Source organism: Alosa pseudoharengus, unplaced genomic scaffold (genome assembly GCF_046254945.1).
Source record: "Alosa pseudoharengus isolate Yale_2024_CS ecotype anadromous, Long Island Sound unplaced genomic scaffold, YU_APseudo_1.1 YU_APseudo_1.1_scf_18, whole genome shotgun sequence".
NCBI classification, from domain to species: Eukaryota; Metazoa; Chordata; class Actinopteri; order Clupeiformes; family Clupeidae; genus Alosa; species Alosa pseudoharengus.
Genome location: NW_027468650.1, coordinates 6342695 through 6414131, shown reverse-complemented (window position 1 = coordinate 6414131; position 71437 = coordinate 6342695). Strand labels below are relative to the sequence as shown.

The following is a 71437-nucleotide window of genomic DNA, read 5'->3' as shown; positions in this document are numbered from 1 at the left end:
AGGGGGGGGGTTATGCATGTGCTAATGTGCTAATATAGCACACAAACAGTGAGGCATAAAGACAGTGGTACAAGTGGCTAGTGGACAGACAGTACCAAACATGGAGGGGGTGAAGAGGCAGACAGACTATGCAGAGAAGTCTATCTCTCCTCTTCCCTTAAGTGAGGCATTGAACAGTTCAATGGCCCTGGGGACAAATTACTTTCTCAGTCTGTCAGTTGTGCAAGGCAGTGAGCGAAGTCTCCAGCTGATCAGGCTCTTCTGCTTAACAATAGTGCTGTGGGGTGGGTGACACTCATTGTCCAAGATGTTGATCAGTTTGTTCAGATATAACTGAAGCACATGAAGCGGAAACAGGAAACAGAGAGGGAAGTGCTTAGAGTTAATGGCTAGCTGTAGCGTAACCTGAAGAGGCAGAGGAGAGGAGAGCCAGAGGAAAAGACGGGGAAAAGACAGGGATTTGGCTATATGGATGGGTCCAATACAGCACACTGGCTGGAGTGCAGAACGCTCACTCACTGGTGTAATTACAGTAAGGTCCGGCAGGTGGCTTCCTCCAGCACACGGGTGATTACTCAAAATCACATCACCCTCCTTTAAAGTGTTCCCAAGTGCTTTGAGCTGTGATAGAAGGTTGAGAGAGAAAGAGAGAGAGATAGATAGAGAGAGAGAGCGAGAGAGAGCAGGAGAGAGAGAGAGAGAGAAAAGCAGGTCAATTGCATTTTCATATGAAGATGGACCTGTCTGTCAACAAAAATTAGGGATGTAAGTGTGCCATGTTTAACAGGTTCTGTGTTAGAGTAGGAATGTCTAGCATGCATACCAGATAGTATTTCACCAGGAGTTTATAGACCCTTTCAACAATAAAAACAAAAACAATGCTTGAACGTTCTATTTGGTTCCCAATCTACTTCCTCTGCATTAAGATAACATATGGAATGTTAAAACGGAAGCCTTGTGGGGCCAACTATGTAAGGGATAATGTATAGAACGCCGGTCATTATGGGGAAAATAAGTCCCGAGAGGGCGAACCGGACCCCGACGCGCCAGCGGAGGGGTCTTGTTTCGCCCTGAAGGGGCTTATTTTCCCATAATGACCAGAGTTTTATACATTATCCCGCTTATTATACGGCTACTTGCCAAAACGAAAAAATAAACTCCATAATGTCTCTTTACACTTATTTGTTACCGTTTCGTCGTGGCTTTTGCTGAGAAGCAAATAGTTCGCAACACACGCTGAACTTGAATCAAACATTCTTTAGAACACAGCTGATCAACCGTCTGCTTTCACTTTTGAATGAAGTTCCAAGCACAAACTCCGTTGCCATTGACAGCGGTCATTCTTGTTTTCAGAGGTCCTTTCCCAAGAAATAATGACCGCTAGAACTTTCGGAAATCCCATTCTACTTGCATTGTGAAGAGCTGTATAATAAGATGCTGATAATGGAACTCTATTGAAAGGGTCTATATACTATCTTATATACTGTATACTGTTTATATAAGTCAAGTAGTCACGTAACTTTTATTTATATATTGCATTTTTGTATGCAGAGTGCAACCCAAAGAGCTCCACATACAAAGCATTGACACACAAGAAGACAAAAGATGCCGGATGGAGCAGCGTAGTCGCCAGCGTCTTTGTAATTTGTTAATTACAAAAATAACAAATGATAGGCCTACACAAGACAAAAGATGCCGAATGGAGCGGCGTAGTCAAGACACACAACTCTCTCGCGGACAGCCACATAGCCTGCAGGTTTTTCTTCTGAGCTCTAATCAGGTTTTACAGCTGACCTTCCAAACCTAATCATCCATCTCTTAGGCAGGGCACTGGCCTGTCCAGTGGTTCGCCAGAGTAATGAGACCTGTGCCAGCACTGCTGAGCTAAATAAGCAGCCATAGGATGGATGGATGGATGGATGGATGGATGGATGGAGGGATTGGATGGATTGGATGGATAGATGGATAGATGGATAGATGGATAGATGGATAGATAGATAGATAGATACTTTATTGATCCTGCATGACTTTGCCTTTGACACTATTAAGGTTACATTTGTATTTTACATTTACATTTATTCGCTTTGTTATACATATGACATACGGTATGTAGCTAAGTCACTTGTTGTCAAAAGTGACTTACATATGTCAACTAGGCTGACAAGGTATTACAAGGTTGTCCACGGAGCAACTTGGGGTAAAGTGCATTGCTCAAGGGGACAACAGTGCAAGCCAGGAATTGAACCGACAACTTTCAGGCTACTGCATGCTATCCCAGCTCATTAAGCTCTACACTGCCACTGCCCCTACATAGAAGGTGTACTGACTAGTATCCCCTGTTACTGTGCTGATGAATGCAGTGGGTACACAGCAGGGGCGGAGTGGGGCACTAAAATCCACCGGGAAAATTCTGACGGCACCGGCGCCCCTCCCATCATCATTGGATAAACCAGAAACACATTCCCCATTCCCAGGAGGCTTTGCTTCATTCTAGCCTAGGCCTGCGTTAATTTAAGAACAAACAAACAAATTAAATTGTCATTTTTTTTTTATTTGTGACCATGAAAGTTCTGTAACGCCTGAATAAGAAAAAAATGAATTAAGATAAAAAATTAAGGCTAGCCTTCACAAAAATCAGCATGGGAGAGATGAGTGTGCAGGGTAACCATGAATGACATATAGACAGTGAGCGAGTGGTATAAATATTGGTTGGACTTCTTAGACCTCCGAAGTGTAAGTCTCGAAGATTTTAGCTAATATTCTGTAGGCCTATGTGTTTCTCATGTACATGCACAGCAGCGTTAAAAGCTCTATGGGCCGGCCCATCGGGAAAACTCCCGACCGTCCCGATTGCCACTCCGCCCCTGGTACACAGTGGATGAGAGGAAAACTACAACACCCTTATTATCACAGTCACGCAGGAGGAGAGGGGAAAAACATGGATGCTCACCTGGTACTGCACCGTCTCCTGCATGGCCCCCAGGTGCACAGGGATGTGGGGAGCGTTGGACACCAGCCCTCCGTCAGGGCCGAACACAGCGCAGGAGAAGTCCAGGCGCTCCTTTATGTTAGTGGAAATGGAGGTCCTCTGGAGAACACGGCCCATTTGCTCTGTGGGTGTGTGTGTGTGTGTGTGTGTGTGTGTGTGTGTGTGGGTGTGTGTGTGTGTGTCACGTCAAAAATTGATGGAGAAAAGAGAAATGGTTTAGATTAGAATACAGTATATCTCAAGTATATCTGTAGGTTTTCAACCTACAGTCTACTGCTTTTATCCAGATTGCATGTCACCGTAGGCTACATCTCTCTGCCACATTAGCCCCTAATACCTCTCAGCTGTCCCCTTTCACTCTAATCTACATTCATTTCTATTCCTCTACTCCAATACTCTTCACCGCTCTCCTCTCCCTCCCTCCCTCCCTCCTCCCTCCCCCAGTGTCGCACCTGCAATGCTCATGAAGCGGTGAGAGAAGATGGACAGCTGGATTGCGTTGAGCTCGGTGCCCAGTGTGCACTGGGAGTCTGTCCCCACGCCGATGCACACATCACCTTTCTCCGTCAGCTGTGCTGTGCAGCCGGGCTCCACCAGAATGGTGCTAAGACAAATCAACAGAGGCTTTTACATCCTTTACACACAATCAATTAAATGTCAAGTTGGGGACATACACACAGGCCAAACATGGACATACACACAGAGACATCATACCTATTCTTGTCAATGATGATGGCAGGACCCTGGAGGCTATGCTCACATGATAGCTCCTCCCACAGGTACACATTGGTATCCAAGCAGCCGTCCTCAAAGTAACACTTGGTGACCTTAGTAACAGAAGAAGATGAGCAATTTCTTGCTGAGACATGCGTTATTAAAGAGGCCACTTCCTGCACCTGGGCCCTCTTTCTGATGACTTACTCGTGAAGTCTTTTGGGTGCATAATTTAAACAGCCCATGCGCTTATAAATAGGTAAGGGTCCAGCAAAAAAGAACGCCAAATTGTTTGGTGCCCTTTGGAGTACCGCATGTCACTAAATCTTATACACAGAAGCTGTTATCACACTCAAGGGGAAGTTGATTGGCTGTACCGTTGTGGGTTTGGCAGGAGCACAGTCTGATTTAGCATGAATCACTGATTTAATGCCCGATGTGCCTGACCCTCTGATCCGGATGTCATCAACCATGATGGGTCGATCAGGAATGGTAAAACCAAACTCTTTCAGGTATCTTTTCAAAAGAAAGAGAGTGAGAAAAAAAAACAGGTGAAGAAGGGTGAGACACGTAGATCCTGCAGATAGTCTTTCATGTCCCCAGGGGATAATCATTTTCATACAGCACTCCATGCTCCAAAGCTCATAATGTGGGCACAGCACCACATATAACACAGACGTAACACCTGACAGCAAACATAACATGGGACATATCAGGTACTCAGGTACTTCAAAGCATGTCATGAATCCAACAGCAGGCACTCATAGAGGCTACAGGTTACATGTTTACTTTGGCACAAATGCGCATACACCTCAGTTGAGTGTGTGTGTGTGTACTTGCGTGTGTGTGTGTGCGTGTGTGTGTGCACAGTTGACCTCAGTTGACCTCACCTTTTGGTGAATGCAGAGCGGAAGTCTCCAGCGCGACAGGACTGAGAGTTGCCTGGGTAACCAGTGGCCGTTACCATAAGAGCGCAATCAGTTTTCTCATAGCGCAGGTGAAGGAATACTTCAGTCTTGATCTGAGCGCTAATGGAGGGTGAGAAAGACAAAAAAAGGATAGAGTGAGACAAAAGGAGTTAGAGATGGAGGGATTGAAAGGGAAAAAGGGAGATTTTCCAGTTAGATTAATTTCCATGTATGGCTTTTGCATTCTGTGCTTCTGTGAGGTGGTAGCTGATCTGTGGCCATCCAGGCTAAAGTGACCCCTGACCTGCTGAAGCCTCTGGTCCGGAGCGTGTCCTGGCAGCGCTGGGACAGCGCGTCCACCCGGCGGTCGAGCTCGGTGAAGGAGCGCGGCTCATACTGCAGGGAGCATGGCTCCTGCACCTCCTCCACCACGTCGGCCAGAGCTAACCCATAGGCAGACAACACCCCACTGTACCTGAGGGAGGGGAAGAGAGGGACAGAGGGACCAAGGAAGAAAGAGAAGAGAGACAGAAAAGAAGAGGCCATATTTTCTATTCTTTCTCTTCAAAATATTTCAATGTTAACAGTATTTTAATAACACAAGGTACAGTATGTGTTGTGCTAAGGAAGCACATTCCTAATGAGTTCTAAGGAGGATGAAGAGAGAGAAACAGACTGACAGACAGGCATAGTGCAAGACATATGAGGGGGACAAAATGTTCTAGGCCAGCTGTGTTCTGCCATCAGGCTTATAAATCATGGAGCAGAAGTACAGTAGGAATATGTAGGCCATATGTATTAATAAGACCCGTTAGAATGGTCTGTTCACCACCGTTAGCCCGGTCTGTTCACCACTGTTAGCCCGGTCTGTTCACCACAGGCACAGTCTACACGCAAATACAGACATACACACTGTGTTCACAGGAAGATGTACATGTACATGTGTGTGCTGGCACAGAGAACACAGGCACTTAGACACACACACACACACACACACTCACACACACACACACACACACACACACACACACACACACACACACACACACACACACACACACACACACACACACACACACACACACACACACACACACAATAGGAAATGCTGTCTTGCTGGCTGTAAGATCTACCATAATTTCCCGACTATTAACCAAGGTTACACATTGATTTTGCAAAATTTCTTCAGCCGTTAGGTTAATACACAGGGACCAGCAATGTTTGGGAATTTCTTTTCTTCATTCTTCGTTATAATTAAAGCATGATCTGATTCTAATTCATTGGGATATTGGGCACTGTGATTAATACACAAATGCAGTTTATACATGATTTTTTTGTTTTCCATTTGCATAAAACATTGTCCTGCAGTTTATACACAATGCGGTTAATACACAGGAAATTACTGTAATCTTAAATTGTAAGATTAACAGTGGGAAATACTTGTGAATGAAGACAGTCTTCATGCCCAGGGCACGTGCAATAGCACATGCATGTTGGCCACCGGCCCCTCCAAAGCAGGCCAACACATGCTTGGATGTGTCATGGCCCTTTGCCTGGAAACAAAGCGGTAGTCATTACTAACGGAAGTCCTCATCCCACAACATGGTTATCCCACTGATAACAAATGGCACAATATGCATCCTCCATTTTAAGGAATTTTATCACCTCCTCCAAGGAGGTTATGTTTTTTCGGTGCAGTTTGTTTGTTTGTAAACAAGATTATGCTACAACGACCAAGCCGATTTTATCCTCTATTAAAGCATCATTCCATTATTAAAGCATCATCACCCCATTACCTGTGTGAGGGCTCTGATTGGACGACACATGGCCTCATTGGCCACACGGATGAAACCCATGGCAACCTCCTCTACACTCATTTCGGTTTTGCCACCCCGTGCTGCACCGCTGCTTTTGGGCAGGCCGAGACCGTTGGCGCTGTTCTTTGCTTGACCTGACAGGAAGTGGTTAATCTCCTCTGTGAGCTGGCGGAAGTGGCGCATGGTCTCCTCGCTGGAGAGCGGCTCATTCTCGCTGGGGCCGAAGATGCGTGGGAAAAAAGCGGGCAGGAGCCTCCCGAGCGCCAGGTTGGCATCCGTGACAGTAAGAGGGCCACCTATAAAAGAACGCCACATATTTGTTGTGGAACTGACAGTAATTGCATGGGAATATGTATGGAAAAGGCGACTCTCTCTGACCACAACGTCTATGACATGTGATATACAACATACTTCAGCTATTGCATAATGTCAGTGAAAAAGAAGAAAGAACAAAGAGGAAACCAATCATTTAAAGAATGAGAGAAACAATGATAAAAGAAAAGGAAAAAAACTGAAATAAAGAAGAAAAGTCAAAGAGAAAGAGGCATTTGTAAAGAAAACGACACACAAAACAGGGGTAGATCTGAAGAGGTTCTCTCACCCTTTCTGTAGCAGGCTGGCCCCGGGTGTGCTCCGGCTGACTCAGGTCCCACCACAAACAAGCCGGACCTAACCCAGAGGAACGCATCCGAAATACATCAAGAAATGAAACACTTTATCGATTTCATTCTCTGAGAGAACCAGTGTGCATGTTACATGCTACCTGATACAAACACAATGATTGTTGTTAATGTATAGACCATAGGGTTATATAAACATCTTTGAATGCATGCACTGTGAATGATTACACCACAGTCTTGAATCCAAACGCTCTTCATTTTAGGCACTGGTCTTCTAGATTAGAGGTCTTTATTGTCCACTAATTGTCTTTCAAAAGTGTGATGTAGTGGATGAAAAGGATCCTGGACTATCTTTAGGGCTTTCCTCTTAGTGCGTGTTGTGTACAGTTCCACCAGCTGCCTCTGGGGGTTCAGTATGATTTTACTGGCCATATTTATAATTTTTGTTAGTTTACTTTTGCTTCTAGCCCCTAGATTCCCATACCAGCATGAGATGTTGTATGAGATGACACTTTCCAGCAGCTTCTAGCTATCTGTATGCGCTAACCGAGCCACACAATACTACCAAAAGTAACTATTCAGATTTTATGACTTTATGACAATTGCCGAACTTCAAACAGCAAATAAAGTCAGTCTTGGTTTTGTGACACATTTTGGACAGCATCTTAGCCCTGATAGACTTTACAGTCATAACCAGTGTATCTGCTGTACAGTGGTAAAAACCAATCCATACAGTGCCTATAAAAAAGTATTCACCCTCTTGGATATTTTCCCGTTTTATTGCTATTATAAATGGAATCATGGCAATTTGGCTTTCTTGACAAGAATTTGCACAAAAAAACCCTTCTTTAATGTCAAGGTGAAAACTGACTTCTACAATACATTTTATAGCGACTGTAATAAGCAGTGCAGTGTGTTTAAAGCCATCAGTTGAGCCAAATGCATTTCTTGTCACAGAAACAACATATTTTATGTAACATTTAACAGAAAAGATTTAGGTGTAATTCTGGTTATTTGTAAGAGCTGTAGCCTACGTTTTTAAAGGATCTAACCCTGTAAAACACACACAGCTACACTTCTGTAAAAGTAGCATATTGCATAGCTGGCTCAAACAGCTTTGAGGTCAAAGGGTTGTCTTTAACTGGGAACACATTCCCTGATACAGTGCTTGTATAGCGCCTCAGGACAGGGTCGCGTATGGGGAACTGTGAAAGGCTGCTGGGCTAAGCCAAAGTCCTTTTAGGCAAGTCCCTCCACTCGGCGGTCATATTGCAACGCTTTTTGGGTACTCATCGGGCATCCTATTTAGCAGAAATGCGCGTGCGCAAGGCTTCACGACACCAATCTTGCTCCAGTGGCGAGTTCACAACACATGATTGGAAAATGTCTTCATAACACAACATATGATTGGTTCAATGTATTCACATCACACCACATGATTGGCTCAATCGGCCATATTGGCATTACAAACTAGCCCCATGCATTTCTATGGAGGATTTTTTGAGTGCTGTGTCTCCTCATTAGAAAGGCTGCTGGGCTAAGCGTGGGAGAGGATTCTAACCTGAAGAAGAGGCGAGAGCCCCCGCCAGCCGCCACCGTGTTGATGTCCAGCTGCGGGGCCTGCAGCGTGACCCCTGCCGTGGTCGCCTCGAACACGTGCTCGTACTGACCAGCATAGCGGCTCACATCTGTGGAGGTCCCTTTTGGGAAGGTTGACGAAAGGTCAAAGGTGAACGAAAGGTTGATGAAAGGAAAGGTGAGTGAAGCAAAGCACCTAAAAGAATTCATTATCTCTTGATTAGAGTTAGTTGGTCTTTGTTGACATGCTTTATTGTGCACCTCTGGCATACACTGTGCATTGTTGTGTACTGTTATATGAGAGACTGTGTGAGGGCTCATGTGCACTCAGGTGAGCTAGCTGGCTGAACAAAGTCAACATTGCTTGATACATATCAGCCCAATTCATGCTCTTCCATAATCTCAGTCATTCAGTTATCCGTCCATCTCAAGTCCTCACTATACTCACCCTCACTATTCTTACTATATTCACCCTCCCTCTTGCACATCATTTGCTACATGATTTGTCAACCTCACCTCCACACCGTGTCTAACACATATCTCCTTCCCTCTCTACTGAGACTGTGGACTGAGCTCCACCCTGGCCCCATTTCCTTCCCCTTTATTGTCCTCTCATCTTAGTAACTCACCTCTCCTCCCCTACTGGGCAAACAACAAACAACACAAATACATTCCTACACACACACACACACACACACACACACACACACACACACACACACACACACACACACACACACACACACACACACACACACACTTCTTCTCCCGAACATGCACAAAAACACAATCATCTTCTTAGCACAACGGCACTTTATACATCCATCTCATCTTGGCTGCTGATTGTTCTCTGATCTCCTTACCCCCCATGTCGAAGCCGATGACGGGCTTGTTCTCTGTGGAGCTGTAGGAGGTAATGGCGTAGCCCACCACGCCGCCCGCTGGCCCCGACAGCACGGCCCGCGAGCCGCAGAACTGTTCCATCGGGGTCAGCCCCCCGTCTGACTGCATGAACAGCACATCCACATCCTGAGCCAGAGAAAGAGGGGAGAGGGGGGGGACATGGCATGACAAGTCAAGTCAAGTCAAGTCACGTTTATTTATAAAGCACTTTAAAAACAACAACAACAGCTGACCAAAGTGCTGGACAGGCAAGTTAGTACGACTTGGTAGACAACAACAAAAACAACAAAAAAAAGACAACAAAAAGTAAGGATAACATTTTTTACAGGCAGACAAACAAATAAATAAATAAACAAGACAATCAGACTGCGTCAAACGCCAGGGCATAAAAATGTTTTTTTAGGTGAGATTTAAAAACACTCAAGGAAGGAGCCAGGTGTATATGTAGGGGCAGCTCGTTCCAGAGCTTTGGTGCAATCACCGCAAAAAGACAAGACATGGTGGGGTGAAGAAGTAAAGGCATGAAAGACAAAGAAAGAAAGAAAGAAAGAAAGAAAGAAGAGAGGAGCAGAAGGACAGCGATGAAAAAAGATAATGTATGGGCATGCTGCAAGAACAGGGACATTTCACCAGATTTGCAAATTATTCAAATGAAAATGTCAAATCCAGTTTTGGTCCTCATGTCAGTCCAACCAGACAAACAGGGCAACACAGATTGGAGCCTCACCTTCAGGCCTCCTTTGAACCCAGAGGTGAAGCCACGCAGATACTGGCGGATTTTGGGCGTGAGGTAGGCATCTGCACAGACTGTGTAGCCTCTGGGCACAGCTCGTATCATGGGCATCACTTCACTGGACAGTGACACCTGTGTGAATCCCAGTTTCCGTGCCAACGACCCCACAGCCTTCTCATGGGCAGACCACCTGAAACACATAAAAACAGCCAAGTTTGATTTAGGGATGAATTGGTTGATGATGAGGTCTCATTTCAGCAGTATTAAATCCTAGGCAACATAAAGAAGAAAGGTTTAGGAGATCACAATAAAATAAGAGTAAGATCTGCATTGATCCTCAAACTGAGTTGTCACAACAATGTATTGACATTGTATAGACATAGATATTTAAATTCAATTGATTGTCACTTGTTATAGATGCATATTTTACCCAAGTAGTCAGCACTCCAACATTCACTGGACACATACTGTATAACTGTGTTAATATTATTCGGAATGCATAGATAACCTCAGGAGCTGCGGAGAACTGGGGCCTTCTGAAGGTGCCTTTGATAACAGAGAGATACGAGAGGAGAACTATTCCACTACCAAGTCCAACAACAACCACCCTGAGAAAATACAATACAAGAGGTCAAACCCCAAGCTGCAAAAACAGAGAGAGATCAAAGTGTGTGTGTGTGTGTGTGTGTGTGTGTGTGTGTGTGTGTGTGTGTGTGTGCGCGCATGTGTGTGTGTGTGTGTTGTGTGTTTTGTGTGTGTGTGGTGGGGGGCAGGCAGAAAGAAAGAAAAAGAAGTGAGGGGTGTCAGAGAGACCATTCAGAAAGACCAGTATTTCTTTTGCATTGCTCAGCTGAGTAAAGAAATCCTTTAACCTGTGGCCACACTCACTAAACTAACTCTGTAGAGCGGGAAATCCATTAAAAATGACACCCATAGCTACAGATGCAAAGCATATTGAATTTCCCCCAACCTGCACTTAGAGTACATTCAACTACTGTTTTGCAAAAGCATGTTAAGGAGCAGATAATGTAAATTGAGCAACCACTATACACCATATAAAACTGATTAACTATTTGCATCTCCTCATTCTCCGGAGTACTGAGTGGTGTATGCGCACCATTACATAAACACAGCTGACTCATGCTGAGGTGACTGCATCGCTCTTAACACATGGGCGACAGCTCTGGAGGTCCTATGGAGCCATGCTGAGCCTCTGAGGAATGTGGACTGCTATTTCTCCACAACTATCCCCATGAAACCCACACTATCTGAGAGCTCTACTGGATCCCATAGGTTACTCCATAGACCTTTCATTCGAGGCAACAACAACTGGAAAAGAGCATTCTTTTCAGCAGGACCAGATCATGCGTTCTGTAGTCTGTGATAACATGACAACATGGGCCATGACTCTGCCGTGGTGTGTGTTGCTTAAATGCCAGTGGAGGAGTGTGAAACTGGACTCCTCTTACGTGTAGGAGTGCAGCAGCAGCACAGCCAGGCTGGTGATGCCACGGGACAAAACCCCCCTCAAGTCCCGCTCCACCTGGGGCAGGTCCAGCTCACGCCACACCTCCAGACTGTCCCCGGTGCTTCCTGAGAGAGAGAGAGATAGAGAGAGAGATAGAGAGAGAGAGAGAGAGATATTGGAAAGAGATACGAGATGAAATTCAGGATAATGCTAAGCTAAAGAGCACAGGACCACTAAGCAGTACATGTGGATTTAAACGTTCTGCAGTGATAGAACACAGTAATATTCCCATCAGCTCTCAGCTGCTGGCTTGATTCCATCTTCCATCTTAGTCAGTACCAATACCACCACCAATCCTTCCATGGTATGTCATCCTTATTCACTGACCAAACATTACCCACATCATACCATGAGCTGCCAATAGGCAACTTCAAGGAATGGGTGTCAAGACTTTACTTAGCTTTTTAAGTGTTGCATTTTAAAGGTGTTTGGTGTGCTGTGACTTACCAGTGACGGTGCGTTTTGACTCCTTCCTGGGCAGATGGCAGCCATGTTGTTTGAGGACAACACGCTCATCCACCTCAATCACTTCCTCATACAGCACTTCAGGCACTGACACCTCCTATGGAACAGAATCCACAAACAGGATTTATTCATTAAAGGTGCTCTAAGCAATGTTGGGTAACGTCACTTCTTTCTTCTTCGTTCAAACAAAACAGAGAGCTAGCTCACCCCTCCCTCCTGTGCAATTGAAACTCTCCTGAACGCGCATCTTGTCGTTCAATGGCTCGAAAAGTTTGTTATCTTTCATGGTCCAGGCTGCACCAGGCTGCTTTTGTTGCTGTTTTTAAAGCCTGGGCTGTCTACATAGACCGCATTTTTTTACAGTGTATTCAGGGAACAGGCAACTAGCGGATTTTGAGGCGAAAAATGTTTTAGCTTAGAAACCATGTGACATCGCTTAGAGTATCTTTAATGACACAGACTTTACATCAAAGACTTGTGTTTGGTGACTTTGTTACCATAACATATCATGCTAACACCAATATCAGCTTTTTCAATTAATTTATTTTAATTTTCCCCACTTTACTTTGTACAATTGTCCTCAGAGATAGCAAGGACCTAGTTGTGAATGGATTCTGTGAATAAGTTACACATGCCCTCCAAACACATGAGCTGTGTTGCAATAGTTAGCTTGAAGAATGAAGACTTTGTTTGTCCCTGGGCCCACCTACTCATATATTCGCTGAAAAAGTAAATAGGCTAGTGACAATGGCCCCACATTTTTGAGATACCCCTACCGGAGGTAGAACTAAACCCAACAATGTTTTTCCTCATCTCTAAGGTCTCCCATATATGAAATTGATTCTTAGCTAAAAATATTTTACTGTTAAGATTGTTAAATTAAAAGACAGTGTTATACACCCCAAAACCAAAAAAGAATATAAATATAGCCTGTCCGTATTGGAGTTAAGGCATATAAATTAGTGCAGATCAATCACACAAGCTCTGAGAGCTTTGAAACTTGGCATGTTTATAGTCAGGAAGTTGCTTTACCTACTAGAAAAGACTGGATGTGAATATCTTGATGTATGGAATGAATAGAGACATGTAAACATACACCTAAAATAAGCGGACATGCAAAAAATGAATATCTATGCAGAATGTTTTCATTTACTTTGTACTGTAACTGCTTTACCAGGGATTATCATAGAAACACATATGATGGCTTATGGGAAAGGTGGGGTTGTACTGAATCCAACAATAGCAAATATGTAAATATAGTATGACAAGTTAGGGTGTTCTGTCACTCAATGTATGAGGTGTCCAAAATGAAAGAAAACGGAACACTGGCAAACACTTACTGATGTAGGAAACTGAGCCCTCAGCAGGATAGTTCTTCCCAGCAGCGTGTCCAAAGAGAACACACAGAGCTGCACAGTGGGAATGTAACTAAGACCAGATAACAATCTGATAAGAGCACTATAAAAGATCCAGATTGGGCCATCTATTCTCAACCACTTCTGTGTAACCAATGTAAATAAGTGCAAGTTTTAAGTTACACTTCTTTACAACTATATTTCAAAACTCTATCTTCAGTTACTTAACTATTTGGTCAATACCTTTATATATTGAATGTCACTAAAATATGCACCAGATATGGCAACGTAACTGCCATGATGGATCCTATTTTGTTTCAGTTTGATAAATGGAAAATTCATTAATTCACCCATTCATTCATTCATTTAAATAAACTAGTGGCAGTCTGGTCTTCATGTTTTCACTCTTTGCCAGCTCAAACAGTGTCATGGTTCTGAATCTCTGCTGCTAGTAAAGTAGTTATGGTAGAAAATGTTATTCATGCACAGGATTTATCAATGAGCAACTTGGAACGTGGTCACTGAAAACATTCACTAGTGCCATATCAACGCCTAGTAAGGGAGAGATAATCATTGCCATACAATGCTGTTTTGCGGTGAAGCAGATGTCCATTAGTTGGAAGGGTCAGTGTCAGTACCAGTCTGCAGAGGTTACCACAGAAGGGGAGGGGGACACTCTGATTTATATAATAGGTCTTTGAGTTCACCAGTGTGTTGGCAGCTAAGCTCAGTTTTGGCAGCTCCAAACACTTATGGCACTCTCGTCCACTCTTCTCATCCCTCTCCCGCCCGCTCTCATTTGGTGTGCCTGTCACTCACCAGATCAAACAGCCCTGGTCGGGCCTGTGTGCCGATGTGCAGAAGATCACGGAATCCCCGCGTCACCAGCAGAGCCGTCCTCTCCCCCTGCCTCTCCAGCAGGGCATTGGTCGCCACTGTAGTTCCCATCCTGATCCAGCCAATCAGGGAGGTGTCTACAGGCTGGTCCCTGGGAAAGGCCCGCCTTGTTTCCTGTAAGGCAGGAATGTGCCAGAGAGAAGGAGGAGGGGCAAGAGGTAAGAGGATAAGCACAAGCGTGCACACACACCAAATCTCTGTCACACACACAGACGCAGACACACACAGACACAGAGCACCATCTACCTCTGAATGATTGCTGCCTTGCTCACATCTTTGATACTTACTTGCTCCAGGTTGATTGCTGATGGTGCCACTAATTGTAAAACCAATTTATTCGGTTCACCAACATCTCAGCTTTTAGCACACCCCCTTACACAGTATTCACCATAAAATTCCCATCTCCACACCTTTGATCCTCACCTGTTCCAGAACCCGGCGGATGCCTTCAGTTGGGGCATCTTTGTAGTTCTGCGGGTCGTGAGACAGTAGTTTGAGGACCCTCTCCCTTCCATCGGGCAAGCGGGCAAACACATCTGTGAATGTGCCCCCACGGTCAATGGCAAAGTCGAACTTTCCATGTGTCTCAGCCATCTGGACTAGCAACTCTAACTCAACTGTCTAAGGGGGGTGCAGGACACAGGGGGGACAGGATGCCAAACTTTTGAAATTCTTCTGTGGGCTAGAAGGCTGGAAAGGGAACGAAACACACACACACACAAAATTCATCCAGGTCCATTTAGACATACTCCCTGCCAAAAAGCAGCATTAAATTGACATGTCAAGCATGTGTTTACAAATGTCATACACAGACTGTACAATTTGTACTGGATCAGATGCTATGATAATAGACTACATCAGGGGACAAAGGAAAATGTGCAGCCTTAACACAGCCTTAACTTGATCTTGACCTGATTCATTCATATTTTTCAGATACAAAACATACAAAAATAATACAAAAAAGCGAAACGCTCCTGTTGCCAATTGCTTGCAGCTGCCCTGGAATTCGGATCATCTTCTACTTTATATTTGTTCAAATAATCTATTGCTTCTTGTAGACCGAACTAATTACAGTCACATCATTGAGTACCCTACAATGGGCATAGACTATTACAGAATAGAGGCAATCGGAAGGAACACATCGTGCGTTAAATACCCAGCAAGTGATAGGCTACTAGCGGTTCTAATCGCCGAAAGATCATCGCAGCCGACCCAGTAGGCTAATTCTCAAATATTATATGAAAAACTTTATCTCGATCTCATAAAAGCCTACATACCATTGATTACTTACATTGTACCGCTACTAACACCACCAGAGCAGGTTACAGTTGAACTGCACGTTAGAAAACCGCTGCTCTCCAGACGCCATCGACAACTCCAATTTGCTGAAAACCTTACTCCACCTCCTATTCGGGGGGCGGTGCCTAGCAGGTGCCAAAACACAGCTGAGGCTGGCTGAGGGGAGATTCTTGCACGGGATGAGTGAGAGCTCTATCTGAGCAGAGGTCTCAAACTCCCGGTCCGCGGGCCAAATCCGGCCCAATTCCGGCCCGCGACCTATGTTAAAATAATAATGTAATCCGGCCATTGAGGGTATTTTTAATTGCGACCAACGATACTGATTAAAATAGACGATAGATCTCATTTGTAGCCTACTCTCCTCCAGTATTTGCTAGACATCCAGAGTTTGATTCAAACCCAAAATCGCTGCACAAAGTGTTCAGGAAATAGGCCTAGGTACTTGTAGGCTATTACACGCGATAAACACGAAGACGTGCATTTGTAATGACGCGGAAGCGATGCAGGCCATTGGCCTAGTTTTGCACAAATTGAAGCAGAAATAGGCCTACACAAAACGTTCCCGTGTGATTAAGTCTTGAGTAGGCTTGGGTATCACCTATTCTAATTCTGAAGGAGAATATCCTTTTGGAGATTATCGATCGTCTATTGACAGTGATAGTCACGGTGCGTCTGTGAATGGAGGTGCGTTACCGTGGTAAAGTTGGTTTTATATTGGACGTTGGATATTCGACACATTCGAAAAATCTATTTAGCACTCACTACGAGGGTCGAGTTTGTGTCAAACCAACTTTAATGTGTTTAAACAAGGCCTGCCTATATTACACAAAGCTTCTTTTGTCCAAAAACCCATGTTTTGATTTTATGATTTTTTTATGCTGATAAAAGATTTCAATCTATTATGCGGCTTCACCTTTTGACTTACCATACTAAAACACATCTCCTGAACTCGCCTTACTGCCCTTTCTAGTACACAAAGCTTCTTTTTCCCTAAAACCTACTCCTTGATTTTATACAATTTTTAATGTTAAATGTCTCAAATCTATTATGCGGCTTGCCCTTTTGACCTACCCATGTCAAAACACATCTGGTGAACTCGGATTACTGCTCTATATAGTACACAAAGCTTATTTTTTCCAAAAACTCCCTCTTTGATTTTGTATAATTTTTTTACTGTAATTTTTTTTATACATCTATTATGTGCCATCCCCTTTTGACCCACCCATCTCAAAACACGTCTGCTGCACTCATCTAACTGCCCTACATAGTACACAAAGCTTCTTTTTTCAAAAAACTCCTTCTTTGATTTTATATACATTTTTTTACAGTAAAGAAATTATATAAAATCAAAGAGGGAGTTTTTGGAAAAAAGAAGCTTTGTGTATTATGAAGGGCAGTTAGCTGAGTGTAACAGATGTGTTTTAACATGGGTAGGTTGAAAGTGGAAGCCGCATAATAGATTTATAGCATTTTTGAATAGTAAAATATTAATATAAAATCAAAGAGTGAGTTTTTGGAAGAAAGAAGCTTTGTGTACTATGAAGGGAAATTAGCTGAGTACATCAGATGTGTTTTTACATGGGTAGGTCAAAAGGTCAATTCGCATAATAGATTTATAGCATTTTTATAAAGTAAAAAATTAATATAAAATCAAAGAGTGAGTTTCTGGAAAAAAGAAGCATTGTGCACTATGAAGGGCAGTTAGCTGAGTGCAACAGGTGTGTTTTGACATGGGTAGGTCAAAAGGTCAAGCCGCATAATAGATTTAAAGCATTTAGAGCATTTTTTTAAAATTAAAAAATATTTAGAAAATCAAAGAATGGGTTTTTGGGAAAAAGAAGCTTTGTGTACTATATAGAGCAGTAATCCGAGTTCACCAGATGTGTTTTGACATGGGTAGGTCAAAAGGGCAAGCCGCATAATAGATTTGAAACATTTAACATTAAAAATTGTATAAAATCAAAGAGTAGGTTTTAGGGAAAAAGAAGCTTTGTGTACTAGAAAGGGCAGTAAGGCGAGTTCAGGAGATGTGTTTTAGTATTGGTAAGTCTAAAGGTGAAGCCGCATAATAGATTGAAATCTTTTATCAGCATAAAAAAATCATAAAATCAAAACATGGGTTTTTGGACAAAAGAAGCTTTGTGTAATATAGGCAGGCCTTGTTTAAACACATTAAAGTTGGTTTGACACAAACTCGACCCTCGTAGTCAGTGCTAAATAGATTTTTCGAATGTGTCGAATATCCAACATCCAATATAAAACCAACTTTACCACGGTAGGTGCGTTAGCCTATACGACGGTGTCCAACATAGTTTGGAGGTTGCAGTGGTAATCGTGATGATCGTGTCCGTAATAGACGTGGTACAGACAGCAGGGGTAGTAGAAATAGGGCTCTGAAGAACTACAAAGTCACCCGCGATAGGAACTGATTTGACCAGGATACTTTATTGTAGGCCTTGTGGTTATAGGCTAGTAATAGTTTAGCCTACTATTGTTGGTACATCTTAGGTGTTCCTGTTAATTTGTTATGTGGGTAATATGACAAAAAAGAAAGTAAACCTGCTCAAATATGTTCATCCAGTAGGCTATTTAGGCTACTGAAAGGTGCATCATTTGAGGCTTGCCATCCAGTGGCAAATTAGATGGGTAAATGTACCCCCTTCATAAACTTTTGTTTACTCAAAGATTTTTACATTTACAGTAGGACTTTATCTCTGACCACTTTCAAGCCATGGCCTTTTGAAATTTTGATATAAAAATCCGATGGTGTTGCTTTCTTAAAAGGTAGGCTAAACTATATGCAGTATTGGCAATTTCCTACTGTTTTTTTCGGTTTTTGCTTATTTTTCGCTTGCTCTGTGACGAATGTCTGATAAACTCCATCGCTACCTTTTTCTAGCCGGTGCCTGGCATGTATGTGTATTTGAATGCAGTAAAGCAATTTGTTACACTCGTTATAGGCTACTTCCTGACACTGGCCGTCTGCCCGCCGGCCGGTGGTTTCAACAGGTTTTTCCGCTCACAGGCACTAGGGGGAAGCGAGATGGCCACCATTCAACCCGAAAAAAGTCATATAACCATTCCAATGACTCTGAAGCTGGTAAATTAAGGTAAATTAAGCTAAAAAACTTGCATATTAAGCTAAAAAACCTGCATAGTGTGCCTTTAACCCTGATGCCTAGTTTGCCAGGTTTAAAAAAGTTATGAGAGGAAAATATTTTTATTTGGTGTGAAACACAGACATAGGACTACCTGTTTTTATGCTTTTTTGTTTGTTTTTATCATTTGTATCATTATTTTATTTATAAGCTAAGGTTGCTAGGTGTCTAAGACTTGCACTTTCTGTTTGTAGTTTTGTGTTTGAAAATACAGTATTTGAAAAAAAAAACATTGCATTTTAGGAAATATCCGTTCTTTTTTGTATTATTCTTTAACACTGATGTGGCCCTCCAATCAGATGACATTGGCAGAAGTGGCCCCAGCTCATTTGAGTTTGAGACCCCTGTTATAGAGGGAGAGCAGCTTCACAGAAGAGATGGCAAATTTGAGGAAAAGTTGGTAAACCACCCTTCTTAATTTGAGGTGCTGATTCTGAATATTTTGTTTACCAAGCTCAATTCTGAGTTCTAAGCTGCATAATCAGCATTGGTCCGTGTAACGCTTTGCAGTGCTTTGTTCTATTTGCTCCATCCATCTGATCCAAATAAAAAATGTGTTCAATAATCCAATTTTCAATTTTTTTTAACTGGTCAGCAAATAGATAATTGCTGCTATTTTCTAAATGTGTCATTAGTCACGCAGGATAAAGAAAACAGAAACTGGATTGGAAACAAAAGTAAAATTCAGTTAATATTGGATTTTTGCCGGGTTTTTTTTAACTGTTTGGGGGGGGGGGGGGGGGGGGCTGATACATATTGGCGCGCGGTGTTGTAATCACATTTTATCAGCGGATGTAGAGATAGAGTAGCCTGACGTAGTCATACTCAATTCTAGTCAGTTGTGGGCGGGACTAAGTTCGGAATGGCACCCAGGCTAGAGATAGAGGGCTATCAAACACAGTTCAGCTTGCATCAAGGTGCCAAGCGATTGATAATGTCAGCTCGAGATCAGAACCTTAGATGCAGAGGGAGACATTGCTGCGTCCTGACACTTATGAGTAGGCCTACGTGTTCTAGCCTATGTTCTGGGAGGCTTTGAAGACCTACATGAGCATTACCAATGGACTTGAGCCCTAGCCTACAGGCCAATGTAGGCTATTTGCTGTTGAAATTAATAAATGGATAAACTGATAAATTAGGCTCACTGTTGTGTCTTCGTTTAGCCTAATGAAACCTAGTCTAGCGTAAAGCGTTAAATAAGCAAAAATGCCATGTCAAACAGTGCTTGGGGTATAGCCTGCCCGGTATAGCCAAGACTGACGTCGATGGCAAAGCATTCTGCTTTGGGGAATTATTTGGTATGGCATGGCCATGGTATTCAAATATAGGCTAGGGCCTACTGTAGATATGTTCAACATAGGCTGAAAGTTATGTTTAACGTGCCTTGTTTTAGTTATTAATCTCTAAAGTAATGTCAAAATCACAAACAACTTCAGGCGGCGCTCTCTTCCACCATCTAGCCTGGCCCAGCAAGATGGTGTTCTCCCCCCGGTGCTCGTGGTTCAGTCCAACCACAAGCGCAAAAAAGGGAAATTGGAAAATTGACGCATCATTTCAATTTTGAACTTCTGAACAGAAAACCGTAACTGTGCTCAATTGAAAATCAAAATAAGCAACAATAACCCATTTACTGTGCCGTCCTAAATAATGGATAACGGATTTTTAAGCCTATTTTTTTATATTTTTTCATGTGAATTCTGCAAATAGAACATAGCACTGCAAAGCGTTACATGGACCAGCATTTTAACATAAAATAGCGATTATTTTTTAGTAATTAGGTTGATTTCAAAAGTAATCACTAAAACCAAATAAAAGTTTTCTCTACATGTTTGAGCATTAAATAAGCCATACTATAGTTTATTAACGTATTTAATGGGAACATGATTTCAAACATGTATACTTGGAAATTCTAATTAAAACACAACCATATTTTTATTGCTAACATAGTGAGTCACTCGAAGGTTATCTGTGCAATTTGTTATTGTGATGAAATGCATTAAACACCACAACTCAGAATATATCCTACAGTACATATGAACTTAGATAGCGGGAATAAGCCTAATGCAGAACTGCATCTACCGTCAGCAACAACCATCAAGTAAAAAACATTTTACTTCTTGTAACACTGGATTTGGTATGTGTGCTTGCCTCCATACTAGAGCTTGATAATGTGCTCTTCTAATATGCCATTGAGCAGCATCACTTGTTGGTGGTAGAGCCTCCGATCCTCGACATCTAGAAAACAGAGTGGCTCTGGCATAGTGTACCAAAATTATGACTTCGATACAATACCTGCCATAAATATCTTGATACTCGATACTGAAGCGATATCCAAATCCTAAAATATCTGGAAAAGAAAGGACGCAGGCCTCCTCCAAGTGTATTGAGTCAAGTGTTGAATTTGGTGCACTTTTGGTCAATTCTGGGTTTCAAACTTCTAAACTTCCTACATAATTATTATTTTTGTAGTCAGTAAAATAGTAGTTTGTGTGTGATTAAGTCCTTTATTGTTTGTTATAGCTCATTTATATTGTGTGATGTTTTGGCAATAAATTACCTTTAAATAGCCAAAGTAGGCTAGATCAAGGTCAGTGTTCAAATTACTGCATGCAAATCACTTAATGCTATGCAGAAGAGCCTAATCTTTAGGCCATCTGATGTAGGCTACCCTAGGCCTTCCTGTGTTTATGTGATTTCTTTGACAGTTGCAAAGGGAAAAAAGTGAAGATAGTCTTCTTTGCTTCCAGTGTAATTTAATAAGTATGTTTCAACCACTCTTTGGGTCTTTATCAGATGCCTACACCATTATTACATTACATTACAAACATGGTAACAGTTAAGTTCTAAAGCAATTCTCTCAACAATTTTAGGACAATTTAAAAACGGTAGGGTACAGTAAGAATAAGTGCATCAGTGAGTGCTGTTTTTAAACAGTTGAGTGTCAGTTCAAGATGGCTGGTAAGTGCTAGGATTGGCAAGACTTGTTGTAAGTGGTGCTATGAGAGGAGATGTTCTCTAAAGAGCTGGGTCTTCAGGAGTTTTTTGAAAATGGAGAGGGATGACCCTGCCCTTGTAGGAACTGGCAGTGTGTTCCACCAACGAGGAACAACTGATGAGAAAAGTTTGGATTGGCCTGAGCGTATCTGTTGCAATATCTGTGTGCATTCCTACATTAGGTCTATTTCTTTGATAGTCAACATCATTTGCTACCACATAACAAATAACAATACAAAAGTTTCTTACAAACTTTCCTGCATACTTCTTTAATTTGCTGCAGTCAGATGGGTGCCCTAAAGACATAACTAGATCTTGAGCATCTATTACCAGTGTTGAATGAGCAGTTTTTGTAGTGATCACTACTGGACATTCCACATTGCTAGACAGCACTTGAGTGAGGATGACTTATTTCCACTTCACAAATAACCATCGCTATCTGCAATAGCTACAGTACAGGGACATTAATCAGTTCATAGCTGAGGATTTGTCCTAGGTCCACTTCCCTTTCAACATCATATGCAGTAATGATGCACTGGAGAATGTTTCTTTTTGTTGCAAAGGATATCTTGTCTAAATTTTATTTTTATTTGCAAATAATGCAATCTCCATAGAACTCTTCAGCAACCCTCAAACATGCACACTCTTCCATTTTTTTGCATGGCTGGGATTTGAATGATAGGAAAGAGCACCAGTGAGATGTTTTAACTAGGCAAGCACAGTCGCCTTTACAGTAATAAAAATACAGTGTAAATCCTCTGTAAAGACTGACAACTCTTCATAATAGTTAGTGACAAAGTACTTTCTACAGAAAAATGAGCAGTCACCTACTATTCTATCAATTTATTATCAAGGAATCTATTTTGTTTCTAAACGTCATACTGAATTTTAGCTATTATTTCAATTTATATTTTAATTTTATCTTATTTTTATTTGCTACTTGAGGGTCATTGGGGTAATTCCTGTCCTGTCCTACAACATATCTGATACATAAAGAGTATATTAATGCTTTATTTTTTGCAATTCCTATGATATCTGATGGCAAAACCAAAAAGTATGTGAATTATGCTAATTAGCAAGCTTAAAACTCAAAATTGAGCTTGGTAAACACAATATTTGAATTCAGCACCCTCAAATTGTGTGAAATAGCCCCTTCACCGACTTTTCCTCAAATTTGCCAACAGGACTTTTTCTGAACGTTTGTTAGCTATCTGCTCTCCCTATATTAGTAGGCCTAGTGAAGTCTACACAGCACAAGCCTTAAAAAGCAAGTAACATTTATGTGCATGAAAACCTGAAATAGATATTTTGAAAACTTTATTGGCCTGGCCCACGCCTGAATTCAGGCACAGTGTCTGAGAACTTTAAGTCCTGTCATCAACAAAAGAACGATAGACAACAGCTTTCCAGAGTGGCAGTAACCGTTTATTGCATTACATGAGTACAGTCTGGTAAATGTTGGAGATATTTAAATATATGCATATATTAAATGAAATATAAAGTTAGCCGCCACCAATACCACACTGACTTGTATTAAGGCACACTGGTAAAATCAGTCAGCCCTGAGGAGCTCATCTAAAGCCTGACTGTACACACAAAAACCTGATCCTTTCATGGCACTCTCTTTGATTTTAACAGGCTTTGGTAAAAACACAGGGCAAAACTCTCACACACAACACTCAGTCACTTGTTGCATACCAATTCACTGAAGAAATCCTATCCATAAGATTAGGTCAACAACAAGGTGAAGGACCATTGAACAGTCAAGACTACAACAGTGCTCCACGTGCTGAATGATAGAGGAAGGTCCTCCTCAGCCAGAGAAAGTGCACATAATATGAGAAGACTTTCTAATAAAAAAAATCAATTAAGTTACTTTGTTGATTAAAAACCCAAGAGTGCAACCATGTGCACAAAGGAGGCATGCATCTCTTGGCCAGTTTGCTGTGCAATGTGCTGCCTTAAAAACCCAAGCTCATAGCAGGGGTTAGCAAGGACACTTGTTGTCATGGATCAGTAACGCCATGGCTCTTATTTTAGATGAGTTAACAGGTGAAAACAGCCTGTGTATGGCTGTGTAAGTGAACAGTCAGTGCAGTATTCATCTATACAACGTCTGTCTGGGTTTGCTAGTAATACTCATTGTGAGCTTTGGTTTGTCTTGCACTCAGTGGCAGTTCTGACACTTGGGGTGGCAGCGTTGTTTAGCGTTGCAGCGACATCCCCCACTGGTGTCCCCAGGGCCCTAGAGAGACAAGATCCAGAGGTTAGTAAACAGTTGTACAGGCACATCTGTGAGCAACCATGTTTTCCAGATCTTTGATGACCATTTCAAATCATTTCAATAGGTTACATTTATTTCACATACATATTGTTTCATCATCTTGTAAAAATTTGTATTTTTTCAGATCAGAAAACACAGACACACTGACACAGACACACAGACACACAAACTTCCTTTTCTTACCCCAGGTCCCCATCGTGGGCCTCTAGTGACCCAACAGATCTCTGTGTGACAGACCGTGCAGCGCAGCCAATCACAGCCTTCTTTTTTCTGCACAATGATGCCACACTGAGGACAGTGCATGGCCTCACCAGACCGGACAAGAGTCTATGTACAGAGAAATTACATTATGAGGAAACTTCTTCATTCACACCAACAGAAAAATGCATTATAATGAAGCACTGTATTGTGGATTGTCTCTTGTGTTTGCATTCTGTCTGTGGTTTGATGACTTTGTGTGGTGCATTAGCATGCCCTGTTGGTTAACAACTGAAACTACAACCGGCTTTCAAAATGTGCCCTGTGATTCTGCAATTACGTAGCCTTGGTGAACACATATTCTGTTAACGCATTTGAATTTGCACCGCAGGTGCATTTGGTAACTCTCATTTGAGCCAATTTCCAAATCATCAAAAACCTAAGAACCAAATCACAACTGCTTATCTTGTATGGGGCGGGCTTTGTACAATCACAGAGGAGGACAGTTGCCTCTACTAATAGCTGTGCTGATGGCGTCTTTGAATCAGAGTAAACAAATGCATGTAAAACCTTAAGTCAGATGTTTTTGTTATACATCTAAAAGCATTTGGTAAGAGTTTAGTGTTCCACCTTAAGTTTCATTTCCCCACCAGTTACAGCCCTTGGAAATGGGAAATGAACCAAGGATTTCCAGAGCAATTTGGTCTGGAGTTAGCCAGGCTCGCAGTTATGTGGTAAGCTGGTTGCCATGGTTTCAACTTACTATGTGACTACAGTGATTAGATAGCTACCTTATGTGATGAACAAAGTGTATGATGCAGTGAGCAGTTTGTCGCAGTTGTTGTGGACCTAACTACTATTGATGAATTTGACCAACAACAAAAAAGGCCAAATTGGCCCCAGCTGTGGCGCGACTGGCTGGGGCACCTGCACCGTACGCCAGCTCGATTCCCGCCCTGTGGTCCTTTCCGGATCCCACCCCTGCTCTCTCTCCCATTCGCTTCCTGTCACTCTCCACTGTCCTATTATTAAAGGCATAAAAAGCCCAAAAAATATACTTAAAAAAAAAAAAAAAAGGCCAACCTTTAGAAGGTCTCTAGTCCTTCGTGCTGCAATGTCATTACTGGCCCGGGCGGCCAAATCATCCTGGTACTGCTTACAGTTCATTCCTTCGTGAATGGCCTGAGTGAAACGAGAGCGAGAGTGAGGGAGGAAAGGAAATATCGTACAAAAGACAATTTCAGAAATGTTGTCCGGTTGTGTCTCCATGTATACCTTGCAGAGGAGGCAGTTGTGCTTTCTGCACACAGGGCAGTGAAATGTGTTGACCGTGTCCTCGTACTCACACCAGCCCAGGCAGTCGGGCGTGGCGCAGTGGTAGCTACCCTCACAGCGCGACTCGGCCACAGAGAGGCCCCTCTGCAACCACTGTTCATACTCTTCCACCGACACCAGCTGACAGAGAGAGAGAGAGAGAGAACGACAAAGATGATGATGATGATAATGACGAAGATGTGGTGTAGCTATCTGACATTTCAACAAGCTCAATGGCAGTTATGATTGACATCCTTAGAGAAATAATGGAATGTTTTCTCACACTATCTCAAATGGCAGGTTGTGTTAAAGCGATGATTCCGTTAAAAGAGCCCTCACCGCTCGTATTTCTCTCTCCTGTAGAGTGCAGTTACAGGCGTACAAATCATCACGGTATGGACATGCCACCTGGGGATCTTCGGACATCTTGATCACTGAGCGTAGACAATCTCTGCCAAAGGAAAGGAACACTGATCAGATAAATTGCTATTCGAGTTCAGTACACCCATTTATGCCCAAGACTGCAATATATACTGTACAACAGTATATCACTGTAGTCAACAAACTCAAGGTGCTTTGAGCACATTGCAAGAGATTAACTTTTTTTCCCCTTTCACAACACCATCTATAGACTTTGGATATTTGCATTTGATACCTAAAATGTAAAAGAACGTTGCTAGATAACTTCTAGAGTTACTGAACACTTGACGAATGTTTCTACATGCCAGAATTATACCGAGCACTCCCAATCCCTCTGATTTAACCCATTCGCGCTGGATGCTGCATGACGCAACATTGACCCTCCCGCTGGATGCTGCGTAGCGCAACATTGACCCTCCCGCTGGATGCTGCGTAGCGCAGCATGCTTTTTATTTCATGTTTCTAGGTGCTACAGAGGCTTAGATATAAAATTTTGGTAGACGTTGACAATTTTTAGTATGTTTTCAGAAAACCCTCAGGAAATAAGGTTATTTAGTCTAGAATGCCATAGGATTCTATAGGCGTTTTTAGCAGGCATTTTAGGCGTAAATGGGTTAATGGGGGACCCTTAGTTAAATTTGATTGTCAAATTCTAGTCAAGCCAATAGTTAAGCACTGGTCTGGAACTCTGCATTCATCCACTCTTTCCTCGTCTCCAGCAGTCTGTCTCTTACTTGCAGAAGCAGTGCAGACACTCTCTGAGCAGCACCCCTTCCCCTGGCTGCAGCTCCTGGTAGCAGATCCTGCAGTCCACGCTGTCGGGGTTCGGTACCAGGTCCTGGCCGTCCATCTGCACCAAACGGGCAAAATTGTCCCGGCGCTCTGCCTCTCTGGCCTGGAGATAATAAGGCAACACACACACATACGTACACAAGACGTGCCTAGTACTATTGTGCTTCAACCAAAACTCTTTGTTTAACACAACTATACACAACAAAACAGATTCAACACAACAGTTTATTTAATGTAGGATACAGATTACATGTGTAACTTAATATTTATAATTGACATGAACACGGTGAATCGCCTGCCGTCAAGTACATTCAGGAATATGTCATGTGTCAGGACAGTTAGTATGTGGATATGACTTAAAACAAAACATTTTTCTTTAAAGGATATCAACATGTGAGGTCATGCCAAACCCAGCAGTGCAGATGAGATTATACCAAATACTGACAACCCAGATTAACCCATTCTTGCCCACCACAAGTAGTTTTTTCTTCATCCTACAATCCCTCTCAGGTCTTTCTTTTCATCCCAAAATTACAAATCTCAAATTAAAATGAATGGGCCTTGATTCATGCTGTGTAGTTAAAAAAAATTTCACAGTCTTATTTAAAAACATTCCATTTGTACAAAGACACTTACTGCTCCCCTAACCCCGACCTATATACACACATTTACAGTCTCTATACACTAATGAAAACTTCCATCAATCCGTAGAAAATAAAATACAGCTTTGAGAGCTATACAGCTTGCTTTGCTTTCTGGGAACTAAAACTGTCCAAAAGTTAACATTAGTGTCTGTCTGTTTGAACACAGCTTCACTAAAAAGGTCAAACAGGGAAGTTGAGTCAATGGATGCCAACGACAGGACCCGTAATGTCTAAATACTGAATTCAGCAGCTCTATGTCAGCGTAATCCTGCTGAGTTTGAGAAGTAGGTGCTGTTGTATGTATTGTTTGTCGACATGATGCATGTTTCTGCAAGTAGTCCTAATGGAGGTTGAACAGTGAAGAGGCGCGTGTGTGTGTGTGTGTGTGTGTGTTTGTGCCCGTCTGTGTGTGTGTGTATTTGTGTGTGTGTGTGTGTTCGTGCGCGTGTCTGTGTGTGTGTGTGTATTTCTGTGTGTGTGTGTGTGTGTGTATATTTCTTTGTGTGTGTGTGTGTGTTCGTGCGTGTGTGTGTGTGTGTGTGTGTGTATGTCTGTGTGTGTGTGTGTGTGTGTGTGTGTTCGTGTGTGTATATGTGTGTGTGTATATGCGTGCGCGTGTGTCAGTAGTCCTGGTCGAGGTTGGCCAGTAGTGGGTTTGTGGGTTCAGCAGCGGCCCTGAGCTCCTCTCTTCTCCCTTTCTCCTTGGGAAAGACAAAGAGGCAAAAGAGAAGAGAGTCAGCCAGGGGAAACCGCTCCCCCCACCAGCCCTCCACGGCTAAACCCCACACACACAGCCCGCTCTCTCTGCCAACCGCTTCAAAACTCCTCTCTGTTCCTATCCATTTCCAATGACCTCCTTTTAACAATTCTACACTTTAAACGACAAATGGGCTGTAGATATCACTGCTGGCTGAGACAAACAAATTGTTGTTGTTTTTTTAGATGGTGAAAATCATAATGTAAATCATTGGTCCTGAAAGGGAGGCTGCACCAGGCACGTAATTGGAGCGTTTTCTGTTTGCGTTGCGTCTGCTGCAACGATTGGCTTCCACTGTAATCACTGAAACTGGCTACACCAGACGTGATAGTGGCGCGTACATTTAAAGAAATTAGAGCAGTCTTCTAAAACTATTCTTACGTTGAAATGTTAAAATCATTCATTAATTAGAGTCTTTGTATACTGTACGTTTCATGTCTGTCACACTTAGCTGGGTTTTGTAAGGTTTGTGGGGTCTAATATTTGAACACCTTTGGAAAAACGTAATAAAAAAATAAAAAATAAATAAATAAAACTGTTTTTACGCTCTGCAAACAGAGCGCTTTAGTTGCACACCTGGTGTGGCCCTGGTCTTACTCCACTGAACATCAGCAACATGCAAGGATTGTATTAAAGGCTTTGTAATGACTAATAGGAGAAGAAATTATGACTTATGAATGTGTCTGTGTGTCTAAATGTGTGTCAGGGGTAAGTGTGTGTGTGTGTGTGTGTGTGTGTGTGTGTGTGTGTGTGTGTGTGTGTGTGTGTGTGTGTGTGTGTGTGTGTGTGTGTCTAACCTGTTGGTACTGTCGGACAGCTTCTTTCTCCTGCTGGATGCGGCGGAGCTCCATCGGGTCTGGTCTGTAACTTCCAGGGACGGTGTAGCTCTCCGGCCGGTCAGTGCTGCAGATCTCACAGCCAGGGCGAGTCGGCTTATTGATGAACGTGCAGGAGGGACAGGGCCAGCCCATCTACACACAGACACTTCAGTTTACAAAGATTCAGACCAAACACATCAGAAAATCACAACAGTGTAGGGAGTTTACATGTGGCATGGTATGCACGATTTGGAAATAAATCTTACATCTGAGAAGAATGTGACAATTTATGAAGTTAAAAGGTCGACTGATATTTAGCAGATGCTTTTGTTTACTATTGCGTTGGCAAATCGAACTTGGGTCGATCAATTATCAGTCTCCTGCTCCACCACGCCCACACAAAAGAAATATAAGACATGATAGTCCACCATGTTCACCAAATACGCAATGCAGACACCTGTATTGTTAACCTGTGTGTACCTGGTTGTTGTCTTTGTTGGACACAAGGGCTTCATTGAGCTGAGGCATCTCCAGGTGGATCAGGTCACGGATTTCACCAATGCCTAATCTCTCTGCATTTGCTGCTACACTACCTAAAAAATAATTAAAATAACATTTAAAAAACCAGCAGACTATTATAATCCTCTTTGAGGATGAAGGTGTACTTCTGCCTTTCAACTCTGTGACAACTCATCATGGGATTGCTTCATTTGTAAAATAAGCATTGTACCAAACAAGGCATGCCCTGCAACATCCGTACCTGTGCTGTTGTGGCCCAGCCTGGGGGGCAGGGTGCTGTAGCCCCTCCAGAGCTGTGAGGCAGGCCCGTTGCTGGGTGAGGCTGAGGGAGCGGGAGGGATGGCCATGGGGGTGAGGGACGCGGCCGTGGAGAGCAGGGTGCTCTCCTGGTCCTGCTGGCACTGCTGCCGGCTCAGGTGGGCCTGCTGAGCCGAGAGCAGGTAGAGGAAAGCCGTGTCGCCGTGCTGACGCACGCCGTAGGAGGCCAATGAGCGCAGCTCGGTGCACAGGCACTGCCCAATCACCCAGCGCTGCACACGTGGGTGGAAGCCATACTCGACAAACACCTAGGAAAGAGAGGAGGATGCTGACATGACACACACACACAAAAATAGAAAACTAAACTCTATGGGTACACAAATGCAGGAGGGCCACCAAAGAAAGCTGCAACAGGTAAGACACATGACACCTCAGTAGAGTCATGTTTAACATTCAGTGTAAGTCATTAGGAAAGAGGAATGGTTTGTCTGACCTGTTGCTTAAGAGCGGCGACAGTGGTGTGGGGGAAGACTTTCACTGTGACACAGCAGGACGAGGAGGCATCCTCCACAACAACTGCCAGGCTACAGAATGCAAACATAGCACTCTTAAAATGGAACTGTGTGTGTGTGTGTATATAGACACATCATAGGAGGGTGACAAAAATAGACTCCTTACTTTATCTCTGCATCTTCATAGTTTTTCTCAGAGGGCTGAATTCTCAGTGGCATCTGCTTGCGCGCCAGGGATGCAGCACACACTGAGGCCGCTTGAGTATCACCTGCCTCGATGGCCCGGGACAGCTCCACACACATCTCCTCTAAAGAAAGACGGACAGAGAGACTTTCAGAAGCCACGCGAGGGTCAAGTTGACACAAAGTAAACAAACACAGATTCACGGTCAGGTGGTGTTTACTCTATAGTATGCTACACAGACTCCTGGGAGATGCGTGTAAGTGAGGGGACCATCAGTGGGAATGAGGACTCTAGTACCTGTGCTGGGTAAGGAGGTAGAAGTTGGGTTGGGTTCTAGAGGCTCAAGCGCCAGTTGTCCATCACCTTGAGATGAGCCATCTGCCACTAATGGAAGAGCAAGGTAAAGTGTGGTCAGCTTTTTGGGTAATAGCATGTAATTACTAATTATTAATTATGTAATTAGATGGGGGAAATGCATTGAATTATCAAAAGACATGGATATGATGGAGACTGACCTCGGTGTGCCTCCCTAAGTGATGACATCACAACCGTAGCCCACTCCTGTGCCTCTCGCTCACAGCGAAAGTTAAAGGTGATGCGGTCATGTGGGGGCATCGCAAGGCTCAACTCATGACAACGTGGTGACTTCACCTCGTAACGGACTGCCCTGAGGTCAAACTCTGCAATGGACTGTGTGAAACAAAAAGGAAAGAGTAAACTAAAAAACTTAGACAAGCTAGTGCCTTTTGTATGTCTGGTGTGCTGTGCAACATGACAATACCATTGTTATCATAGGTCCACATATTTCTTACAGTGCATAAAAGTACTATTGAATGTTCTGTATTGTTGAGCCTCCATAATCTCAGAAAATTAATTTGTCAACTCATGAGATGAATTCTATTGGTTGACTTTCGAGGCAGGAATAAACACTCCTTTAAATCTCTATAACCCTTGGGTAGGAAGAGACAAGGAGTCACCTTTAAATCAACGAATATTTTTCACATACAAAACAGTATAACCTGCAGTATGCTAGGTCTGGTTGGACACTTAGGCCTAAATGGACTAAATTAAATCCCAAGACACTGCAGGTAGCTGTAAAGTACTGTAGCACCTCACTTGGTAACACGGATAATAATAAAAACAACACGTGACTTGTAACTGTACACTTCGTGACGGTCTTTGTGAATTTACAGTTCACATTAGCCACTGTATGACTTAATTGAATACAAGTCAAGTTTTGCATACATTTACATCTATTCATTTATTTTTAGAAATGTTATATAAATGACTTAGCATTTGACTAAATGTCAAATCCCAAAACATGATTGCAGCGGATTGATTTATCCTTACCACACTTCGACCAGTGGTTCCGTTAGCGTCTCTTAACATCAAGCGGAATTCCCCTGCTTTCCCCGGGTCCATGCTAAGCTGAAGCCGAAGAGACTCATCGCCTGCCCCTGGAAGACAGAGCGGTCGTATACCAGAGTGGCATACTGACACCCGCACCGACATCAACACAGTGTTACAGCCAGATTGTGAGGCTCCATAGCCGGGAAGAGTGGAGGACGGAGCTGGTGTTTGGGTGTTCGTCCACCCGCCTGAACTCAGCGACATTTCGCTGATGTCTTCAGGCGGGGTTTACGGTCAAAAGACACACTGTTCCCTCTATGGTTTTCGTCTTGGTGCTGTCGCACAAAATCTGACGTATATTTATCGACCGTCCTCGCGTATAATACCCAGTTTCGTCATTATGCATAGATTTCATTTGCTAGCTTCATGCTAACAACAACGTAGTCTTGAACAGGAAGCGCGTACGCGCTGTAAACTCTCCTGTGAAACGTTGCGCCTCCGACGATGGATCCGAGTGTTGAACTGTGCAGTAGAGAGCATAGCACCGCGCTGGAGCAGCAGCGAGGGGATGTCCAACTTTATTTTGCCAGTGTCCGATGAGTCATCATGAGATCAGCAATTAGACCGTTTTGGGATTTTATTTCATCTCTCTATCTTTACTCTTCTTAACTGTATGCCTAATAGACAATAGATGCTGCTAATTAATTTGGCTTCGAAATCTGAGCAACCTTGTTTTCTTACCAATTCGAAGTGGCAATCGTTCATTAATTATTAAGCAGGCTATTTGGCTTCATTGTCAGTCTGTCTATAGCCTACCCTGCACCCATGCTCAGGCTTGCCGAATAACTTAATTTCAGTGATTTTTGTATAGGCTATATGAAGCATTATTCACAATTGGAAAAATCACATAGCCTATAGCCTATTTCACACTCTGCAATATTTCTCTACTCGGGCTAACCCTACTACAATAACACGGAGCATCCTGGTTAAACCCGGACAAACTACTGCATAAAGGCTCCAAGCACAGGACTGTGGTGGTCATGATCTTGTAAACCACATTCCTTAATTCGAGCCAATTCTGACTTATACCATTGTCATCCTGGAAGGTTAGGGAAGGAAAAAATCCAATGGGAATACATGTGCAATACAGTGCATTCACAATAGCCACATAACATTGCTGAGCCTAAACCCTCAAAACTGCCTCCAGAGACTTGTAAAGTGGCATGTGCATGATGGATGCATTGCTCTGTGTGTTATCTTTCATACAGGCATACTAATCACTCTCTGGTATAGGATATGCCTAAATCTGGGGTCTGAGAGCATACCGCTTAGTGTGTCACCGGTGGCCTTGACCGGCCACAGAACACATGACTTTATATTCTATTGCTCTTCCTTCAATTAGCCTCACAGAACATTGTGTTGAAATGGATTCATCATGCATAGTGCCCACTTTACAAGCTGCAGGATATTCTGGCATTGTAGCCAGGCCTAAAGATCGGAGGTTACTTCAACAATTTCTTGAAGCATATTACAGGATGACAATATGATTCATCTGCCTCAAACTGTGAAAGAGTGGTTCAAGGAGGATGAGGAACCATTTTCACAGATGAGTCACCACATCCTGACTTAAATCCCACTGAAAGTCTTAGTTGAAGAAGACTTTACTTATTAGAGAATCAAGTTTTCTGTTATTGATACAAGATTCTTGGCACAAAATAATGCAACTCTGGACAAGAACAAATGAGTGACATATGGTTGTAGAAATAATGCCATGGTGAATGCATGATTGTGGATCATAAGCGTCACAATAAAAGTCAAGTCAAGTTTGTTTCATCCATAATAATGGAAATTATTTTACAATTTTTTCAGAGTGAAACAAGCAAAACACTGTAATCAGTCTGTTATTACAGTGTACAGTGCTTACGCCCACCGCCATGCCCACATAAGAAATAAACAAGATAAACATAAAAATAACACTACAAGATAATAAGTTAACATTAAATAAACACACATACAACTAGAAAAGTTACAAATGTACGTTTAAAGTGCTCATTGTGCTGCCTAACCTAACCGCTTGTGGTATAAAAGAGAGAGCATACCGCTTAGTGTGTCAACAGTGGCCTTGACCGGCCACTGCGCTTCATAACCTTGTTGTCTAACATGGAGAGGGTGACAAGAGTCCTGCATAATCTTAGCTGCCATTTTCTCCCATAGTATACTCTATCAATTGTAATTGACAGCCCATTTTTCCTGCTCTTTTGTTCAGTTTTTCAATCCTATTCTTCTCGGGAACCCCTGCATTCCCTCCCCATTCCACAACACAGTAGCTCCACACACTACACATAACAGACATAGCAAACATTTTCATTACATCAGAATATGGCCAATGAAATATATGTGTGTGTGTGTATGTTTTAGGCCGGGCAGTGTATTTTACAGTGGTGGCTACAGGAAAGGCCTGTGGCTTGCAGCCAGACCTAAAGGTCTTAAGGCTTCTTAACAAGATAATTGCACCATTTTAGCTATTTTTTTAAACTAAAGCCCCCCCCCCCCCCCCCAAAAAAAAAGTGTATGCAAATCGATTTTGTTTCTTTTGACGTGTGTAGATTGACATGCGCAGCAGCCAATAGCAGTATGTGTTTTCCTTCCTATTCCGTTAAGAGGGAGTGGTCTTTCACAATGGAAATTTGTGCGATCAACATTTAGTAGGCGGGGTGTGTTCAGATCAAGACCAACAGCTTTGCTTAATCGCCATTTCCAAACGTTCACTAGCTACAAATAGCAGTCAGTAAGATTTTCAGCTGTCGTTATAAAACAGATTTTAAGGACCAATCGATCAAGTCGCCGTATTTAACTGCGACTGTGATCTTTTTCAGGACTTTAATATCTGTCAGACGCAAATCGGGGATGCTGCGGTTGGAGTCTCGGAGCCTCAAACGATCGTTGGATTTAATGTCGCATTTAATCACTAAAAGCAGTTTTTCGATAAAGGAATGCGCGTGTAGAACATGTAATTTTCGACCGAGTCATTTTTCAAGATGGTGAATTTCAACATAGCTATTTTAAATTGATAACATTTGCGCGACCTACAGTAGCTCAGAGGAACCTATCTCCTAGTTGCTAGAAACAAAAACATCAGCTGTTTGTGTGTGAACTTTCAAAATACCAAATAGATTATTGTAGCCTACTGCTACAATATCAGTCGTTTGTTTTCGTCTACAAGTTTCGGTTCGAATTTCCAGGCGGAGAGAAATAGCAAAGGTAAGAAACTGATGTTGTTTCTTATCTTGACATAATGAGCTAAATGATCGCCAGACTAAACTCTTAACTGTAACGTTGATTTGTCTATCAACGTTTGTTATTTTTGCCTGGCACCAGCACCAGCACAGGTTTAGCTATTTAAAAGGATTCAATCTATCCAGTAACTAGGCCTAGTGGAGGACAGTTTTCGAATGAAACTGGTTGGTTTCAACAAGGAAATCGTCGGTGTAGCTTCTAGGCTCGGCTGACCTAGCTATGAGGAGCAATATGAGTGGGGGAGGGGATGATGAGCCCGAAGTACAGGATTGTTGGGTCTAAAATGTTTTGCTACTGAGGTCGGTGCTGTCGGGGTGAATCTATTCGAAACATTTAATAAACGTACATAAATATACAATAAATAAATAGGAGTTATCTCGTAACAGCAGACAATAATGTGATCTTGTGATCGTCATACATAGCGGTCGACACATAAATGTCGATACTTATTTGGGCCGTGTAAGTTCACAGTGCGTGCACTTCCTCATCAGCTTGTACTAGGCCCATCTTATTTGGTGAATAAGTAACAGCAGGTTGCAGTACAGGCAACGTGAAATTACACATACAATTAAAATGTGCAGCTGGTTGTATGCTATTGTTGACGGCAAGCTAGGTTTTGACATTTAATTTATTTCTTCTCTCTCTCTCTCAACGTAGATGAAGCTGTTGGAAAACTCCAGTTTTGAAGCACTGAGCTCTCAGCTGTGTGTTGAAACAGGAGACTCAAACATCCTTGGCAGGTACTGACCTATCCTGCATTTGGCACCACTGCTGTCTAATTATCCTCTACAGATCATGTATCTAGCTCTCCACCACATGACCGACACTAGGTTATTTGTTTATACTTTCATCTGACAATAAATAGTGTGGGGTGTGTGTGGCCAGCCCTCTTGAACTTGAGAAGGCCTAAACATAGACATAGCCACATTGAGTTTTGACATGCATCTTTAAAGGGCATTGTGAGTTTCATGTAGTCTGCAGAACATTCACTGAAGCCTGTGAAAGTATCTATCTATCTATCTATCTATCTATCTATCTATCTATCTAAAGGGGTCGATGTACTTGTATGTACAAGCATTGAACATCCCCATTTTGGACTAATTTTAATTTCTTACATTTAACTAAATCTCTTGAGGTTTTTTTTTCTTTATTTACTTCTTCCTTCCCATTGCCACTCTTTTTTTAACTGAGTTTGATGCATTTTCCCTTCTGTTTGCATACATGTGCAATCTTTGAAATCTGTATGAGGTTCTGTTTAAGTGATTAGATTAACACTGCCCGTCTGTGTGCAGGCATGGACACCAAGTAGAAAGGAGTTACACGATACAGCAGTGGAAAATCTTAGGATTAACACACAGAGACATGGACAGACAGACAGACACACACACTCACATGCACAAAGCGAATTTTCATTTCATTTCATATTTATTATACAGGACAACGGAAACGGAATATGGAAATACTGTGCATACTTCAAAAAACAAATATGTGAACATTTAAAAAATATGGTCTTGGCAACAAATGTGCATCTGATAGTCTGTGGAGAGTGTCACTAAGTACTGAAAAGGCAGCTTACTGATTACACAGTGGACCAGGACTACAATTAGTACAGAAGCATCATGATACGGCAAATTATGCAGCTAACATAAAGTTTCTTTTATTGGAATGCCCTACCTATTTGCTGTTAAGCTCAGTGACATAGTGTGTGAGGTTGCCCGTTTATAAGTGGGTGGGTAGGCATGCTAACATAGATATGGTGTGTTATGTAATGACAGGCTGACTGGCTGATAGTGTTGCAGGGTAATCTATCTCTCTTGAGGAGTCATGATGTTAATGTTATATTGCAGACTAGAGGAACGTTGTCCTCTGTCGGCCTACAGCGGTTATCCAGGGACTCTGTAACAGAGAGTGCCACCAGAAACACACACACACACACGTACACAGCTGAGTTCTCTGTGAGCTGCCAAGTGCACCGGTATTTAACCTGCTTACTGGATTAGTGCAGACCAAAGCTGCATGACAACAGCCAAAAAGAGAAGTGCCACTCAGCAGTGACTCCAGCTGTGAGGTCTGATGCAGACGCTGTTTGTGTTCATCCAGCAGTCAGCCACTGAAACCAGCGCTGTCCCATATACACATGCGCCGCAACGTAAATGCAATACTGATCTAATGAAGCTGGATATTAAATGTGCGTGTAAAAATTCACTCTCTGATGTAATTTCCTACTTTTACCACAGAGACAATCACTCAGGCAATTCGTGTTATGTCAGTACATGCAGAATGAATACTTTTTTAAACCAGCTGTGGAAACATGCCCAGGCTTGTCTGCTGGAAGTTTGGTTTCAGGGCTCATTTTAAGCCTGCTACCCTTGGGTCTCTTACTGCAGGCCTCTTGTGTTACCTCCAGCAAACCAATGGAAACTAGGCCAAGGTGTCTGTCATGTGGCCACTGCGACCTTTACCCTTACACCATAAATAGTCAGAGCTCAAGTCAAACTCCCAGCCAGGGACTGTAGGGTTACACAATTTGTGCACTTGCATAACCATCAAGAGGGAAAAACAAACACACGCACAGCTCTGGTCCCCCCATGACAAGTCAGGAATCCAGACACACCTCAAATAGACAGGAGGCATGTGCTGCGACACATTTAATGTTCTTGAATATTTTGCTGTATCACTGCTAAATTTAAAATAAGTCTTGTGTTTTTGTTTACTGAAGTAGCTGAGCTGTGGCGTTTGTGCTTATGCTGTAGGTTCAGAGTTTTGGTGTACACTTGTAACACATGTGTTGAGCTGTGGTTTTGTGCAGATCTGGCATCACTGCTTACGCTGCTGAGCTTGAATACAATATCACAGTGTGCGTTATTTCCTTCCGTTTTTCACTCAGACATTTGATTCTCTTACCATTGAAACAGGATATCCTTTGGTTTTTAACGGGTAAAGTAACACTGAGATGCTACTTGCTTGTCTACTTACTTCACCTGTATACAGGACAAACCCAAAAGTGAAAGAGCCACATCATTCACCACCAATGACATTTATGACATGTATTAAAGCTCCTTAAACTTGATTTTCCCCTGGGGATCAATAAAGTATCTATCTATCTATCTAAAGAGGATTAAAAAAATCTTTCTCTTTCATTACACTAACACTGTCTTCTGTGTTTGTGTGCAGGATTGAGAGTTACTCCTGTAAGATGGCCGGCGATGACAAGCACATGTTCAAGCAGTTCTGCCTGGAAGGAGAGCCCCATGTGCTGGAGGCCCTTTCCCCCCCACAGTCCAGCAGTGCCCCCAGCCCAAACCTGTGAGTGTCACCTCTGCATCATCACCATACTTCAGACCTAAAGCAATCACTCGCACCACAACGTGAGCAGATCATTGGTATCAGTGTGGGACTAGCATTCATCCATCTATTCTGTTGCTTATCCTGAACCCTCAACCACTTTATTCGTTCTACTGCAGTTTATGTTAAGTTTATGTCTAGCAAAAGGTGCAGGCTACTTAACGTCCTAGGCTTATCAAAATGTTCCTAGCCCCCACCTTTGGGCCCAGTGCTAGGTGTACTATGCGTACTATGTCCATGTCTGCATGTTATCAGTGTTCCAGCACCACTACGTGCAGCACACCATCGGCTTGAATGCTTGGGGGGAAAACTCCAACCTTTTGTTTTATTACGAAAGCTCTCTTGTAAAGGAGCAAAAAAGAAATAATAAAAGAAATAATAATTTCTTATATTATTGTCTAATTCTTATGGTCTATTAGTAGAGCTAATTTCAAAGGATTTGTTTTTTCTCCCCTTTTTTATTTTATTTAGGCTGGGGAAGAGCAGTGAGGATGGGGAGAACCCTCTGAGTGACAAGTGCTGCAGGAAGACTCTGTTCTACCTCATCACGACCCTGAACGAGTCCTTCCGGCCAGACTACGACTTCACTGCCGCCCGGGCCCATGAGTTCAGCCGGGAGCCCAGCCTCAACTGGGTCCGTGTACTTTGCTAGTCGCTCGTGTAGAACCAAGTCACTGCCTTTATGTCTAGGGCTTTCCTTTCTCAAAATGATAGCAAGGTGGCGGAATCAGCACCATTCTGTTAGCGGGTGGCATAGCAACAGATGGTGTGTTTTGGAAATTTGAAATGGCCTTATACCAGCCTTACACCAAACAATTGATTTCATGGTCACTGACAAATTTCTAATGTCAAAAGTAAAATGAGAGCTATGCTAAACTCCCAAGCTGTTTAAATGAGTCTTCATCTCATGCAAATAGTGACATGGCTATTGGTGCTTGAGAGCGCTCACCTATCGATTGATGACACAGGAGGCAGTGCTACTAGTGTTCCATGCTAGCCTTGTTGATTTTCTGTTGATATCTAGAGCACAATGGGAGGTAATCGCAAAAAGAATGTAGCCGCAGTGTTGCAAATACCAACCCTGCGGGAGCCAACTGTTTGCAAAATCATGGTCTGTGACTAATGACACATTGTTTAGATGTGAAGGGGTGTTTTCAGAGTCCTTTCAAAGTATTATAGTGTATGGTTAGATGGCCATGAATTTAAACTTAAAAAAAAAATGCAAGCAACAACACCAGCCATACTGCCATAGAATTTGCATATGGCTGGTCTCCAAAGCAGCCATCATAAGGAAACTTGTTAGTTGAGTTTCAGATATAGAAATCTGACTAGACTCTTCTTACATGCATCGAGTGGTAATTAAATATTTTAGTCTCCTATTATTCTTGTATCTTTATGGTTGCATTGCTTAGGGATACACTGGACTACCATGCTTGTCCAGTACAAGCTTGGATTGCAGGATCCCCATAGCTTCCCTGTAGTCATAGTTTCATGACTATGCGTACGTAACATATTACACAGAATTTCAGTACCTTATTGGACAGATAGTATATTTTCCTTCTTGGGGATTCCTCTCTGTAAAATATGTATTTTAACTGTTTTATCAAGCTGAATACACCATCACTTGCTGGAAATCTGCAAAACATTAGAGTAACACCTCTGGAAAGTCATTTCTTGTCTGAAGATGTTTTTGTTTGCTATTGCCCTCAGGTGGTGAACACTGTGAACAGCAGCCTGTTCTCAGCTGTTGGGGAGGAGTTTAACTCCCTGGGACCTGAGCTGTGGAATGCCATCGACCAAGAAATCACCCTGCAAGGATGTGACATTTATAGGTAAGGACAGAGAAATGAAACAAATTTAAAAAAAGAAAGTATAACCCTGATAGGTGAAGCAAGTCAAAGCCCCAGATGTTTGGGTTGTCTTCTTTTGTGTGTGCAGTTAGAATCCATGTGTGACTGCTCATGTCACTTAAGGATCCTTTACTCTATATATTTCTAAACAATTGTTGTCTCTTGTTCTCTTTCTGCCTGTCTCTACTTAGTTACAACCCTGACCTGGACTCTGACCCCTTTGGAGAAGAAGGCAGCCTCTGGTCTTTCAACTACTTCTTCTACAACAAAAAGCTGAAGCGCATTGTGTTCTTCACCTGCCGCTCAGTGAGGTCTGTCACAGTTAATAGATCTCTTACCAATTTTGAATAACTGCAATCTGCCATCTAAAGTTAATTGTGATAACATTTCAGGGTTGCATTGATTCAGCTCCATCCTCAATGATGGTTTTAAAAATGTGTTTAACTGTACGTCAGGGTTTTCATGAAGATTCCATAAGTCATCAATTAACTATTTTAATTGATAAAAAGGAAAATAAAGTATCACCGCACACTGGTGGGATTTCTTTGCTTTTTTATTTTTAGTGAACAACGCGTTTCGCCTATGCTTCGTCAGGTTCACACACAAGTGAACCTGACGAAGCATAGGCGAAACGCGTTGTTCACTAAAAATAAAAAAGCAAAGAAATCCCACCAGTGTGCGGTGATACTTTATTTTCCTTTTTATCTATTGACGACTGCACCTCACCAGCACCTGGAAGGCTGTGCACAGGAACTTTATCCTTTTAAGTAACTATTTTAATTATTAAGTGTTGTGGTCTGTGCAGTGTCCTCAGTGGTTATGGCCGCGGTTGCCTTGACAATGAGCTGGACATGGAGCTAGACGATGAGGAGGAGATGGATGGTTTCACAGAGGACAGGTGCGTTCACATGGCAGCCTTTAGCAAAAGCTTGTATAACATTTTTCAGTCAGTATTTTTCCCTCCTAACTGATTTTTTTTTTTTCTCTTTGTCACTCAGGTTTCCCAGAGCTCTGTGTGTGTAAACTCTCAGGGATAATGCTGAAGACCTACAACACAGTCTTTCAGCAAGGCATCTATACATCTTCATTTACTGCCCCTTCTTCCTTTATATGTTGGAGTGTTTTTCATCATCGGATGAATGGACTACCACCTTCTTTGCCTGAAAAGCATCAGCTTACATTATGTACATACACACACACATATACGGAAACCGAATATTGGATGTGAGGTCCACACATCCCAGCCCCCCCCACCACCTTGGGTTAGTTCATCTTTGAAGGTAGCCCTGCAGACATGTAGTCCCCCCCCCCCAAAAGTGCTAAGGTCTAGTTAATGGGCCTTTTGGATCCCTGCCACAGTCTCTCTCCACCCAAATTCAACAGACATTTCTCCCTACACCAGGACCAGCCTCTACATGGACTGTTTTCCAAGACAATGATGAAGAGGATTTGCATGTTAAGATGAAGAGAATCCATAGACTTTTACTGAAGCTGGCTATCTCTGTCATCGTGTTGGGTGTCACGGCTCTTCAAGGAGATGCCGTCGTCGTCGTCGTCAACATGCATGCATGCAAGCAAGTTGTTATTGTCCGTAGTGGCTGAACAGTTCATCACCAGCAACAAGGAGAGGGAATGGGCTTCTCATCCAATCACAAACTGAACTCATGCCATTGTGACTATAAGAGTCCCTGTGATTGGCCATGCTATTAAGTGTGCATTTTCATTTGTTCATTCATTCTTATTTGTGTCTGTTTGTCCTCTGTTTACTACTCATTTCAGTCTCTCGACAGTATTCCTATTGACAGTCAAGCACTGAGTTGGTTTAAACAAAGTAAGTACACCCCATAGGGGAGTGTTTGCAAAGGGCAGCCATTGCCTCCCGAATGTGCGGGGGTTAGAGCTACTGGACATTGTTGAGCACAAATAGGCGTGACCTTCAGATTGCCAGCAGATGAAGATTCAACATATGATTTGGAGACGCTTTCTCCGTGTCTGAAACCAGTGCTGGGTGTGGCTTTGGTTTGTTTGTTGTAGGCTACTACCCATAGTGTCAGTTTTATTGTTAAAGGCCTCTAGTCATTTAGGAACAATTTGTATGGGAGGCCCTTGGAAGCAGGTACCTTTGGTGTTAAGTGCTGATTAGCTTTTTTGAACCTTTTAACTGACACTTAATTGTTAATGGCCGTTGAGTTGCTCTGATTCATACTGTATGTCCTCGTTTTATTTACACTTTCAGCGAATATTATGAATAAACTTTTATGTGTTGTAAACTTGCTTTTGTCTTATTTAGGGATGATGCATTTTTTGAGATAAAAGAGAAGATTAAATGTTGGCATATATATGCCTATTGGCTGTAGCCTAGAAATCTAGACGCACCCTAGCGGCGGCAAATTCATTTGCTCAGCCTGTACGTCTAGTATCAAACCATAGGGATTTCTATTGGCTGACGCCGTGGACTTCATCCAATCACAGCGCTCTATTTTGTTAGAGAGTCTTAAGGCGGGCTTAACAGCTGCACAGTCCCGCCCACAGCCAAAATGCGGTTAGGTGCCGGATGTAAGATTCCTATTCATTTGTCCCATTGACGTTTTGAAAAATCCGTATCTAAAGAGTTTTACAGCATGTCTTAGGCTAACCAGCTACGGCATAACTCATAAGCATACAACATATAATTTAGAGTGAAAACACGAAGAGAAAATCCAAAAAAAGTAAAAGGTACAATATTTTCATTTCCGAGCGAAGGAACTACTCATCCCATAAACCACCGCGCCTCACTGAATAATATAGGCAAAATCGGCGCGATTTATTTTGCCATTTCCAACCGGCGACAGCACGCAAACCCTTTCCTCCAAACAGTGATTTTTATATAGTGAATGTGCAGTTAATAGCAGTTATTTCAGGAGTAATCGTGTAAATAATAGTGTTTTGATATTGAATTTTATATTTATCATCGTGTATTTTATATCGTGTGTGTGTGAAAGCGGTTAATGTTAACGGCAGTGCTTCGTACCTGACTCATCCTATGCTGTCATCACTGCTCAGTCAGGCTGATGCATGGACTGGTGCATGGTCTGCCTTTGGACCACCATATTCAGTTTATTAATTTGCTGTGAATTATTACACAAAATGTTCATTAAATGCACGAAGTATTTAGGTTAATGGTTGATATGAATCATACAGTATGAAGGCTACAGTAGCCTAGCTAATGTTAACTAGCACTGCTAGCAGCATTAACGTTACCAACCTCCCTACTTAACTCACCACAACTTTGTAGGTCTTGTCCCTCATGCTGGCCCTTACAAAACCCACAAGCTGACCCTCGACACACAACAGTCAATAATGTGACCCGATTTAAAGTGGTTTTCACCCCTTTGGACACTTGATTTCGTCCTTGAAACAGTGAAATATTCACGGGGGCATGGACGGTTTGCTAAACATTTTACTGCAGTGTAGCATCCAGCTTGTGCTATCAGCTAGCTAGCTAGTTCAAAGGTTTAAGTACTTAATGGGGATACAGGGCTTTTTATGCCTCGACTAAGTTGATGTTTCCTATAAACAACAATTCATGTTCATAGAAACAACAAGGTCACTAAAACATAATATATTTCATACCTGTGTTGCAGCATGTAGACTAGGGTGACCAGACGTCCCGGTTTAACCGGGACAGTCCCGATTTTGAGATGTGTGTCCCAAGTCCCGACAAAAGCCTGTCGGGACGCTAAAATGTCCCGGTTTACATCAACCACTATTAAAGTGTCCCGGTTTTTCAGAGATTACATAGCCGGCATGGTCTTATAGCCCGATCATTAACTAAACCCATGTAGAAAGACTAGCGGCGTATGATTTCAATAATGTGTGCGTGTGTGAGTGTGTCAGTCAATCGTAGCAGTCTGCATAATCTTTGCAACCAACGTTACAATGTATCCGTAAACAGTGCTGCATGCCTCTTCATATCTGCCTCGTTTTAACAGTTAGGCTACGCTACGACAATGTTGAAGAGAAATTTATCATTCTCAAAATTACTGTGAATGTTTTCATGCATGTCTGGCACTCATTAGGCATACAGTACAGGACCTTTTTCTCTGACTGAAAGTGCGCAGAACTTGTGTGTTTGCATACAATATTTCATAAATTTTCTCGGGGTGATACCCCGGAACCCCCTATACCTTTTGGGCTTAAAGAAAAAATTTCTGTGTCTGCCCGAGCTGACGCATGTTCACGTTAAACGCGGTCACGCACTAAGTGTCCCGGTTTTAGTTCCGACAAATCTGGTCACCCTAATGTAGGCTAATGTTAGCATCATTATAATGACATTCTAATGTCTGAAAGGCTAATGATTAGCCTATCGGCTACCTGAAAAGTTAAGTGTTCAAACTAGCATTTACAGTGTTCTATTTGATGGTGTATTTGGCCCTGACTAAGTTCGTGTGATATATAAACCACAATCCTTGTTGATACAAGTACCAATGTTAGTCTAGAAAGTTTTTATTCACATTAAGATTTTCGCCATAGGCAGTAAAAGACTCCGCCATCTTTGTCAATAATTTTCGCTGATAAAGTTTCAAACTATGATCTTAACGGCCTTTCCACCAATCAGAGGCATCACTGTGGGATTGTGGGATTGTTCAGGATTGTGGGTAATGAAGTACTTATCCAAGACATCGCGAAAAAAAGACATTTATCTCAAAACGAGGTTAGTGCCCCGTGAACTTTTGGCGTCTATATGAGCATACACAATCGCTTAGTACAGCCAGGGGCGTAGCACCAAATTCTGGGCCCTATGCACAAGTGGTGGCCATGGGCCCCCCCCCAACCAACCAACCAACCACCAGCTGTAAGTAGGCCTGTCAAACTCGATTCCTTTTAAGGATCTGGGTTATTCTGAGTCACTCACTAAACTGATCCGGGTTGAACGAGTCACTTGAGTCAGTATTGCTAAATCGCAAAGAAATTCAGTCCTACGTTCAAGCAGTGCAGTGGGGTGCTTCATTTCGTTAAGTGCCTTCTCATGTTGGATGTGGATCCTCCATGATTTGAAACCAGGTTTTTGCAGTACTTGCATTTAGCCTAAGAGTTTTGCTCTCCTGGTCAAAGTGCATCCACACATTGTTCATCTTTTTGGTGCTCATGTTCAGAAACTTTGATCTTATTTGACAGGGAGGGTAGCCTATATTATAATAATTAATTATTTGTTGTTGTTTTGTTAACAATAGAAAATTTGCCTAGGTCTAATGCTACTCTGCTACAATGTTTATTACCACTACTATATACTAATAGTAGGCTACTAGGAATCTATTCTAATAGGTATTATAGGCAGCTAATACTAGGCAACTAATATTATTAGCCTATTAATCATAGCTATATATATATATATATATATATATATATATCATGTTAGGTAGCCTAATATAATATCATATATAATATAATATAATATAATATAATATAATATAATATAAAATAGCCTAATATAATAGCATCAAAACCTCCACCCACTCACGGAAAGAAAGCAGTTTGAGCCAGACTGTTTATTTATTGTCTTAACCTAGCCTAAGCAATTGACTTTCAATGTAGACATAGAAACAGGAACGTAGAAATGCCCTGCAGTGAATAAATTATTATTATTGTTATTATTATTACTACTACTACTACTACTACTATTCTCATTAGGCCTATTATTATTATCACCTTGACACGAGTAGAAACTAGGCTACTTGCTCGTCTACAGATCCACTCATGACAATGTAGCCGGCTGATTCGACTGACTCGCACTCATAACAACATAATGTAACCGGTCCGCCCGGCTGATCCAAATGACCCAGGTAGGCTAGCCTACTCAAGGAACTCCATACAGAGCTTGCAATGTTTCGGACATTGCAACTGTCTTCGCGACCTAATTGCATTTTAAAGTAGGCTATGGGTGCAGAATATATGTTATTTCAGAAGTGAAAGCATGGCTTTTGTTGTGGATTTTCTTTTAACCTTGACGAGGAGTTACTCGTTCCTCTAAAGATCGATCCACTCATGACAACGTAGCCGGCTGATTCGTCTGACTCGCACTCATAACAACAACGTAACTGGCCCGCTTGGCTGATCCGACTGGCTAGCCTACTCTCCATACAGAGCTTGCAATGTTTCGGACTGTCTTCGCGAGCTAATTGAATTTTAAAGTAGGCTATGCGTACAGAATATATGTTATTTCAGAAGTGAACGCATGGCTTTTGTTGTGGATTTTCTTTTAACCTCGAGGAGGAGTTACTCACTCCTCTAAAGATCCACTCATGACAACGTAGCCGGCTGATTCGGCTGACTTGCACTCATAACAACGTAACCGGCCCGCCCTGCTGATCCAACTGACCCGGCTAGCCTGAGCAGCTCCATACAGAGCTTGCAATGTTTCGGACTGTCTTCGCGACCTAATTGCATTTAAAAGTAGGCTATGCCTACGTGTAGAACATTGTATGTTATTTCAGAAGTAAAAGAATGGCTTTTGTTGTGGATTTGCTTTTCCCCTTGACGAGGAGTTACTCGCTCGTCTACAGATCCACTCATGACAAAGTAGCCGGCTGATTCGGCTGACTCGCACTCATAACAACATAACGTAACCGCCCGGCCCAGCGATCCGATTAACCCGGGTATACAAATCAGCTCCATTAAGAGCGTGCAATGTTTCGGACTGTCTGCGCGACCTAATTGCATTTTAATATGCTACATCTATACACCAAATCTAAAGTATGCCTAGGCTACATGCAGAACATTGAATGTTATTTAAGAGGTGAAGAATGGCTTTTGTGGTGGAATTGCTTTTCACTTTGAGGAGGATACTCGCTCGTCTACAGCCACTCATGACAACGTAGCCGTAGCCGACTCATACTCAATGTAGCCTAACCGGCCGGCTGATCCGACTAACCCGGCTCTGCGGGAAGTTAACCAGTTATCTCAGACTGCCTGCTCACTCAGTCGCTTGAGTTGATTTGTGGAGTTGTGGTTATCCTACCTACGAAATTGTTACATTTTTGGCAGCTATGATGGCTAGTAGGCTAGCTAATGTTGCAAGAGGTTTGTGTGTGGCGCTGTTTATCGTTTTAGATTGAATTGTAGTAGGACTCAACTGATCCGAGTTAATGATACTAGAGACTCGCGACTCATGGGTTAATTTAAAGATACGGGTGAAAGATCCGAGTGAATCACGACTCAAACAGGCGTAGCTGTAAGCATGAAGCATGAGGTTCACAACTAACTAGGCCTACTATCTAATAACACATTGAATTAATCTAACAACTCTTATATGTACTGTATAACAGAAAATAATCTTATTACCCAAGACTTCACTGAATTTCTTATGTTTAAAGAATGTTTAAAAGCTAGAACATGAAATGAATGAAAACACTTTTGGCTGAGAGAACAGCTATCTATACAAATTGAACACTTTTGGCTGAGAGAACAGCTATCTATAGCTGAGTGTGATGCGTTTCACAAGTTAGCTTTGCTACTAATTTGACAGCCTTTCCTCATGAACCTATATAACATTGAGCCTACTAAGTTAAGCTATGTAAGGGATAACGGCCGCCGAGGTGTCCTGTTATACGGAATTAATGGACGAGGGCGAGGGGCAAAAACTCCCCGACGCGCAGCGGAACTGGACACACCTCGAAGGCCGTTATCCCGCTTATCACCCGGTTGCCACTGTAAACACTGTAAACACGCGGTTCTGTTTAAAAAGAAGCTCACTAGTTCAGCTTGTTGTACAACTTTAGCATGGACAGTTAGCTTGTTTACAGTTGATTCCATTGTTGGGAAGCCTGCAACCAAAAGATTCTAGAGCGCTGCAACCGCCCTCCTACTATGGTTGTTATAGTTACCATTCATAAGCATTGATATGGAACTGTGTCCTGTTATTCAGAATTAAAGGCCACCTGCCAGCCAATCAGAAAAGAGTATTTCTTCTCTCCGGGTGATAATAGCTCATAATAATTTTCGGATTAGTAGGCTATTGAAATGTTGTGGTAGGCTATAAACCAGGCATCATGTTATTTCTAATTTTGTGTTAATGCTGTTTTAGCACTGATAATCGCGGATTCGCGGTGGTATTGAAGTGTTTTGTAACCTTCAGGAGTTCATTTCATTTGTAGACTATTGCTTTCACATTGGGCTCACCTTTCTTGGGAAAGAAGGCTGTTAACACTTGTTTTCCCTCATTTCTTTTTTTCTCCCTTTCTTGCCTCTCTTTTCTTTTCTGGGAACCGGATTTGGCTTTCTTAGACACCGTGACAGTCTGCATTGCCGCTTCGGCAGAATGAAGGCTAGGCCTACTTCAAAAATGCACCTAGCAGGGGAAGGCGGACTGAACCATTTCGTGCAAGGGAGAGGGTGCCTGCCCTCAAACAATGTTGGCTTGGACACAATTTAATACATCAATCAACTGATGCATTTACCCGAAATATTTGCATCTATATTAGTTAATAACATTTATTAAGATCGTTAAATTAAGGAAATTATTTATTATTAAGGAAAATAAAATTCAACTCCTTAGGGGCCCTCCCCCCACTTGGGGCCCGGGTAATTTATTCCCACTTGTCCCCCCACTACGACGCCCTTGAGTACAGCCGTAGCTGGTTTTGAGTCTACCATGTGCAGTTAAGTTGTTATGGCTTATACCCGAATTGTCAATGGAGAAATTGCATTGAATTCTTACTTCCGGAAACTCCTGTGGGCGGGACTGTGATGCTCTATAGGGCACAACTATAGTCTATAGCTAGTCCTATTGGCCCAGATCTTGATCGTATGCCGACAACTAAGATCTTAGGCTATAGGGTCCCGACCCAAGCAAAGATATATACATGCTGGAGTCACAAAAGCATTTCAGTAACACTAACATTAACTGTGAGTTACACATGTAGGCCTATAAACCTGTGTATAATTTGTGCTCAGGGATGAAGCAGACGAGCAGAGTGATGCTCTCCATGCTGCAGAAGAGGAGGAAATATGGAACTCCTCAGACATGTGAGTGTGTTCCTAAAACAGCCTTGTGCTTTGTAAGAGTATCAGCTCAAGAACACACAATAATAGCGCAGGCATAGTCACATTTTAAAGATAATGAAAATCAGGTGCTTATATCTTTAGAAACCCTGAGCAGAAAAGCGACATTGTGAAGCTGCTGCAGAGCAAGAACCGTCTGATGGGGACGATTGCGAATTTGCAGAAGGCACTCAATGCTTGTGAGGATTCAAATGCTGAACTGGAAGTTCAGAACACTGACCTGAAGAACCAGATGAGAAGGTAGAGTTATGTTTGCCACATTATGATCTTGACAAATAGGAAAATACAAGCAAATAGAAAAATACAAACATCACTGTTACTAGAGGTCACTATAAGGTCCTAATCCTTAATGTCTTTTAGCATGAACATGTCCATCAAGGCCATGGAGCAGTACAGGACAGAGATGGATGAAATTCGGGCGGCACTAGCTGAGAGCCAGATGGCCAACAGCAGCCTCAAAGCACAAAATAACAAGCTGGTAAGTTTCTCTTGTTATTTGTTTGATGATGGTAAACGCACACCTTGTGAGGTGCTCACGATGGTAAATAAGACTTGAATTTAGAAGAAGTGTCATGGCACACTCAGAACTTGAGAAATGACCCTGATGAAGGCGCAAGCCGAAACGTTGGTTTAATAAATAACTGCATATTGAAGTTTTTATTGTTAGCCACATGATATTCAAGTAGATAGGCCCAAAGATTGGCCAAAACAGTAAGCCCAATTTTAAGAGTAACCCTTAATATTAAACAGCTGTGCCGATGAATAGTTATGGTAGGTCTAGTCATCATCTCATCTCATGCTTTTCAACTGACGTGCCCACAGCAAAAAAAAAATAAAGTCCTGAGCAACGTCATTGGAGCCAGCAACAATGAGGTAGGCTAAATTGTCAGCAAAAAATAGTTGCTGTTTATTTTGCTGTTCAACTCAAATTCCTTTTTTAATCTCGGGAATACGTTTCATGTGACAGATGTCTGATGTTTTGTTTGCAAGCGATACAAACAAGAAGAAGATAGTAGATCTTACCCAACACATCAAGGCTTTGGAGGAATGGTGTTTTGATTTGGTATAATCTGTGGTCTTGCTCTGTGTTAGATATGATACATGTTAAAATACATATTGTTTTGAGTAGAAACAACTGGAGCAAACAACAGTGGAGCTTGAGGAACAAGGCCAAATTATTATCAATGTGAGTATGACAACAAATATAGATTATACCCATATTTTCATATTAGCCATACTGTGACAGAGCAAAGTTTTATCTAACTATGTCTGTCTCTCCATTTGCCTGTGTTTTGATGATGTAATTCAGTTATTGTTCATTTAATCTCTCAGAAAAAATTTATGATTGACCAGCAAAAAGCCTCACTGGAAGAGATGAATGCCATTGAACTGGTATGTTGCGTCCTATTCAAAGTCCTTTTGCTTTGATTGAAATAGCTTAATCTGAGAGTGATCACTGAAATTCTATGAACAAAACTTTTTTTTTTTTTGTGCCGTTTATCCTCTTTACCTTCTGTTCATTCTGATATAATAGAACCTGAAGGCAAGGATCAAGGACCTGGAAAACCAGTTGGAAATGGCCCTGATGTATGTATTACTGTCTTGCACTTTTTTGCTTCAGATCAAGTTATTTATAGGCCTATAAGAATTGCTTACCCCCCTCCCCACACACACACACATTGGTAGAACTGGACGTGGAAGTTTCCTGAAGCAGGATGGTACTGCCACTGAGAATCAACTTTCTTTGGCTGATGAGCTGGGACAACTATCTGGTTTTCAGAATTCTGCAAGTCCTGCTTTGTACCGGGTTGGCATATATCTACACAACTTTGTTCTCCCTAAACCCACCTACCAAATCATAGGTTTTCCATCCATGTAAAATTAGTTTTTGTATATACTTCTGCAGGTGGAATTTGATGATGATGTAGAGGCATTGGATGAGGACACACACAAGGAGAAGGAAGAAGCAGTCGCCTGCAAGAGCATGGAGATGACCCTCCGTCATGGGATGGAAGAAGCCGGAAAACATGAGGAGGTCGATGAGGTCATCAATCATGTTGAGGTGAAAGAGGAGGTTACAGATGAGACAGTGGAGATGGACAACAGTTGTGAGGAGATGGTCAAGCATGAGATGAGAGAGGCACAGGAGCCTGAGGTGATGAAGCAACTCATCAGGCAAGGGGACATTCACGAGTCCATCAAACTTGAGATGGGGAAGGCAGAGGTTAATAACTATGTGGATTCAGGTGCTGAGAGGCCTGTCCGGGCACAAATCAGCCTCCTGGAGGAGGAAACAAACCAGACGAGAAGAGGTAGCCTATATATTGTTCTCTCTCATAAATTATTATTATTAATATTATTAATGTTTAATAGCCCATGATCTCTGGCCTAACTAGAATGTTTATGTTTTGTCTGTCTGTGTTTCTGTATGTTCTGTGTCTACGTCTGCTCCTGTCACTGAAGCAGTGTTTGCCTGGAGCAGACCCTAGAAGCTTCCAGAGAGCCGCGTTGGTCACTGGTGCTATTGGGCTCGGCGTGCTCATTTTCTTAAAAATAAAGGCTTGAATAAGCTGATTTTATGATTCTTATAGAATAACATTATGTGGACTGTGCTACAGAATCATCAGGCTCTGCAGCACCAGTGCTGTGAGCAAAGAAAGTTTGCACAGCCAGCCCTGCTTGTTACTAAATCAAGTTGCTGCAGATAACAAGGGGCAGGGGAAGCAGACGTACCACAACACCACACTATCAACCCAGAAAATTCCATTACTGGGGGGTAAACCAGCTTATTCCTGTAGCAAAATTATAAATTGAGCTTAATGACAAAGTCCCCACACACAGGTCTTGGTTTTCTGAAGAGTAAACCAAAACTTGCATGCCAAAACTTGTAACTTGTATGCTAAGAGGAATATAAACCTAAGTGTACCTGAGACATCTCTGACGTCTCTGTGGTAAACCATTTATTATTCATCTGTTCAGTGTATGTATCCTGTTAAGATAGACTGGTTTGGCCCTTTGACCACCAGAGTGTGCTCTTCAGTTACATCAGCATCTATAAGCACTCTCATTGGAACATTTCATGAACATGTGCAGATGAGGATGATGATTTGATTGATGTCTAATACTAGAACTCAATGACAAACAGCAACGATGCTTTTATATTTTTTTAAATATAAATACAAATGTTACTGAAATGAAGCATATCTAACCAGTAGAGATAGAGCATTGCAAACATCTTGAAAGGCAACTTGTAATCAAACCAGCCCAGTGGGCATTTGATGTCAATTCAATATCAATATGACATCAAACATCGACGTCAAAATTACGTCTAGAAACAGGTCTAGAATGAAAGTTGTATCGACATCAATGTACTGATGTCAATTTGACGTCAAGATTTTGACCTCCGCGATGTCGTTTTGATGTTATTTTGATGTCATACTTTGTTGGCATTTGATGTCAATTCAACATTTATTTGACGTCAAGATGTTGATGTCGTTTTGATGCTATTCTGATATCATTCAATGTCAAGCTTTGATGTCAATTCAACATGTATTTGACATCAAGATGTCATGATGTTGATGTCGTTTTGATGCTATTATGATATCATTCAATGTCAAGCTTTGATGTCAATTCAACATTTATTCTACATCAAGATGTCATTTCCATGTCAAGCTTTGTTGGCATTTGATGTCAATTCTACATCTATTTGATGTCAAGATGTTGATGTTGTTTTGATATAATTCAATATCAAGCTTCAATGTCAAATAAACATAAATGCGACAAACATTGATGTCAAAATTACATCAGCATTTATTGACATATATTTTGATTATTTGTGCAGAATACAAGTACAAAGACAATAAAATACAGTTTGTGTCTAACTAGAAGTGCAAAAAAGCAAAAAAGTGATATACAAAGTATAGACAGGTGGTGCATATACAGGACAAGACACAGTGCCGTGTAGACAGTAGTATACAGTTGGTTTATAGAAGGTGGTTTAGAGTAATATAAATTAAATATGTGCAGTGTATTAGTAGTTATCTTATAAGGGCAGAATAAATATGGCTAAATATGAACAATGTATGACAACATGTACAATGTAGTAACAAGTAATGGAATTTTGGAGAACATTGAGAACATTGAGAGATCCAGTTGAATGGAGAGAGACAGAGAAAAGGTTTCTTTTAACAGGGTTCCTACACATTTTCTATTTTAAAATCCCATACTTTTTCCATCCTTTAATTTACAAACTTTTTGGTAGATTTTTCTGACCATTCTCGACAATGCTACTCCAAAACCAAACGTTTGTCTCAGCATCCAGGAATCGTTGAGCACCTACATTTGTGCTTTAACATTGATGGTGTGCCACTTTTTAAATCCTCCAACTTCCAAATGTGGCCCATACTCTGCAACTTTCACAACTTTGCTCCTTTCATTGTGGCCATCTACTGTGGGGTTGCTAAACCAAATTCAGAGGAAGAGTACTTAAGTGACTTTCTCCAGGAGTTGCAGCAGTTACAGCAAGATGGCATTGTTCATGGAGGCAAAGCACTTCAACTGTCTGTGAAAGTATTCATATGTGATGCTCCTGCCAGGGCATTCTTTAAGTGCATTCTTGTTACCATTCTTGTGAGTGATGCACTATCAGAGGCACCTGACGGGAAGGTTTGTTCTTGGGGCCAAAGAGCCAGGTGCGGTTCCAAGGGCTGAAGACTGTTTTGTTTAGGCCAGCTCTGCTGCCACTCTGCCTCCACCGTACTGCTGCCACTCTGCCTCCACCGCACTGCTGCCACCTGTGGACAAGGAGGAGTGCGAGTTATACAACAAAATTAGTTATTAGTTGTTAGTGGCAGCACTAGTATAAAACCTCTAGAATCTCTAAAAACAATCACAAATAGGGCAGTTCATCACAGTTCAACAATTGTGGTTTGGAACTAGGCCTGCTGCAACTGGATTGATAAAAAGTAATGTAGTTGCAAACATCTCACCTGGCTACTTGTATTTGGGAAGAGCAAAAGCTATCAGCCATCAGCATGATCATGTTATTAGGTTGTTGTTGTAGAACAAGGAAAGGAATATCCAGTGTTTCCTCTACATTTATTTAAGCATGGCGGTCCGCCACGGTTTAAATCCTATCCCTCTCAAGCCCTCTGAAGTCACATTAAATGGGATAGGATTCAGGAACTAATTAATTTAAACCTCACTGACAAGAAAATGTAATGTCTCTGTTTCATAGCAGTTATTGCTAATCAGACATGATGTTGAGCAACTAGAATTGTTTTTAAAATCCCGGGAGTGACAACCCCCAAGTTTTTTTTCTTTTTCCGGGGGGCGGATGGATAGGTGGGTGGGTGGACTAGGGGGTGGCTCAAGGACTAGAGTGCCTTAGCCTGGGTTTTCCCATGCTGCCTTACGCACGCGATTTTATTCACGCTGCTAGGCAGCCTGGATTCTATGGACTTCGTTTTCACCTCAACGAAGGAACAATTCACAGAACGGAGGGAGGGCAGCAAGACGATGACGACACGCCGAAGCCGTTATGAGCTATGTACAGACGCATTTGATAGACATTCGTAGCGCCCAATAAACGGCTCTGGGCATTCGTAAACCATGTTTCAAATACGAGAAAATGAATGTCTAATTCCCAGACCCTATCTCAATGAGGTCTGACGTTAGCCAGGCTAAGAGCGCCTATTCATGGAAGAGGCATGCGTGTTGGAAGTAGTTTTCAGCTAAAGAGACACTGAAAACATGTTTTAATCTGTATACCATTAACATTGCATAACAAAAGTAAAACATTAATTTGTAGAGTACCAAAACCAGACGTCTTTTGAGTGTAATCAGATTATGGCAATCATTTTTACAATTGTTTACAACTTAACTCTATGTCCTCACTTGAACCCATTTGCAAGAATGGACGACGCTGAGTATAGAACGTGCTGGCAGTGACAGATAACATGTAAACGCGCCATAGCAGTGACGAGACGCACACACCATACAATCGGCCTGACATTTTGAGTGAACTTAAATGAACTACCTAGCAACAATTCCAACACTCACAAGTTAAGGATGTCTTCAGAGAGTTACACTTGATAAGCATGATAGGTCTACTTTTGGCGCTTCAACAATTGAAATGGAGGGGCAGCGTGACTATTTCAGTAAAGGCTACAATCTTTGATAGGTGTAATCTCAAAAGAAAGTTCACTTTCTCCATCATCGAACTCTTGAATACAGTGATGGTACAAACCAATATCTGTAATGCAGTGGGTAAATTAACGTTACGTTAGCAGTAGTTTTTACGTTTTATGCAAAAAATATATGGTTTATGTAACAAACCCTTCAAATTTGAGAGAGACTGAACAAAAATATGAGTTTATTGTAAAGTTTTTGATGGGGAATTCAGAGGAACCCATGTAAAAAATAAAAAAAAAACGAAAAACTGATGCATTTAGTCCAAATTAACTGTGCTAAAAAAGTAAAGTGAATGGGTGTTCAACTCTTGAAATAGCATGCATCTCCTTCCATGCAATCCCCGCCCCACCCCCACCTCCACTTTTTACAATACTTACAGTATTTGAAGTAGCTGCACAACCATGCTAAATAGTATAGTTTTGGCACACAGTACACAAAGACACTTCTGCCATCATACCGGAATGTAAACTATACTCGTAAACATGCTAATTACCAACCATTTCGTTCGAAAATTCTAAAACAACAATGTTTTTTAATACTTCAAAATAACATTGTGTGTGTGTGTGTGTCTTTACCTGGTGAGTGAACTCTCTTGCGAGCTTGGACGTGGCACACATTTGGAATATTCCAGAATGCACTCAGTGTTCTTACTGCAGCAATCCTCACAACACACCACCTGCAAACAGAGGGAGACTAAGATTAATATGTTGCAAAACACACAGAACATGAAAAGACCATCACTGAAGCACTACTACACTCACATGCATCTTAACACATGCCTCAGAGCAAGTCAGGTACATCAAACAAGGGGCAAATAAGGGCTATGAAATGAAGAACATGTAGCCTAACACTACCCTTCACAAACTAAAGATCCCTTTACTTGTAGGCATGATATTGAGGTGCCACCCACCCATCACATCCATTAAATGACAGGTCTGTTAATAAACATGGCTATATTAAACTGCAGTTCCTTAAATCAGTGGGTAGATAACTGATATATATATATATATATATATATATATATATTATTTAATTCATACAGGACCTCTTTGCAGTTATGGCAACACTATATTATGTATCAACACTAGCACTACATTTATTAAGTTTAAATACAGTGACCTAACGTTACCTATGTCCCATGGAAGTTCGCAAGGTAGAGCTAACGTTAGGGCTCTTACAGAGTCAACGCGAGCAAGCAACGTTAGCGACGCGAGCGACGTGCTCCCTTTCATAGTTTACACGGTGGACGCAAGCAACGCGGCCGATAAGTGAAATGCTATACGTCGCTCACGCAACAGGGGGTAGCAGTCACTGGTGACTGACATTCTGAGTGATATTCAAGCTGTCTGTAAAAGTTACATCCCAAGAGGCTCTTTTGGAGAGCCACGGATCATATTTAATTTAGAATTCTCAAAAAGACTCCAGTATGACATGGAGACACGTATAAAAAGTAATATCTAGCTTTGTTGGGTGACAAACTATAGACGGGAGGTGAGTGTGATTCGCTGTGCTAGATTGACTGCATGTTACAAGGACACTGGGTCATGTCATGTAAGGAACATGGTACTGTAAATAAACGGAAACATAGCCTACATTGCAGAGCCACTTAAACTTTATTAATATATGGTGAATAAATGTACACTAACACATGTGCACAGCCCCATGGTTTTCTGACGTGACGATGCTAGCACGTTAGCAGCGGTTAGCTAACTATACTAACGTAAGTTATCTACAAGTCTGAAGTCTCCTCCAAGTGACAATCATGCTATACACAATGAATAGCATGTAACCTACAATGTGGAGCTCCATAGACCGTAAAATAAAGAGAAGCTTGCATAATTTTTCCTCTTCTCTGGCCATTGTATTCAAACCTTCTTCTGTAAATATAACATATACTTGACATAATGTACAATACTCGCAGTGTCGCCCCCACCGACAACGCATAGTATTGCATGCGTCAGTGCGTCGCGTATCAAAAACTGGGATGACACATTTTGCTACGCATCGACGCATAATGGCGGCCGAAGCGTAGCGATGCGTAGCCTTGCGGGCGCGTATGCGTAGCGATGCGTTGACTCTGTAAGAGCCCTTAACCGTTATTAATTCTAACGTTAACAACTTTCATCTGTGTCTGCTAGCCTGCATGGTAACAGCCATTTTAAATGTAGCTAACGTTACTTTAAATGTATAGCTAACTTACTTGTGCCTGATATTTCATTCTAAAACTAACAAACAGACAAACAGGCAAACAAACAGATATTCCACATAATAGTGAAGTTAGTCTGCTAGCTACTGGAAAAGTTAACATTAACAGCTAACATCGCTAGCGTTAGCTCACTAGCTAATTCTAAACATGACTAACGGCTTTGATTAACATTCCATTATGAAAACAATATATTTCGAATAAATTCACGTTTTCAATTGGCATACAAAAGTACTGTAATTCTTACCTGGGATATGATGACGGCAGAGTTTGTACAGCTTACACATTCAGTCAGAGGCATGACAGAAAAGTGACGGTTGATTGTTGAAGTCACTGGTGACTGCAGTTGAAAAGGAGCAAACTCAGCGAAGATTCTAGAGTGCTGCGCGAATTTGAATTTGATCAGGGGTGGGGGATGGGAATTGCTGTGTGTGCGCATGCGCTTATCAAGCGGTGATAAGCATCCGTTAAAGGTGAGATTTGTAGGATTGTTAACGAACGTTCTGTAGGCCAAAATCAAAACACTGGTGAACGTTCTCAAGACTACCAGACGCGAGCCTCTTCTGGGTTGCCAGATGTAATGAAGACTTAGCTAACGTTAGTTGACCTGCAGCTGCTTTAACGTTTCTCCAAACATGACCCAGCTACACATTACGGAAACAGTGAAAACAAAACATACCTCTCTAACCAACGTAACATATTTAGCTGAAGTTAGCGATGCAGATGAAGTTTAGCCTAGGCTACCTGTTGTGGAGAAATATGGCCAGCTCTGCGTCAGATTTGATATTCTTCGTTTGACGAAGACGTCACCATCTCAGGAAGCTCCTCCGATGTCCACTTAATTTGTTTCTTGTTTTAATTTTGGAAATTTGCCTGCCTCTCGTAGGCATTCATGACTACAACTGACAGCTGTTGACAGTTGGCCTTTGCTAATTTGGCAACCCAAATAGGAGGACGCGTTAGCCCATTATTAATACGCTATTCTAGAATTAATCGTTCAAAATATAAACGAAAATTCCAAGAGATTTTCATGGGTTTTATGGGGTTTTACGGGTTAGAGTAATGTTGTCAAATAAGCCATTACTTCAATTCATCGTGTTTCCTTACTCTCTGACAACATATGGTGATCATTTTTGGAATGGTTACAGTTTATTTTCCATTATTTCCTACATACTGGACCTTTAAAAACAATCGTGAAAATGATTACTGTTGGCATTTAGAGGTGGATGTTGTTGTTCCTTCTCATGACACAGTTCGCGTCGTTCAGTTCGCCAAGATGATTCGTTCTGAATCGTTCGTTCTTTCGTTCTTTCGCATTTCCGGTAGCCTAACGTAGTTCAGCAGTGAATCATGGAATGCAGGTTCTCAGCTCCTCGTTTGTGAAAACGGTCAACACAACACTGTAATTGTAGCGGGGCAATTCCATGCAAAGGTCATCCTTACCATGGAAAAAAAAAGTTGTGCATACGCAAATAGAACTGTTGTTAAAATCTTCATTTAGGTCTATATTTTATTGTTTGTAACTGATCTGATTGAATTTGATGGAGAATGACACTCTTTTTACATCATAAAAATGGTGTGCAACCATACAGAAACAACATTTTTCACATGGTAATATTATACATATTTAAAAAGTGGATAAATGGACCCAAGGTTCAAACAAATTGTGTCATTTGACAAATTCCAGATTGACAAGGGAATGGTAGAGCAATGTCTATGCTCAGCTTGCATTTAAGAGCACAACTCCTTACATTTGTAAGGCTTTTGTTTTTAAGTCATCAAGTTCCATGGCCATGTCACATCCATAACGTTTTATAGGAAAAGTTTATGCTACACATACAGTGTTGATGCGACAATGTCCATAGTGTCTGTGCAAAGCTGATTTATATCAATGTAAAGTGTGATGACCAAATTGCGCCCCTTTTTTACTTTTAAAACCTTTAATGGTGCGTTATGGATGTGACGTTATGGATGTTAATGTGAATTTACAAGACTGGGGACTTTATTATACCTCAAAGCTGATAAAACGTCTGTTCTGGTGGCATGTCAGTTTCAACGCATTTCAACTTAGTGTTTACAATTGACATTTCAAAGATTATTAGGTTGATCAAAACCACAGGGAGGCCTTGCCTAACCATTAGCAAAACAAACATAATATTAAAATACCTCCAGTGATTAGCCTAGCCATAGCCTATTTTCAAGTGGCCTAATAACGAAAATCTGAGCGATTATCTTCCTGTAACAGTCATACTGTTGTTGTAAAGTAACTGGATTATCGTGTTAGCTGGTGAAGATGGCTGACTTTGCAGCTGGAGTTAACATAGCAACCTCCTTCTGTTGCAGATCTGTTCAGCCTGCCGTTCACGTCTGCTCAACACAGTTTAATTTTAAATGTGACGCGATATGCCATCATTTGAAGTGTCAGGTCCTCTGTAGCTAATACCCACAGAGTAACATGAGTAAGGGCAGCAATAAACTAGATGTACCGCATAGCGGTACAAAATATGACCGCCTCTCAGTCCTGCATAATCTCTTCGCAAAAATAAATCATGCTTGTCAATTTGTCTCCATCTCCTACTCCTGCAACTCATGTGCATGTAAATGAGTGTGTGCATATGTGAGTGTGCTTTTGTTTATAAGAGTGTGTGTGTGTGTGTGTGTGTGTGTCTGTGTGTGTGCATGTGCGTATGCGTGCCTGTGTTTGTGTGTTTATGTGTGTGTGTGCGTGTGTGTGTTTGCATGCGCACATGCGTATGCGTGCCTGTGTGTGTGTGTTTATGTGTCTGCATTCATGTGGGTGGGTGTTTGTGCGTGTGTGTGTGTGTGTGCTTGCCGGTCTGTATGTATTTATGTGTGTGTGCGCTTGCCTGTCTGTATGTGTGCGACTGTGCGTGAGTGTGTGTGTGTGTGTGTGCGCATGTGCGTGTGTGTGCACGTGCGCGTGCATGTACTTTATGTGTGCAAATCACAAATGAGTGGGTATGGGTTAGGTTGATGCGGGCTCTTGAGACTAACATACCATAAATATTTTGTCATCTTGGGTGCAACAGTTCAGGTAGGGCTATTTATTTAGGGGAGTGGCCACCAAGTTTCATGTTCCCTGGTATTTCAGTAACCCGGGATAGAAAAACCGCACTCTCAAGTACATTCTCTTTACTTATTTATTAGTGCCATGTCCACAGACGCGTTTCGGCCTAAGCCATCGTCAGTGTGGCTTACTGACGACACACTGACGATGGCTTAGGCCGAAACGCGTCTGTGGACATGGCATTAATAAATAAGTAAAGAGAATGTACTTGAGAGTGCGGTTTTTCTATTCTAAGTTGTCACCTTTTGGCTCGCACCCGAAATTGTTGTGAGATTTGGAGTTGAGCGCGCCTGCTCTCACTGCTCAGTAACCCGGGAATCACTGACCAAAATTGATGACTGTAAAAGAAAAAAATAAATGTCTTTTTTATATTTTGAATGACTTGTTGTCCTGATTCTTCCTGTGAATCTTAGTGGGCTGAGGAAGCAATAATTTCATCGCTAGTTTTTCATGATTACTATTTCAATTGTTTCATATCAAAATTCACTACTTAATTATGTGTTTTATGTAGTTTGTCGAGGACTGGTTCAGACACGTCACATCCATAACGTGAAACCGTCACATCCATAACGCCAGTTTTTCCTACATAATGCATTATGAAAATGATGCATAGTTTCAAAAACACACTTTTTGTGTTTATTCAAGTCTCCTTCATGCTACATATATCATAGTTTCGGCAGTTTCCTTCAAAATTCACAGAGTTTGTACAAAACATGTAATCTCTCACAAAAGTGTGTCCATTTCATGTCACATCCATAACGCTGATAAAATGCCTTGTATTCTTAGGATGAAATTGATTATATAAAATTTGAGGATTTCTCAGTATTCAGAGGACAGAGGTTACATTAAAAGTTATGCAAATTAATTCACTGATACTAATTTTGCCCCCACTCTAAGGCATTTTGTTTACCAATATGAGTCCAATTGTCACATCCATAACGCTGGAACTGCCCAGCGGCAAATATAGCTGCAACTTCATGATTATGTGTACTTTTAGACAAAACAGCAGTAGCTAATGTGTTCATTCACCTTGATATTACATTGACATATTGAAGGTAAATAGACTAGACTACGGCTAGATCAGCTAATTTATTTTTTTAAAATGTGTTCATTCATAAAGGAACAAAGACCCAGTAGGCTATGCCGACAAACATGTTTAAAGGCTTGGCAGAAAGATTATATTGATGAAAAGGTTTCAAGTCCCCATTTTGCCTAGGCTACAGAGCCATAATCACTCTGCTTCTTCTGCTTCACTCTGCCAAGAACGAGTGACTGACTTAACGAGAACGACAGACCGAAGTGAAACAGGTGGGGGGGTCTTAGCGTGAGAACGAACGAACTAACGAGACAGATTGAAGAGACAATTAACCTGGCATGACACAGAACATACAAAGACAGCGTGCATTTACCATTAGACAGATATTTAAATGTAAATGCCAATATTGAAATGCAAAATGGAGTTGTTAATGGAAACCATTATCGTTATTTTTTATCGTATGCTCTCACTAGTCTCACTAGTCCATTTGTTTTTTTTTCATGGAAACGGTTGCTATCAAAGATTCTAGAACAGAGCTCTGTTCTAGAATCTTTGGTTGCTATGCTATGACCGGTTTCAGGTCCCTAACAACCGTAGTCAAGAACGAACTCGGAGGACAAGCACTAGTTGTTTACACTGACAGCGCATAGAAAACAAGCTGGCTGAACTTGATATGAAGAATAAAAACATATTGCCGAAATATTTCGGTGTAGCCGAGTCTGGACTGTTTTCATCTAGAGGTGTAGCGGATTTACCTATGAAAAAGGAACGGATTTTAAGGAAGGTAGGTTAAACGTGGCCAGTTACTGTGAAGTTAGGTTAGGCTTAAGCTAATGTTAACGTTAGGACTTCGACTGCAGAAACAATTAGAAGCTAGTTTAGATTTATGGTTTTGGTTATGGTTATGGATTTAGCAGACGCCTTTGTCCAAAGCGACATATAAATACAAAACAACATAATAATATTTAAAAATGAACAGGGAACAGATTAAAATCTAGGTCAAATATAGTAAGGAGAATAGTTGTAGTACACAATAATATCAATTCAATCAATAGCCTAATAAAAAAGCAATGTAAAAAAGGGGAAAGGCAATAATAAAACAATAATGTCAATTCAATCAATAATATAAAACAATAACATGCTAAGACTACATTAAGGAGAATATCAATAATAAACAATAATGTCAAATTAATTAACAGCCCAATTAAAATAAAACAACATTATATAAACCATAACACATAAGCGCTTAAACAACTAAGTATATGTTGAATAGGAATGTCTTTAGACCCCTCTTAAACGACCCAAAACTACCACAGGAACGGAGACCACTGGGCAGTTCATTCCACCAACATGGAACCACTGAAGAAAAGAGTCTGGAATTAGACCCAGTTTTTATGACTGGTCGACACAACATACGCTCACCAGAAGACCGCAGTGGGCGGTTGGGGATGTAAGGCTTGATTATTGAATTAAAATAACTAGGAGCAGATCTAGTTAGTGTCCTATAGGCCAAAGTGAGAGATTTAAATTTAATTCTGGCTACTATAGGGAGCCAATGGAGAGTAACTAGGAGAGGAGTTACATGTGTCCTCTTTGGCTGATTGAAGACCAGGCGTGCTCCAGCATTTTGAATCAGCTGTAATGATCTTGTTACACAAGCGGGTAAGCCAGCTAACAGTGAATTACAATAGTCCAGCTTAGAGATGACCATGGTCTGAACAAGAAGTTGTGTGGATTTAGTGAGAACATTACCTACTCAAAGGGTACAATATGACAGGGGTGGACAATCATTTCCCCCTGAGGTCAGAGGATAATTACTTTGATAAAGTAGCCTATGCTGGCCACACATTGAACGATTGACTGAAATAATGTTACAATGCACAAAATGCATTGTGCTGGATGTTAACTGACTGGACAGGAGCTATAAGCTAGGCTACCTTATAGTAGGCCTATGCAATAACGTTACTTGCAAGCCCATGTCTTCTTTCTTAAAACAAACAACTCAAATGGAGTGTCAACTTTAACTTTAGGCTACCCTGCATATTGTCATTTGCTTGAAATGTAGGCTAACGTTAGCCTCCGTTCTCATGGATCATAAGTCTCTCATTAAAATGATATGCTGAGGAATATGATTAAATTCCTATGAGTTTTTCCTCTTGAGCATGAAGATAACATTTGTGGCATAACTTCGTAGCTTCATAATGCATGCTTCGTAGCACCTAGGCCTGCCTACTTTATTGGCGTTTGAAACATTTTTAGCTTTGAACGGACACATCACAAAAAAATGAAATGTCTCCTGTACCACACAGGGGAATTTCCATCTGCTTTTCTCTGCCAAAAGTTAACAATTTTCAAGCTCTATGCGTCTTTCTCTCAATGTATTGCTCTGTGTATGGCTCTGGGTTTGCTTGTCCTCCGAGTTCGTCCTTAACGACGGTTGTTAGGGACCTGAAACCGGTCTATTGGCTAATTCGATGAGAACGTTTTAGAAACAATACAGACAACAGCATACGATTGGTTTGGCTCTCGCCTTAGGAATCTGGGCCATAGGCTAGGCATTCACAGCAGCACTAAGTGTGATTCAGCGACGAACGAAAGAACGAACAAGAACTGGAAAGGCGAACCAGTTCAGGTCGTTCATTTTAAAGACCCGTTCAAAGGAACTAGTTCGTTCGCGACCGACCCACCTCTATTGGCATTTTAGTCTGTTATATTACCAGACTGGTTGGTAGAAGTGTCAAAACAATAGTAACATTAGCCTAGTGGGCTATTATTACTACTATTAAGATTATTAACATTATTGGTTCTCATATGGTGGTCAGTTCAATGACGTCAATTCCATATCATTTTGACACCCTTTTTCCTATGCCTTTTTTCTTGATATCAAATCAATGTTGTTTTAACATCAATCATATTGACCCAAGTTTATAGACCAGTGACTACATGTTAGATTGATCCCTTGTTGGACGTCTTTACAACCACAAGCAAGCCATAGCTTGTAATGCTAAAATAGTATGAAATTATAGATGCTCAACATGGTGGTCAAAACCTTGACTAATTCTTGACATCAAATTGACATCACGGTGGGTGGGTGCAAAAAACAGAAACATCATGAAAATGGAAACAACAGCATTCAACACCAAAACAAAATAACAGTAACCACTACCACCCACTGCAATCAACAACATCAGCAGAAGAATCATTGCCCAAAAAGATCCAAGAAGAAAAAAAAACAATTAGGCTAGACTTGAATCACTTTGCATTTATTATTATTTTCAAGTCTCTAGGCAAACTGTTCCACAGGACAGATACAGAATAAAGGAATGACTCCTTGCCCATAGAGGTCTAGAATGTAGGCCCTAACCTAGACTTGACTTGATTTAGATTCTGTGTTATTTAGTATAATTTGTATTTTAGTATATTCTTTATCTTCTACTGTCCTTATTGCTTAGCTGTGTTTTTTATATTATATACTTTTAATTACTTTTTTCTGCTGTTAGTGAATGTGTGTTTGATGTCTGTATGCTACTGAGACATTGAATTTCCCCTTGGGGATCAATAAAGAATCTATCTGTCTATCTATCTATCTATCTATCTATCTATCTATCTATCTAACCAGAAGAAAATCAGTTTGAACCCCCTCTAGTGGACCATGAATGTATATCCCTAAGCCTGTAAACCTCTCACACTCACACCTGATATTCAGCACATAAACACCTAGGGCTGTATTTTGGGCCACCAGCGCATGGCGTAATACTCGTTATTCATTCGCGGAAAGTTGAATTCGTTATTTTGCACGTTTATTTTTTAAGCATTGCGCCCAGGGGTGTGGCAATTAACCTAGCGCATTGTCTAAAAATCGCTATCATACACCACCTAAACCTGGTCAGAAGTCAATGGCGAGTTGTTCATATGCTATTTTAAGAGCGCATGTCAACAGTCATATTGGCAGGTGCACGCACCATCCTTCTATCATTCATGAACGCACAGCAGCGCAAGTCCATGCAAAGCATTACAAATTGCACGATTACAATGGTAAACATAATTAGAATAAAGATATTACGAAATACTGTACATCTCATGATGAGTAGTTATTCACCATCATTTGCAAAGTGATTAGGGGAGAGGCGAGAGACACGTATGGAGCACAGCTGAAGACGCACTGTCACGAGATATAAGCAACTCCTCTGCAGGATAAATGTTGTTTTATTCAGTCATTTGAGCAACATTAGGGTAAGTGTTGCTTTTTCCAGCCTATGTTTTCGATGGTAACCCATTGTCAGTCAATAGTGAAAGTAACTGCATATAACTGTCTCGTCGTAGACTGACTCCTTGGTGAAGTTAGTTTCACTTTGCCAATGACTTCAAATAATAGACGAGTGCAAATGCGTGAAGGCTATGCTAGGTTTTAGTAAAGCATGGTTTAAGAATGACTATTCTATACGGTCTCGCAAGCAGCCTCCTTCAAATGCGCCGTTGAATGCCAAAATACCGATGCATTTATTTGACATATCGCGCGTTGCGCCGTTAAAGGGAATGACAGATGTCATTCTCATTGGTTTAAAATGATGTTACGCCCCAAACACACCCATATGACTGATTAAAAGACCTAGGAACACCTTGTTACGCCATGCGCTCCACTTTTGAGAACGAAACCCCTCCCAATGTGAACTGGACATCCTACTAAATTTGAATAGACTTTTGACGAGTGACGATGCACTTTAGAATGTCATGATAGGGCCCCTAATGTTCAGGAACTGCAAGAGGTTCAAGCAGGTCCCAGGCAGGTCCCAGGCACTCAGTCAGATGTAAAAAGAGAAGGAATGAATTAAAAATCCTTTATTTGGTATGGCTTAAGTCATTTAAAAAAAAAAAAAATACAAGCCCTGAAGACCACTTGTTGGTTGAAACATGTTGGTTCTTGTATTTTTTTATGGATTTCTATGCAACGTCACGAAAACATGCGTGCGCAACCAAGAGGCAAAAAACACCATAGAATAGCATAGAGCAATGCAAAAGAGCAAAAGAATAAAATGAGTTTTTGTGCTGAAAACTGCACCAATTCGAAATCACGATGGTTAGAGAATGTTAAATATGTTCAATATCCCTAACGGAATGCATGTCTTTGCCAAAAATGACAAAATACGGTGTTATATTAATAATGCAAATGAACGGCAAACTTTGAAATATAGTCTGAAATGAGATGTTATTATCATTGAGACAACAGGGGTATACAAAAAAATCCGATTGTAGCTTATAGCAGCCGACTTTTTAGGTTAAGTTTATAAAGTTTATAACGTTGTGGACGGCCACCAATCGTCCTCTGCCCCACGGCTGCGCGCGCATCTAGTTTTGTTGGTAAACGGGAAACCCGTGTATACATTTCTATGGAGCCTAAGGTCAAAGATAATTAATGCGTAGCAAGATGGGTCGTCCTAGTTCATGTCTATGAGGGCAAAGTGGACTTCAGTCAAAGACGGGCTCTGGTTCAGTCCCCGCCTGCACAGGGGCGTCACTGACGTATGACTGACGTTTGAACGCCTCGGTTCCACGCCAGACAGAAGCCGGAGTACAAAACAAACTTGGTGTACACCTTCATTAATGTTGATTTTCTCCCGACTGGGGAGGGTCATACTGTCACGACATTCTCCTGAAATGGGGAGGAGAGTTTGGAGATCATGATACAGTGTCCGGAATGTGCATCCATTGCTCAGAAAAATAAGGCTTTGACAAATTCTGGGAAATTCTTGGATTCTGCCATAGACCTCAATGTTAAAAAGGGAGCCCGATCACTGCATAAATGGGGGATAGTGGCCCCCCCTCGTGCGGGGCGTGTACTACTGCTACCCTATTTGCACATACATTTCCAGGGGCAGGAAATGGCCTCTCAGGAAGTATCTTCGTAATCAACCATCTTTGCTAAGGTGAAGTTGACGGGCCATGTCTGCCTGCACGGAGCTACTGGACTGTCATTGGCTTATCTGCGTTCGATGGGTGGGGTTTTGCGAACGGTCAATTGGGTAATGTAGGATATAATGTTGCAATCTCAGTTTCCATGCACTTGAACACAATTACAAAACTGCAAATAAATGCCAAATCATGTCATGACCTATTAGCAACTAATTAGTGATGATGACTCAACTGTTAATTAGTTCCAAACCAGAAAGCAATGCTCCTGTGACTCATCTGGCAGATCAGGGTTGAAGATTTCACAAAGGTGCACAAAGGTCAAGTATTCAATTCTTAGGGAGCATAGATACAAAATAAATGCATACCTGCACTGTACTCTAACTTGATTTGTAGACATGTCTGCTATATTAATACACGTGAAATGCAAACATATCATTAGAAAAATAACTGCCTGCCATGATAAGAGTTGCATCATTACAATATCCATGGGGTGGCCAGCTCTGTCCTCTGTGTTATGCCTCCACTGGGAGATTATTAACGGTTGAATGTATCTCCCTTGATACAGACCACCTGGAGCAGCTGGTGTGTGACCTGTTGATCTGGTCTGCTCAGGATGTGTTTAGCCAGTCCACAGGGCCTCTGGTGTGGCTGAACTAATTGCTTCCCTGGGATTGTCTGAAGTGGATTGGTGACTTCTAAAAACATGTTTATCCTTTCATGGACTTACCCTAGAGGCAAAAACATTAATCTCCTAACCTCCCTGGTACCAACCAAAATGAAAAAAAAAAAGCGGCCATATAGGTTTAGTTTTAGTTTTTTTTCTTCCGGATTTTTTTTTTCTTCAGTAATTTTGTGTCAAGGATTCCCGGGACACTGAAAGACCGGGGTGCACGAAACTTGGTAGGCATGTAGCCCCACGGATGACACGGAAACCATTGTTTTTCGTTTTGATCCATCACCCTCTGCCAGACTAGACCCTCCGAAAGGAGGGTAGGGCGGACACAGTTTTCTGTGAATATCTCGAGAACCGTAGGGCCTAAGGACCACATTTATTTGGTATGTTGGTCTTAACTCATTGGTTCTCAATACCAATTTCAAGTTTTTGCCTGAAATTGCACAGCGCCTGCTTCAGAGGCCACTGTTCCCACCTAATTTAGCCTCTAACCAAATACTTCAGAATCAGAAGAACTGTGTGATGTACTGACACGGAGTTACTTAGACTAGAATATTGTTTTTTCTTTCTGCCGGATAAGCATCTCTGAACTGACCACATTTCAGCCCTCTAGGTCACTTGATATGACTTAGAAACACAACTGAGCCCTAACCAGGGGCGTTTCTAGACTTTCAGGACAACCTGGGCTTAGCCCAGCTGGACCGGATGTAAATGTAAAGATTAGCTGAGGATTTTTTATATATACAGTACATAAAAGGTGTTATTGTAGTAGACAACAGACTACATTAGACTACCCAAATTATTTATTATTGAATTAGGTACATACACGTTTAAGTGTGAGGTTGCATGTAATGTATCATTAAGCAAATGTTCTGCACCTCCTTCTGTTGATCTCCCTTCTCTCTCCATCACCTGACTGCTCTTTTGTTGTTTGATCTATGCCAGAAATCTACCAAAAAAACAGTAAAATGTTGATGTTAAAATGGGATTGCACACAGAGAGAGAGAGAGAGAGAGAGAGAGAGAGAGAGAGAGAGAGAAAAAAAAACAGCTACCCTCTACAAAATCAAGGAATCAGATCAGTGTGTGGCAAACCAACAAAAACATACTACTACATTGCAGGATACAAAGAACTTTTGAGATTGCAATGTTCAGCTCTAATTAAGTGTGCTTGCAAAGCAGCACACTTATTGTTCTTCTTAAGTTTTATTATTATTCCCGTCTCCCTACTTTTTTGTCAGCTCTAGCGCCTAGGCCCTTTGAGACAGAGACACCGTTCCAACTTTAAAACGTCCGGTCAGTACCGGTGTAAGTTGCTCGCGAAGATGACGTCAGGTGGGCGTGTCGTTCGTCCGCCATATTGGATTGAACAGAAAGCGAAACTAAATTTTCACAGGTCACAAATTTGGTCCAACGCCACGAAACTTGACGTACATTGTCCTTGGACCAAGCCTCACAAAAGTTACCAGAAGGATTTTACTGTGTTGTTTTGTTGTAAAGACATGCAAGGCATTCTGGGCCGTAATGAACAGTGGTCGGCAGCACTCCATAGGCTACGTATTAATATGAATAGGTGTATCTGTAAACCTAGGGACAATAAACAGCTATCTCTGTTACAAAAACGAGCTGGTAATCACTCATTGAAGAGGGAACTATGATAAAAAGATTGTTTTCCTAAAAGCATGGAGTTGACGAAAGAATAAGCAAGCAATGTCACGCTAATGTTAAATAGCCTACATCTGAACGCTAGGTGGCAACGTTGTATTACATTTCACTAGTGTACTTGAAATACGGTGTGAGCTTCACAAGTAAGGAAGGTGCAAATATTATGTAATTTATCATGGGAAATTATTGGAAATGTTATTTCTTGTTTATTCTAATTGCAAACCACAAACATCCATTCGTAATCACACGTACACTTTTAATACCTTGAAAAGACTCTCATTTTGTTTATTTGATGTTGCCTAGCAACTGGAACAGACTTCAGAGCAAAGATTCTAGAACAGAGCTTCAGAGAGACACGTTTTGAGTTCGTGGCCAAGTACCTAAAATATCGGTTTCCATGTGTATGTGCTGGATGGTGTGCTTGCTTTATGAAAGTAAGTGTTTTATAGAGTTACAGACATAATGGGCCCTATCATGACATTCTAAAGTGCATCGTCACTAAAGTCTATTCAAATTTAGTAGGATGTCCAGTTCACATTGGGAGGGGTTTCGTTATCAAAAGTGGAGCGCATGGCGCAACAAGGTGTTCCTAGGTTTTTTAATCAGTCATATGGGTGTGTTTGGGGCGTAACATCATTTTAAACCAATGAGAATGACATCTGTCATTCCCTTTAACGGCGCAAAGCGCGATATGTCAAATAAATGCATCAGTATTTTGGCATTCAACGGCGCATTTGAAGGAGGCTGCTTGCGAGACCGTATGGAATAGTCATATATAAACCATGCTTTACTAAAACCTAGCATAGCCTTCACGCATTTGCACTCGTCTATTATTTGAACTCATTGGCAAAGTGAAACTAACTTCTCCAAGGTGTCAGTCAACGACAAGACAGTTATGCAGTTACTTTCACTATCGACTGACAATGGGTTACCACCGAAAACATAGGCTGGAAAAAGCAACACTTACCCTAATGTTGCTCAAATGACTGAATAAAACAACATTTATCCTGCAGAGGAGTTGCTTATATCTTGTGACAGTGCGTCTTCAGCTGTGCTCCATACGTGTCTCTCGCCTCTCCCCTAATCACTTTTAAACGTCATTACTAATTTGCAAATGATGGTGAATAACTAC

At 41.7% G+C, this 71437-nt stretch overlaps 3 protein-coding genes and 1 long non-coding RNA gene across 5 annotated transcripts in view; 2 read left to right on the top strand and 2 right to left on the bottom strand.

Moving 5' to 3' along the window:
* oplah (5-oxoprolinase, ATP-hydrolysing) overlaps window positions 1–16466 on the bottom strand; it is a 22315-nt gene extending 5849 nt beyond the window's left edge. The window contains exons 1-18 of one of the 2 annotated variants that reach the window (XM_076290152.1): window positions 15785–16466; window positions 14931–15197; window positions 14430–14621; window positions 12238–12352; window positions 11732–11855; window positions 10257–10452; window positions 9490–9655; window positions 8610–8748; window positions 7030–7097; window positions 6408–6724; window positions 6052–6164; window positions 4916–5086; window positions 4594–4731; window positions 4081–4219; window positions 3704–3816; window positions 3442–3593; window positions 2951–3111; window positions 520–621 (exon numbers count right to left, since the gene is read on the bottom strand). In XM_076290152.1, coding sequence (XP_076146267.1) covers window positions 520–621; window positions 2951–3111; window positions 3442–3593; window positions 3704–3816; window positions 4081–4219; window positions 4594–4731; window positions 4916–5086; window positions 6052–6164; window positions 6408–6724; window positions 7030–7097; window positions 8610–8748; window positions 9490–9655; window positions 10257–10452; window positions 11732–11855; window positions 12238–12352; window positions 14430–14621; window positions 14931–15101 — 2577 coding nt within the window. In that variant the 5' untranslated portion in view covers window positions 15102–15197; window positions 15785–16466. The remainder of the gene's footprint in view (window positions 1–519; window positions 622–2950; window positions 3112–3441; window positions 3594–3703; window positions 3817–4080; window positions 4220–4593; window positions 4732–4915; window positions 5087–6051; window positions 6165–6407; window positions 6725–7029; window positions 7098–8609; window positions 8749–9489; window positions 9656–10256; window positions 10453–11731; window positions 11856–12237; window positions 12353–14429; window positions 14622–14930; window positions 15198–15784) is intronic. The other variant, XM_076290151.1, reaches the window with a different exon arrangement.
* A 6910-nt stretch (window positions 16467–23376) lies between these two features.
* Window positions 23377–32517, bottom strand: shrprbck1r (sharpin and rbck1 related). Its single transcript, XM_076290150.1, has 14 exons — window positions 32009–32517; window positions 31174–31348; window positions 30956–31042; window positions 30641–30782; window positions 30456–30546; window positions 29946–30270; window positions 29666–29778; window positions 29165–29338; window positions 26909–27069; window positions 26094–26205; window positions 25716–25895; window positions 25524–25622; window positions 24426–24569; window positions 23377–24203 (listed from the first exon to the last, which is right to left on the bottom strand). The coding sequence occupies exons 1-14, from the start codon at window positions 32270–32272 to the stop codon at window positions 24126–24128; spliced, it is 2145 nt and encodes a 714-aa protein (XP_076146265.1). The 5' UTR covers window positions 32273–32517; the 3' UTR covers window positions 23377–24125.
* A 2203-nt stretch (window positions 32518–34720) lies between these two features.
* maf1b (MAF1 homolog, negative regulator of RNA polymerase III b) lies at window positions 34721–42770 on the top strand. The gene is made up of 8 exons (XM_076290149.1): window positions 34721–35269; window positions 35963–36045; window positions 38480–38611; window positions 39122–39284; window positions 40361–40482; window positions 40692–40811; window positions 41306–41398; window positions 41499–42770. Exons 2-8 carry the CDS (start codon window positions 35963–35965, stop codon window positions 41521–41523), a joined length of 738 nt encoding a protein of 245 aa, XP_076146264.1. The 5' UTR covers window positions 34721–35269; the 3' UTR covers window positions 41524–42770.
* A 7381-nt stretch (window positions 42771–50151) lies between these two features.
* On the top strand, window positions 50152–51128 carry LOC143131595 (uncharacterized). The gene is made up of 3 exons (XR_012988133.1): window positions 50152–50725; window positions 50872–50931; window positions 51074–51128. It is a non-coding gene; the product is annotated as an uncharacterized LOC143131595 (long non-coding RNA).
* The last annotated feature ends 20309 nt before the right edge of the window (window positions 51129–71437 follow it).

Excerpts from the sequence above, each read along its gene's own strand:
- shrprbck1r (XM_076290150.1), bottom strand. The coding sequence starts at position 32,272 with ATGTCGCTGAGTTCAGGCGGGTGGACGAACACCCAAACACCAGCTCCG. Across the intron at positions 31,349-32,008 it reads GAACCACTGGTCGAAGTGTG|TCCATTGCAGAGTTTGACCT; the intron begins GTAAGGATAAAT and ends TGTTTCACACAG. Across the intron at positions 25,623-25,715 it reads ACAACTGCCTCCTCTGCAAG|GCCATTCACGAAGGAATGAA; the intron begins GTATACATGGAG and ends CGTTTCACTCAG.
- maf1b (XM_076290149.1), top strand. The coding sequence starts at position 35,963 with ATGAAGCTGTTGGAAAACTCCAGTTTTGAAGCACTGAGCTCTCAGCTG. Across the intron at positions 40,483-40,691 it reads CAAGGATGTGACATTTATAG|TTACAACCCTGACCTGGACT; the intron begins GTAAGGACAGAG and ends GTCTCTACTTAG. Across the intron at positions 40,812-41,305 it reads TTCACCTGCCGCTCAGTGAG|TGTCCTCAGTGGTTATGGCC; the intron begins GTCTGTCACAGT and ends TGGTCTGTGCAG.